General features: G+C 47.3%; 4 protein-coding genes and 1 long non-coding RNA gene across 16 annotated transcripts in view; 3 read left to right on the forward strand and 2 right to left on the reverse strand.

The window, feature by feature from the left end:
- Positions 1–1649: 1649 nt before the first annotated feature.
- Positions 1650–8255, reverse strand: LOC122224043 (apolipoprotein C-I-like). Its single transcript, XM_042945337.1, is given in 4 exon segments — positions 1650–1817; positions 2111–2192; positions 2194–2419; positions 8213–8255. Coding segments are annotated over 3 exon segments (261 nt in total). The 5' UTR covers positions 2305–2419; positions 8213–8255; the 3' UTR covers positions 1650–1749.
- An 11903-nt stretch (positions 8256–20158) lies between these two features.
- Positions 20159–28050, reverse strand: LOC122224046. 3 transcript variants are annotated; one of them, XR_006204637.1, is made up of 4 exons: positions 27747–28050; positions 25251–25365; positions 21536–21616; positions 20159–20400 (listed from the first exon to the last, which is right to left on the reverse strand). It is a non-coding gene; the product is annotated as an uncharacterized LOC122224046 (long non-coding RNA). The 3 variants fall into 3 exon arrangements; XR_006204639.1 differs by lacking the exon at positions 20159–20400 and adding an exon at positions 21217–21345; XR_006204638.1 differs by lacking the exon at positions 21536–21616.
- Positions 28051–28177: 127 nt separating this feature from the next.
- Positions 28178–59622, forward strand: FAM193B (family with sequence similarity 193 member B). Of its 10 annotated transcripts, XM_042945410.1 has the most exons (12): positions 34707–34762; positions 40059–40138; positions 41041–41103; positions 42566–42808; positions 43612–43840; positions 45077–45464; positions 47513–47714; positions 48635–48874; positions 54974–55994; positions 56152–56227; positions 57067–57164; positions 59240–59622. In XM_042945410.1, the coding sequence occupies exons 4-11, from the start codon at positions 42695–42697 to the stop codon at positions 57161–57163; spliced, it is 2367 nt and encodes a 788-aa protein (XP_042801344.1). In that variant the 5' UTR covers positions 34707–34762; positions 40059–40138; positions 41041–41103; positions 42566–42694; the 3' UTR covers position 57164; positions 59240–59622. The 10 variants fall into 10 exon arrangements, with proteins under 10 accessions (XP_042801313.1, XP_042801306.1, XP_042801323.1 ...); XM_042945413.1 differs by lacking the exon at positions 41041–41103; XM_042945379.1 differs by lacking the exons at positions 34707–34762; positions 40059–40138; positions 41041–41103 and adding an exon at positions 28178–28465 and having other exon boundaries at positions 58620–59622.
- A 2578-nt stretch (positions 59623–62200) lies between these two features.
- On the forward strand, positions 62201–67609 carry DDX41 (DEAD-box helicase 41). Its single transcript, XM_042945446.1, has 17 exons — positions 62201–62326; positions 62408–62518; positions 62773–62932; positions 63010–63084; positions 63211–63271; positions 63398–63534; positions 63922–63994; positions 64116–64269; positions 64346–64482; positions 65336–65498; positions 65678–65809; positions 66101–66172; positions 66308–66404; positions 66544–66693; positions 66777–66848; positions 66965–67075; positions 67255–67609. The coding sequence occupies exons 1-17, from the start codon at positions 62300–62302 to the stop codon at positions 67389–67391; spliced, it is 1869 nt and encodes a 622-aa protein (XP_042801380.1). The 5' UTR covers positions 62201–62299; the 3' UTR covers positions 67392–67609.
- An 86-nt stretch (positions 67610–67695) lies between these two features.
- DOK3 (docking protein 3) overlaps positions 67696–69743 on the forward strand; it is a 7338-nt gene continuing 5290 nt past the window's right edge. The window contains exon 1 of the mRNA XM_042945501.1: positions 67696–68165. The gene's annotated coding sequence lies outside the window, so the exon portion shown is untranslated. The remainder of the gene's footprint in view (positions 68166–69743) is intronic.

Raw genomic sequence — 69743 nt, forward strand, 5'->3', positions numbered from 1 at the left:
CAGGCCTAGGTCACCAGTAGACACTCTTATATTTCATGAATGAATGAATGAATGAATGACCACAGGGAGGAGCAAGGCAGAGAGAGATGGACACAGGTTTCTCCCACCATCTTGCTGCTCCAGCCAGAGTCCCTTCCATAGCTGGACTGTTAGCTGAATGTAGGGCCTATGCTACTTTCTCTTGTCATCAGCCACATAGGCAGCCTCACCAACTTCCACTACCCATCCAGCAGGAACTCCCAAATTCCACTCTGACCTGGGGTGAGATGGGAGGCTATGATCAGCCCAGGGCAGTAAAAGGCAGAATTATCTAGAGACTGGACCTTCCCCAGCCCATCCCCATGCCAGGCCCTGAGGAGCCTTGGCCCCACCCAGAACAGGGCAGAGAAGGCTTTAGTGCAAACAGGTGAGCTGCCCTACAGACAAGATTCTCCTTCTTTCCTATTACTAGATTTGTCACACTCAGTGACTCCAGTTTCAGCCACAGAGTCTGCTCTGAAGAAATGACTCCACCAGTCTAAACTGGGTACGTGATTACCAGTCTGAAGGCCAGCCTTGAACTAGGCATTCCTCCTTGCCCCATCCCTTGTGCCTGCAGGAAATCCTGGGGAAAGGACAAGGCACTTGGTGCTAAGGTGGCCTCTAAAGTTTAATAGGAAAAAGCAGATTATTCCCCCCCCCTTCTGAGGTTGATGTACAATTCTGCCCTCACCTTAATCCCTGGGAAGCAACATGGGGCACAGAAGAGGGCTTACAGTGACATCAGCAACATAGTCCAACATAGTCCAGTACAATATCCCTCACTGATATCTATGACTAACCAACAACTTGACATCCATCCACAGATGAAAATGCCTTTATGGGAGCTGTGGGGTCCAGCACCACATGCCAGGAGACCCAAGAGGAGTCTCAAACACCCACGTGTCAAGTAACAGACCTCAGTCCCACCTGTAACCCTGAAATGGCCCATGAATCAGCTCTAGCCCCAGTCAGCCATGGTTCAAGAGACCTTGGAGAGCACTGTCTTAGACAATCACTCTTAGAGAAGAGAGCCTTTATAGAAGTCCAGTTTTCCAGAGAACTTCCAGCACATAGTTGCAGCAAAAAGTGTGTGTGTGTGTGCACATCAAAGAAGGTAAGAGGTATAATTTGACTTTGCCCACATCACCTGTCCCCCAAGCAGCACGGCTCAGGGCCAAGAAATCACCTTCTCAGCCCATGACTTCTCTAGCAGGGGGAAAGTGAGGGCATGCAAGTGAGCACCTGGCTTCCCAGGCTATGCAGAAATCTGGAAAACAGGCCTATTTCTCTGTTGCCCATTCAGGGTACTGAGTTGTGTGCTGCATGACTGGGGCTGGGAGGAGCAAGTAGGACTCTTGGAGGGCATCAAAGGAACATGGATTCTATGGGGCGCCTGGGTGGCGCAGTCGGTTAAGCGTCCGACTTCAGCCAGGTCACGATCTCGCGGTCCGTGAGTTCGAGCCCCGCGTCAGGCTCTGGGCTGATGGCTCGGAGCCTGGAGCCTGTTTCCGATTCTGTGTCTCCCTCTCTCTCTGCCCCTCCCCCGTTCATGCTCTGTCTCTCTCTGTCCCAAAAATAAATAAAAAACGTTGAAAAAAAAAATTTTAAAAGGAACATGGATTCTATTAACTATATCATAAATTCTAATCAAAGGGCATAGAGTGGACTTGCCACCACATTTACACTGACAGGAGCTCGATTTCCTCAGGAAATCCCATCAGGGAGGCATCACCCTGGCTGTGGTACAACTTGGAAACATGTCCACACTGACAGCAGCTGGGTTTCCTCAGGACCCTCTGTGGGAAGAGAAGGAAGTGGCTGGGAATCAATGTACCAGAGTTATAATCTAAAACAAAGATTTTCCTTCAGAAAACATCATCAATAGCCACTACTAAAATGACCCTGATCTACTGGGCAGCCATGGAACTTGAGATGTTGTCTACCTCAGTTCATTAACAATGAGCTCTGCATGTTTGTATATCTGAGAGCTGGTGTGTTTGAGGTTGGCTGGAGAGCTAAATCACCCTCATGAAAGAGACGGGACCCTGACCCCAGTCATCCTGCAGATGAAAGAGCTGATCAACATTACCAATGTCATTCTGTTTGATGCTTTCAGTGGCTTCCAGGCCCTTCTCCTCCAAGGTGTTTCCAAATTCCTTCAGCTTATCCAGGATGTGTCCCCAAGGTGTTGGAGAGATCTGGGGCTGCCCAGGCTAGGGCTGGTCCTTCCAAAACCATTGACAGAACCACCAGCAGGACTAGAGGCAATAAGATGAGCCTCATGGCAGTGCCAGAGGGGCACTCTGGATCAGTCGTAGGACAGCATGGGTGAGCCTGTACGTTTTACAGCTACCTTCTTCCCAGAAGACTCTTCAGGTTGAACATATTGCACCTTTGTCTGGGAAGATAAAGGCATTAATTTACTGTCATGCTATTAGCAGGAGCAAGACTGCACTTATTCTTCTTGTGGCCAGACTCCTCCCATCCTTCCATTCCAAAGATGTCTTCTCCTGCATCCCCTGGGGTGAGATTTATGGCAGTTTACCCACATACTTTGGGTTGATTGAGGTTTGGGATATACCACTTGCCTAGTTCTGGTGATTCTGGGACAAAGACACTTCTGAAACTTGAGAAGGATGGAAATCAGCTTTCTTTTTTTATTGAATTATGTTTCACATAAAACATTATGTGGTTGAAGTACAAAACATGTTGATTTGATGCATATATGTATTGTAATATGATTATCATTGTGGTGATAGTTGGCACCTCTATCATGTCACATAATTGTTATTTTGTTTTTGTGGTGGGAACAACCAAAGTCTAATCTCTTATCATTTTGGGTGAATATAATGCAATTTTATTGTCTATATGCTATATGCTATGCGTTGGATTTCCAGGATTTATCTGACTACTGGTTGAAGATTTGGACCCTTAAACAAAATCTCTCCTGCTTCCCCATACCCCAGCCCATGGTAACCACTATTTTATTCTTGGTTTTTATAAGTTTGGCTCTTTCGGATTCCACACGTAGGTGATATTATACAGTATTTGTCTTTCATGGTCTGACTTATCTCACTTAGTATAATGCCTTCAAGTTCCATCCATGTTATCACAGAATGCAGGATTTCCTTCTGTCTCATGGCTGATTAATATTCCATTGTATCATGGCACCTGGGTGACTCAGTCGGCTGAGCATCCGACCCTTAGTTTTGGCTCAGGTAATGATGTCAAAGTCGTGGGATTAAGCCCCACATGGGTCTCTGTGTTGAGCGTGGAGTCTGCTTAAGATCTCTCTCTCTCTTTCTTTCCCTCTGCCCTCTACCCCCACTCACATTCTCTTCCTCTTTCTCTCTACCTCTCTCTCTCTCTACAATAAAATAAATAAATAAAAATTTAAAATATTCCATTGTATCTATATACCACAACTTCTTTGTCCATTTATCTGTTGATGGACACTTGGGTTGTTCCCATGTCTTGGCTATTATGAATGGTGCAGTAAGCATAGGAGTGTATTCTTAAAAAGGCATAGAATGGCTGGATGGATTTAAAAAAAAAAAAAAAAAAAAACAAGATCTGACTATATCCTGCCTACAAGAGATTCACCTCAGCTTTAAGGACACACATAGGCTCAAGGTGAAGGAATAGAAAAAGATATTCCATGTAAGTGGAAACCAAAAGAGAACAAGATTAACTATGTTTATAGCAAACAAAATAGACTTAACCCAAAAACTGTAACAAGAGACAAAGAAGGTCATTATATAATGATAAAAAGATCAATTCCTCAGGAACATATAACAGTTGCAAATATATATGTACTCAACATCAGGGCACTTAAATATATTAGGCAAATGCCAACTGATCTGAAAGGAGAAATAGACACTACCCCACTTTCAACAAAAGGTAGCTTATTCAGACAGAAAATCAAGAAGGAAACGCTGGATTTGAACTATACTTTAGTACAAATGTACCTAACAAATACATATAGAACATACCATCCAACAGAAGCAGATGCACATCCTTCTCAAGCACATATGGAACATTCTTCATGATAGAGCATGGTAAGTCACAAACAAGTCTTAGCAAATTTAAGAGTACTGAATTGTACCAAGTATCTTTTCCAACTACAATGGCATGAAGCTAGGAATCAGTAACAGGAAGAAACTGAGAAAATTCACAAATATGTGGAAAGGAAACAACATTCCTGAACAACCAATGGATCAAGAAGAAATCAAAAGTAAATAAAAAATAACTTGAAACAAATGAAAATGGAAACAAAATAACCAAAATGTATGGGATGCATTGAAACAAACTCAAAGAGATCACATCCAAATGTTGAAGCTTACATGCAAAACAATAGTAAAAATACACTAAAAAATTTATCTATGAATTGATATCAGTTGATACCAAGGAAGCACTGTTAACTTTGTTAAATATAACAATGGCATTACAGTTATTTTTTTTAAAGATCATATTTTTAAAAGATGTATATATATCAAAGTATTTAAAGGTGAAATGGCAAAAATATCTGAGATTGCCTTAAAACACAAAGAAAAAGTGACAAAGCAAATACAATACAATCTTGGTAATTATTCAGTCTAAAGAATGGGGATATGCAAGTCCACTGTTGAATTTCTGTACTTGCTTATGTTTGTAGATTTTCATAATAATTTAAAAGGAATAAATGGGTGGAAAAATTAGACCTGGTCAAACACAACTCTTTGACCCACCACCTACCCACTCTTTTCCAGTTCCAGGCAAGTTCCTAGACAGCTTTTTCCATCTGTGATACTTGGGAACAGAAAAGTGGACAGCAGGCAGCAACAAGCACCCGCACAGAGGGAACTACCAACCTGGGCCTCCCACCTCTCTGTCTGTAGCTCTTCCCATGCTCCTGCTTGGCCTCCATCAGCCCCCAAAGCCTTTCATCAATGGATAGTCAAGTCACCCCACCTTCTCTGGAGCCTCATCCCTTCCCTGTCCTACCTGAGGCTTCCTCAGGATGTCAGTAGTCAAACCCTTCCCTGCGGAGGCTGTTGAGTAGGACACCAGCTACAGACAGCAAGAGGGCTAAGGGCTCAGCACCAGCACACACTTACTTAATCTCACCTGTGCCTCCCTGGCTTGCCAGGCACTGGGAAAGGACAATTTGTCCAAATGGGAGGATGCCTGCCCTCTACTGGCCACCAGTCGCTCAGGCCTCCAGCTACCTCCCCTAATCTAAGCAGAAAAAAGAACAGAAAGCAGGCCCAGGAGGACTTGGCCTGGTGGTTGAGGGCTACAGAGAAAGGAAGGAGGAGGAAGGAAGTGCCCTGTGGAACTGGCAGACGGAGAAAGACTTCCAGGTGGGGGCAGGGACATGATGACAGCAGAGGAGAGCAGAGACTGTTTCTCTGCCTGCCTGCCTTCCAGTCTTGTGTTTATTCTTAAAACAGACCTAGAGCTGATCAAGGGCATGACTCTAACTTTGACAATGGGACACAGATGAGTAAGACCCTCTTTTAGGAGAGGAGCTTCCAGTGGGTGGGAAAGACACTCGCATAAACAGAACTATGCCCAGAGATCAGGGCCATATGGGCCTGGGGGCAAATGATGTGCTGCGGGCATCCAGGGGAAGCGCAGGGATAACCCTTCACAGTAGAGTAGGCTCTGGAAATCTCCCGTACCTACAGCAGAAGCCAAGAGCCACAGAGCTTCCAGGGTAGTGATGAGAAATATCCTCATGATATACACTCATGGGAGGGTACTGAGCCCAAACTGAGAATTTCAAAGGGACATCAGGGCAAAATTGCAGGGAGGAGGCTGCAACATCGAGACACTCCAATCTCAGCTTAGGCTGTTTTAGACACCTGAGTAAATTTGAAAATCTAATTGGCTTTATTCAACAATTCATGAATAGGACAGCATCCCATCTAGCAGTCAGAAAGGAATTCTAGGGAGCTACACAAAAATGGAAGGCTTTTACAGGCAGAAGCTTTTACAGGCTTTTATAGGCTTAGGCAAGGGACACTGGGGGGTCAACAAGGGAGGGAGCCAGGTTTTAGTTAGGCCAGGGAAGACTGTGAAGACTGCCCTTAGGATAGCAGTAGCCTGTAGGGAGAGGTGGAGAACACCAAGCACAGTGGAGACAGGCCAGATGACCTGGCAAACTGGCTTTAGAGGATCAGTTGGAAAACACCAAGGCTGAGAGCCCTGGGTGATCATGACTTCAAGGATTATGAGCCTCCAGTAGCCTCATAAAGAAGTCTGGACCCTTCCAGGTCATAATGCTCCAGAGAGGCCCAAATCACAGGCAAGTGGACACAGACCCTGCAAGGGCCCAACACAGCACCAGGTGAAAGAGGCCCAGTTACCCTCTAAGGACCCAGTCCTGTAGGAGATCTCCATTTCCCCAGAGAGATCCAACCTGGACAGGTTTGTGATATGATTTGAGAAGATGAGGCAGAGAGAAAACCCCAATGTTGATTTCAAATGGGAGCAACAGTTAGCCAAGTATTTTACACCAATTGTTCCTTTATATAAAGTGGTTTTTCTGCCTTCCTATAAGGCAACTATTTGCTACCACATTATGGAGATGGCTGGATTTTCTCCACATTCAGAAGCAATGTTTGGCATAGTTTGACTTAAAATATGAACTATATAATACACTTGAAATTTAGTTTTAAAGGCATTGGAGCATTTCATATATTTTTACTATAATAAACTGAAGTATGTATGGGAGAGTATGCACTCCTGTACAGATTTTGAGCTAAATTCAGAAATTTACATGTATTTATTTTTTTAAGTTTATTTATTTATTTTGAGAGAAAGCATGCACACAAGCTGGGGAAGGGCAGAGAGCAAGGGAGAGAGAGAATCCCAAGCAGGCTCTGTGCTGTGCTGAGCACAACATGGGGCTCAATCCCACAACCATGAGTTCATGACCTGAGCTGCAATCAAAAGTCGGACATTCAACCAAGTCAGCCAGGCATCCAAGAAATTTACATGTATTTAATTTTGCCTTCATTTTATAATCAGGGACGGATTGGAAGGTCCAAATTTTCATTACTTCTTCTTAAGTGTTTGCTCTTGGGAGTTCTCACATCAGAAGAACATATGAGAAGAGACTCCTCATAATTTCCTTTCTGCCTCATCCCCAAACCCACCAAAAGCAGCAAAGCAAATAAGAAACAGCAACTCCATATCTTTGATTAAGTGGAGTTAGAGGGAAAACCTGTAACTCCAAACTCCAAAATAAATTAGAAAGACTGATAAGGGCAGAGAACACCAGGCCATCCAGGGAGACCTTCAAGGTAGGGGCAGCACAGGACAAACCCATACAGGTCGATGGCCCACCTAGGAGCAGGGGCAGGGGTGGGGGAACAACAAAACAATCACATTTGATACAGTAGAGTGGAAGGAGACACGGTGCTCAGAGAGATAAGAGACCACATACAGCAGCAAACCACTACATTGGCTAACATGGGGAACAGAAAAGGGGTCTGGGGGAGGTAACAGCCCCAAAGCTGCAGCTCTTGATCAGCTCAGCAAAAAAGGGGTTGGCAGCCTTAGGCACAAGTACCTGTCTTCCCCATGAGACAGTACAAATACCTTGGCTTCTCCCCAACCCCATCCTTGTGAAAACAGCTAATCCAAGAAGAATTTGACCACAAAATGAATAGGCAAAGAATCTCCGGGGGGGGGGGGGAGAACATGGTGGCAGGGACATAGACAGAGGATAAGTAAAGGAGCAAGTGAAGAACATCTCTCCAAAATATTTTAGTGTAGAGGGAAGGAGCCAAGATGGTGGAACAGTACAGAAGTTTTTTGTGTGTCTCCCGTCAATGAAATACAGCCATACCATACACTAAACCATCCTGTACACCTAGAAAACTGATCTGAGAATTAACAGCAATCTGCACAACCTGAACCACAGAATTCAGCAGGTATGTGGCATGGAGAGGTGAACTTGGGGAGAGAGAAGGCACAGAGGGTGGGGAGCCGCTTTTGCATGCAGAGAGAGGATGGAGACTGGGGGAGAATATGGGAAAAGCACCCATCCCCAAAAGCAGCTGGAGAGAAAGTGGAAAATTGGAAACAGCCACAGGGACTGAACTAAAAAGGCAGAAAGGACAAAGGAGAAAGGAGAGGGTTTAAATTCCATTAAGACTGTAATCAGGGGGAACGCAGAGTCTGAAACTTCGCAGCTCGATACCTGGAGGTGCTCTGGTGGAAAGGGCGAATCCCCAGGAGCAGAGTGGGGTCCGGGAGGTTCTTGGGCCACATGGGGAGAAGCAGTTCCACTGCTGGAAGGACATTTGGTAGAGGCTGTGAGGCCACCTGGGCCCAGCAGACCCCAGAGAACGGCCACATTCGCTGGTGCTGGAACAAGATCGTTGGGGGTTAAGCCTGGTGCCAGATGTGTGTTGTGATTTTCCATAATCCCTGAGGTGCTGCTGCTACACTATCTCGCGAACTTTTTCTGGTGTGGGCTGGCACCTGGCTGCAGTCTCTGGGCATCAGCTGCATCACGGTCCCACAAGTGTTCCTGAGTGTGGCAGGCACCGGGCCATTGCTCAGTGAGATCCTCCGCAGCGGGCAGAGCAGGTCAAAGCCGCAGTGCCTCAGAAATGGGGGGCCGGGGAAGTCAGCCACATCTGAGACAAAACTCAGGAGGCAGGTGCTGCCTGGGGCTTGGTCACAGACAGTGTGGAAGCAGGGAGTGGACGGAAGCCGAAGATGGACGGGTGCATGATTGCTGATCAGGGAGAACAGAGTTCTGAAACTAGAGACTGGGTAGCTGGGTGACACCATTTTCACCACTGCCACGCATGTGCATATGTACCTACAAGCGCCACAATTCACCCCAGTAGGCTAGCAGTGCCATCTAGTGGAGAACAGAGCCATTACACTAAGCCCCGCCCAACTAGGCCAACCTCGCTCTTCAAGAACACAAGTCTCACCGCCTGCTTAGTTTATGGACTATAAAGCACTTTGTAGTTTGACTTCTAGGGAAAAACAAAGTAATTTCAGTTGTATTTCAGTCTGTTAGCTGGTCCAACTATTCAATTTTCTTTCTTTCTTTCTTCTTTTTCTCTTTTTCGTTTCTTTTTCTTGAATACAGAAAGAGAAAAAATTCAATTTATTTTCAATTTTTATTAAAAATATTTTTCTTTAATTTTTTTTACCATATGTTTTACTTTTGTATAAATTTTTTAAAATTCTATTTTACTTCCATCATTTCATTTTAGTCTACTTCAGTGTATTCATTTTTTCAAATTTTCAAACGATTTCCTTTTTTTTTCTTTTTTCCTCCTTTTTTCTCTAATCTATCAAGCCACTTTCAACACCCAGACCAACACACCTAGGATCTAGCATTATTTATTTTATTTTGTGTGTTTGTTTTTAATTTTTTAACTTTAATTTTTTTTTAATTTTTTAATTTTTTATACCTCATTTATTCCTTTTCTCCATTCAAAATGACAAAACAAAGGAATTCACCCCAAAAGAAAGAGCAGGAAGAAATAACAGCCAGGGACTTAACCAACACAGATACAAGCAAGATGTCTGAACCAGAATTTAGAATCACGATAATAAGAATACTAGCTGGAGTCGAAAATAGATTAGAATTCCTTTATGCAGAGATGAAAGAAGTAAAAACTAGTCAGAATTAAATAAAAAATGCTATAACTGAGCTGCAATCTCGAATGGATGCCACGGTGGCAAGGATGGATGAGGCAGAACAGAGAATCAGTGATATAGAGGACAAACTTATGGAGAATAATGAAGCAGAAAAAAAGAGGGAGATTAAGGCAAGAGAGCATGATTTAAGAATTAGAGAAATCAGTGATTCATTAAAAAGGAACAACATCAGAACCATAGGGGTCCCAGAAGAGAGAGGAAGAGAGAGAAATAAGGGTAGAAGGGTTATGTGAGCAAATCATAGTGGAAAACTTTCCTAACCTGGGGAAAGACACAGACATCAAAATCCAGGAAGCACAGAGGACTCCCATTAGATTCAACAAAAACCAACCATCAACAGGCATATCATAGTCAAATTCACAAAATACTCAGGCAAGGAGAGAATCATGAAAGCAGCAAGGGAAAAAAGTTCTTAACCTACAAGGGAAGACAGATCAAGTTTGCAGCAGACCTATCCACAGAAACTTGGCAGGCCAGAAAGGAGTGGCAGGATATATTCAATGTGCTGAATCAGAAAAATATGCAGCCAAGAATTCTTTATCCAGCAAGGCTGTCATTCAAAATAGAAGGAGAGATAAAAAGTTTTCCCAGCAAACAAAAATTAAAGGAGTTTGTGACCACTAAACCAGCCCTGCAAGAAATTTTAAGGGGGACTCTCCGAGGGGAGAAAAGATAGATAGATAGATAGATAGATAGATAGATAGATAGATGATAGATAGATAGATAGATCGATCGGGGAGCCTGGGTGGCGCAGTCGGTTAAGCATCCGACTTCAGCCAGGTCATGATCTCACGGTCCGTGAGTTCGAGCCCCGCGTCAGGCTCTGGGCTGATGGCTTGGAGCCTGTTTCCGATTCTGTGTCTCCCTCTCTCTCTGACCCTCCCCCGTTCATGCTCTGTCTCCCTCTGTCCCAAAAATAAATTAAAAACGTTGAAAAAAAAATTTTAAAAATAAAAAAATAAAATAAAAAAAAAGATAGATAGATAGATACCAAAGCAATAAAGATTAGAAAGACCAGAGAATACCACCAGAAACTCCAACTCTACAAGCAACATAATGGCAATAAATTCATATTTTTCAGTACTCACTCTAAACGTCAGTGGACTCAGTGCTCCAATAAAAAGACATAGGGTAACAGAATGGATAAGAAAACAAGATCCATCTATATGCTGTTTATAAGAGACCCACTGTAGACCTAAAGACACCTTCAGATTGAAAGTAAGGGGATGGAGAACCATCTATCATGCTAATGGTCAACAAAAGAAAGCTGGAGTAGCCATATTTATATCAAACTTTCTAGACTTTAAAATAAAGCCTGTATCAAGAGATGAAGAAGGGGTCTATCCACCAAGAAGACCTAACAATTGTAAATATTTATGCATCAAATGTGGAAGAACCCAAATATATAAGTCAACTAATCACAAACATAAAGAAGCTCATTGACAGTAATACCATAATAGTAGGAGATTTCAACACCCCACTCACAGCAATGGACAGATTATCTGATCAAAAAATCAACAGGAAAAAATGGCTTTGAATGACACACTAGGCCAGATGGTCTTAACAAATATACTCAGAACATTTCATCCTAAAGCAGCAGAATATACATTCTTCGCCAGTGCACATGGAACATTCTCCAGAATATACCACATATTGGGACACAAATAAGCCCTCAACAAGTACAAAAAGATAGAGATCATATCATGCATATTTTCAGACCACAACTCTATGAAACTAGAAATCAACAAGAAAAAAATTGGAAAGGTAACAAATACTTGGAGACTAAAGAGCATCCTACTAAAGAATGAATGGGCCAACAAAGAAGTTAAAGAGAAAATTAAAAAGTATATGGAAGCTAATGAAAATGATAACACCACAACCCAAAACCTCTAGGACACAGCAAAGGCAGTCATAGGAGGAAAGTATATAGCAATCCAGGCCTTCCTAAAGAAGGAAGAAGGATCTCAGGTACACAACCTAACCTTATGCCTTAAAGAGCTGGAAAAAGAAAAGCAAATAAAACCCAAAACCAGCAGAAGACAGGAAATAACAAAGATTAGAGCAGAAATTAATGCTATTGAAACAAACAAACAAAAAACAGTAGAACAGATCAATGAAACCAGAAGCTGATTCTTTGAAAGAATTAACAAAATTGATAAACCACTACCCAGTTTGATCAAAAAGAAAAAGGAAAGGACCCAAATAAATAAAATCAAGAATGAAAGAGGAGAGATCACAACCAACATAGCAGAAATAAAAACAATAATAAGAGAATATTATGAGCAATTATATGCCAATAAAATGGGCAATCTGGAAGAAATGGACACATTCCTAGAAACATATACATTACCAAAACTGAAACAGGAAGAAATAGAAAATTTGAACAGACCTATAACCAGTAAAGAAATCGAATTAGTAATCATAAATCTCCCAAAAAACAAGAGTCCAGGGCCAGATGGCTTTCCAGGGGAATTCTACCAAACATTTAAGGAAGAGTTAACACCTATTCTCTTAAAGGTGTTCCAAAAAACAGAAATGGAGGAAAAGTTCCAAACTATTTCTATGAGGCCAGAATTACCTTGATTCCAAAACCAACAGAGACCCCACTAAAAAGGTGAACTATAGACCAATTTCCCTGATGAACATGGATGCAAAAATCCTCAACAAGATATTAGCCAACTGAATCCAACAATACATTGAAAAAATTATTCACCACGACCAAGTGGGATTTATACCTGGGATGCAGGACTGGTTCAATATCCACAAAACAATTAATGTGATTCATCACATCAATAAAAGAAAGGATAAGAACCATATGATCCTCTCAGTAGATGCAGAGAAGGCATTTGACAAAATACAGCATTCTTTCTTGATAAAAACCCTCAAGAAAGTAGGGATAGAAGGATCATACCTCGAGATCATAAAAGCCATATATGAAAGACCCAATGCTAATATTATCCTCAATGGGGAAAAACTGAGAACTTTCCCCCTAAGATCAGGAACAAGACAGGGATGTCCAGTCTCGCCACTGTTATTCAACATAGTATTGGAAGTCTTAGCCTCTACAATCAATCAGACAACACAAAGAAATAAAAGACATCCAAATTGGCCAGGAGGAGGTCAAACTTTCACTCTTCGCAGATGACATGATACTCTATATGGAAAGCCCTAAAGATTCCACCAAAAAACTTCTAGAACTGATTCATGAATTCAGCAAAGTGGCAGGATATAAAATCCATGCACAGAAATCAGTTGCATTCCTACTCACCAACAATAAAGCAACAGAAAGAGAAATCAAGGAATCGATCCCATTTACAATTGCACCAAAAAACATAAAATACCTAGGAATAAATCTAACCAAAGAGGTGAAAAATCTATACACTGAAAATTATAGAAAGCTTATGAAAGAAATTAAAGAAGACACAAAAAAATGGAAAAATATTCCATGCTCCTGGATGGGAAAAACAAATATTGTTACAATGTCCATACTACCCAAAGCAATCTACATATTCAATGCAATCCCTATCAAAATAACACCATCATTCTTCACAGAGCTAGAACAAAGAATCCTAAGATTTGTATGGAACCAGAAAAGACCCCGAATAGCTAAAGCGATCTTGAAAAAGAAAACCAAAACAGGAGGCATCACAATCCTGGACTTCAAGCTATACTACAAAGCTGTAATCATCAAGACAGTATGGTACTGGCACAAGAACAGACACTCAGATCAATGGAACAGAATAGAGAATCCAGAAATGGATCCACAAACATACGGCCAACTAATCTTTGACAAAGCAGGAAAGAATATCCAATGGAATAAAGACAGTCTCTTCAGCAAGTGGTGCTGGGAAAACTGGACAGCAACATGCAGAAGAATGAACCTGGACCACCTTCTTACACCATAAACAGAAATAAACTCAAAATGGATGAAAGACCTCAATGTAAGACAGGAAGCCATCAAAATCCTCGAGGAGAAAGCAGGCAAAAACCTCTCTGATCCTGGACAGAGCAAATTCTTACTCAACACGTCTCCAGAGGCAAGGGAAACAAAAGCAAAAATGAACTACTGGGACCTCATCAAAATAAAAAGCTTCTGCACAGTGAAGGAAACAATCAGCAAAACTAAAATGCAACCGACAGAATGGGAGAATATATTGCAAACGACATATCAGATAAAGGGTTGGTATCCAAAATCTATAAAGAACTTATCAAACTCAACACCCAAACAACAAATAATCCAGTGAAGAAATGGGCAAAAGACATGAATAGACACTTCTCCAAAGAAGACATCCAGATGGCCAAGTGACACATGGAAAAATGCTCAACATCACTCGACATCAGAGAAATACAAATCAAAACCACAATGAGATACCACCTCACACCAGTAAGAATGGCTAACATTAACAACTCAGGCAACAACAGATGTAGGTGAGGCTGCAGAGAGAGAGGATCTCTTTTGCATTGTTGGTGGCAATGCAAGCTGGTGCAGCCACTCTGGAAAACAGTATGGAGGTTCCTCAAAAAAATTAAGAATAGAACTACCTTATGACCCACCAATTGCACTACTAGGTATTTATCCACGGGATACAGGTATGCTGTTTCAAAGGGATGTATGCACCCCAATGTTTATAGCAGCACTATCAACAACAGCCAAAGTATGGAAAGAGCCCAATGTCCATCGATGGATGAATGGATAAAGAAGATGTGGTATATATATACAATGGAGTATTACTCGGCAATCAAAAAGAAAGAAATCTTGCCATTTGCAACTATGTGGATGGAACTGGAAGGTATTATGCTAGGTGAAATTAGAGAAAGACAAAAATCATATAACTTTACTCATATGAGGACTTTAAGAGACAAAACAGATGAACATAAGGGAAACAAAAATACAAACAGGGAGGGGGACAAAGTATAAGAGATTCTTAAATATGGAGAACAAACAGAGGGTTACTGGAGAGGTTGTGGGAGGGGGGATGGACTAAATGGGTAAGGGGCATTAAGGAATCTACTCTTGAAATCATTGTTGCACTATATGCTAACTAGCTTGGATATAAATTAAAAAATAAATTTAAAAAATTATCTATAGGGGTGCCTGCATGGCTCAGTTGGTTGAGCATCCAACTCTTGATTTTGGCTCAGGTCATGATCTCACAGTTCATGGGTTCAAGCCCTGTGCTGTCAGTGCAGAGCCTGCTTGGGATTCTCTCCCTCCCTCTCTCTCTGACCTGCTCTCTCTCTCTCTCCCTCCCTCTCTAAAAATAAACATTTTAAAAAGAAGAAGAAGAAGAAAGAAAATGCCCCCTCCATAACCCAAGCTCTGTGAAAAGCTACCTTGGATGTGGAAATCCTCAGCCCTGGAGGACCAGGCTAGAAGCATAGGACATTTCTAACACAAGGTGCTCTCCAAGAAGATTTCTGAAGGGAGGGTGTCATCCTTGTAACTAACTGCAAAGACTTATCTACAGAAAAGAATGTAGCCACATTAGCTTCCTCTCATCTCCCCAAGGGATGTACCACCTCTTGGATAGAAAATGAGAGTGGGCTTTGGAACAGAGGAAAAGAAGTGCCTCAAATTCAAGGCCACCAGTGTGGTCCAGACCAAATCAGAGTCTCTGGAGGCTCTAACAGAGAACTGCTTCCTTCTTCAAGGAGATGGCCAAGGTGAGCCAGATTCCTGGACCCACTGCTCTCTTCCTCCCAGAGCCGCTGATATACAGAAGCGATAACAGTCTGCGCGATGGTGGCAGAGACCCAGCTTCCTAAGGGCCTAAGGGCATTCCAGCTACACCAGAACAGACTTCCCCACACCATACAGTGGGGTTCTGGAAGCAGCAACATCCAGAGAAATCAACGTGCTTCTGGAGATTCTTCAAGCTTTCCAGGGTCCTATCCTGTAAACACCTTCACCCAGGATGACCAGGGCAACAAAGTTGTGGACCCACCATGGGAAGGAAGACATTCTTGGAATGGTAAGTAGGGCCCCAACCCAGTTAACAGAACATCAAAAGACATGCAATGTGTTGGGGTTTTTTTTTGAATGGGGAGGAATCTAAGCTATTCCTATCACCATGATGTCATCCATTTAATAGATCAGCATGACACCACGTGGGTGAAGGTTGCTGTGCACTAAGTTGTTGCCCAGAGACTGGATATATCTTATGGCATCATGAGGTTATGTGTGCACTCCATCTCCTAAAGTTCATTCACTCATTGTTGCTCACAGGCGTTCAAGGCTCACTTGCTACAATGATGTGCCTCTTTCTCCTGACCCTGAAGATGCACTTTTCTCAAGCTGAACAATGTATCTACATTTCGTATAATACTTTGTGTTTGGAGTGGGGGGACCTCTTCTTTTCTCCTCCATCTTGGTAATCCAAGGATGCATGAAACAGCAGCCCTGTGGCAGCCAGCTTCCAAGATGACCCCTAATGGTTCTTCCTTACTGGTATTCATGGTCCTGTGTAGTCCCTTCTCACACTGAACAGTATTGATCTGTGCAACCAATAGGATGCTGCAGAAATGAGAACATGTGACTTCCAAGGCTGGGTCATAAAGGCATTGCATTTCGGCCTTGCTATCACTTGGATCACTTACTTGAGGGAAACCAGCCACCAAGTCAGGAGGACATTCCACTAGCCTTGTGGAGAGGCCCACATGGTGAGGAACCAAAGCTCCTTCCAATAGCCATGTGATGAGCTATCTTGGCTCCATCCTGGGAGAAGATCCTCCAGCCCCATCAAAGCCTTCATATGATGTGGCCCTGAGTGACATCTTGACTACACCTCATGATAGACCCTGGGCCAGAACACCCAGATAAGCTGCTCCAAATTCCTGACCCACAGAGAAATGATGTGAGATAATGTCTATTTTTGTTTTAAGCCACTAAGTTTTAGTGTAATTTGTTACTAAAACAGTCCCTCTTGCCAATTAACTACTCTGAAGAAGCCACCTTCTTACAGGCCAACTTTTAACTGGTGTTATTATTTTTAAATTCTCTGCAGACACACCCCTTATTGCCTGCATCCTGAATAGAAGTTTTCATCACATACCCAATGTGTGGCTACACGGAAGCCACCCTGAATTAACTACTTGTCAAGAAGCCAATGTAATGGGCATTGTGGATATGAGCAATGTAGGATCCCTACTCCCCACAGACTCAGGTCCCTGGGTGTGGGCTCCAAGCCCATTGGAGCTCACATCTCTTGCATACTACTAGTCCTCTCATCTACTGGCCCCACTTGAAGCCAAGAAATAATAGTGGGACTGGGGAGTGTGAGTGGGCTGCCCCCTGAAGACTCCCCATCCATACTCTGCCCTAATCTGAATGATTTCCTACCACAACTATGTATTCTCAGGAGTGCAGATGAGACTCTTCCTCATTTCCGGTGAGGTAGAAGAATTCTTCTTATTACTTCAGTTTGACTATTTCTGTCTGCAGAGAATTTAAAAACCGAACACTGGTCAAAAGTGCAGACATGGAATGCCACTTAGGAAAAATTACTAAAACCTGGAGTTACAACATTATCATACTATTAGAAAATTCTCTCTAGAGCAGTGGGTGGCAGGGGGCTGGAGGGACAAACTTAAGAGTCAGAATGCACTGCAGTGGAGCTATTTTTGGCCAACATAATGGTGATGACTTCATTGTTGTTTCCATGATAAATCACTGTTTAGCTGACTTCTGACAGGGCAGGCTATATTAGTTATCACAGTATTTCAGAATGCTCTGGCCTTTAACTCTCTCTTGGCCAAGATCTTGTTAGGACACTTTTGTTTACAAACATCTTACTATATGTGCCAGGCTCTGTGCTGAAGGGAGCAGAATATGCCACCCCAAAAATATGCCTCTTTGGCATAAGGATTATTGAGCTATAGTCCCTTGAAAAACAGCAGGTACAAGAAAGGAACTCTGACCTCCCTTTTACTTCCTGAAAGCAGGAGATAAAACTCCCATGTGAAAGATGGTCTGCCTATACCAGGAGTAGAGAAATGTTATTATCACCAGAAACAGGGAACTGAGGCCAAGAGAAATCTGTACAAATAGATTTTGTTAAAATAATTCTTATCTTTAGTCTTGCCATTTTAGTTACTTTTCCACAATTGCCTCTCTTTGTTCAACCTACTATATAAACACTTAGGCCTGGCCACCTCTGTGGGTCTTCAATTTCCTGTGGTGGTTCCCATGCACATGTGAAAATCTATATACTTTCTCCTATTAATCTGTCCCATGTCAATTTAGTTCTCTGGCTCAGCTGGAGACCCTAAGAGGATGGAGGTAGTTTTGCCTCCCTAGCGTACTAAGGTCTTGGTTTATATGTCACAATCCCATGGGACACTACTTTTATCCCCATTCTCTATATGATAAGACTGAGTCACAGAGAAATCAAGGCCTTTCCTGAGGTCACATAGCCATTAAGTGGTCGAGCTTGGACTGAAATCTAAATGTTTGAGTCCCAAGCCTACAATGTACAGAGGAGTGAGTCACAGATGGCTTCAAAGAAAAAGACACCCTTGGACTGGCTGTTGAATGGTCAGTATAAGTTTATCAGACCCAGGAGGAGTAAAGGAGAGAATATAGTGTTTGAGCACAACAAGGTTGTAAGATGGGGTTGAAAGGTTGAAACCCAGGGTTCAAGGAAAACAGTGCTGAGGATAGAGGCTGCTACAAGCAAAGGCCAGCTCATGAGGGCCCTTAAATACCAGGCTTGGGGACTTGCAACTTACCCTGGGTGGCGGGGGGGGGCGGGGCCTCCTGGGTGGTCCTAAGCTGGGGAGACATAGTCACACTTGGTATTTCAAGACAATCTGGGGACAGCATGGAGGCTGAATTGGAACAGCAGTTCTCAGCATGGGTGTGGATCAGAATCATCCAGGCTGCTTGTAAAACACACCTGGAACCCACACTCAAAAACTGTGATTCAACAGGGCTGGAAAGAGGCCCAGGGATCTGCATTTTAACATTTCCAAGGGATTCTGATGTGAATCATCACTTGAAGAAACACCAGTAATCCAGAGGGAGAGAAGCAACAAGGAGGCTAATTATGAGGTTGTTGCCAGAGACAAATGATGAGTCCTGGACTCCCAACAATGGTAAGAAAAATGAAACAGCCTTACTGCTATGGCAGGATAATGTTTTTATAATGTGACCCTTTGTTTTTCTTTTTTCTGGTAATTCATCCCCCAGCTCCTTTCAAATAGCTAGTCCATGATGTGATCATTGCCCCTCGGGAGTGGGATGTGACAGGACAGAAACAAATCTTTCTGGTATGATGTATTGGACATGTTCCAAATAATACAGGAGTTGGGGGTGGGGGTGACAGTTTTAGATGAAGCAAGACTGGCCATGAGTTAATAACTGTGGAAGCTGAATGATGACTGCAAGGGATTCATTATAGAAATCTGTCTACATTTTTTTTAGTTTTATTTGAAAATTTTCAAGTATTACTGGATTTGGTTTCAAAAAGGACTTAGGGACAAGGAGAGAAATCTCAGACCTAGCTGATTTCTGCGAAATTCATGAGTAAGAGGAGGTGGGGAGAATTGGCCCAGGAGAAGAGGCCTCCTGGATACTATAGGATACTTCTGTGCCTGAGGGAGAGAAGAACTCATCTGATTTATGTATTTGGGAAGAATACAGTGAATGTTCTGCTCAGCTCTGCTTTTCTTCCTCTTATGATCTGCCACATCCACTGCCCCTTCAGGGACTCTCAGAGGGAGGCCCACCCAGTCGAGCACTGCCATGACTGGAGGACAGGAAGGTGTCTGCCTAGCTCAGGGTTTCAGTTACCCACACCGAGAAAATGCTCCACCTTGGTCTTTGTCAGCAATTAGGCAATGTCCTGGCCTTCACCCACCTCTCCTTTGCTTCATTTTTTAGTATGTTTAGAACCCTAGTCAGGAAGACAGTGCCATCTACTGAGGGTCCTCCAGAGACCCCAAAACGAGGGCTTCTGAGGTCTGGAGAAAAGGGAGTGCAAAAGAGGAGGATGGAGGGAAGTGATGAGAGTACACAGGGGCTGGAGTACAGGGCAGAAAACCCAGGGGCAGAGAGGAACATTGCCCTGGGAAGCAGCAACACCTATCACAGAGATGGCTCCGAGGCACATCTAGGCAAAAAAGTACCTAGCTAGTCCCACAGGCAAGAGTGGCCTGCAGCTGGAAGACAGCTGGGGTCTCTAGCAGATGAGTGAGTGAGAACAGGCAGGTCTCAGCAGCAACCAGCAGCACCAATGACATCTCCATGAATGTCTATGTAGACAGATGACATTGAGAACTAGATCCCCAACACACACACACACACACACACACACACACACACACACACACACATTAGATAAGGCTCCAGGGCCCCAAAACAACCTCCAGGGAAGGGGTAAAACCCTCAATTAGCTGAGATTAAGTTTCTGCCACTCCAACAGAATGGGAGTTCAAAATAGAAATTAAGTTGAGTTAAAAGAAAACTTTAATTATATTTCTTGCACAGGTGAATTTATGGACAGATTCCTCCTTGCTGGAGTAGATATTTTGAAGGCAGAATCAACAAGACTTGGAAGTCAGATGGATGATGGGGTGGTGAGGAGGAGAAAGTCTCTCCTCCATTTAAGAGATTTATTTCCCGAACACCCCAGGCTAGTTCAGGTTCTTCAATACTGTCTGCAAAGTTCTCCTGTCTCCCCGCAATGGTCTCCTCTCATGGCCCTGCAACATAGGTTCAATTGTTCTTACCCACTCAATTAATGATTAGGAACAATAACCAATTGCTCTATAAAGCAACCTACTTAAAGACATTTTCTATTTACTACCTAGAAAAAAACATGTTAGAATTGTACCATTCAGACTGTACTAGAGTCACTGTAACAGTGGGGCTTGTAGGGGTGCCTGGGTGGCTCAGTCGGTTAAACAGCCGACTTCAGCTCAGGTCATGACCTCGCGGTCCGTGAGTTCAAGCCCCGCGTTGGGCTCTGTGCTGATAGCTCAGAGCCTGGAGCTTGTTTCAGATTCTGTGTCTCCCTCTCTCTGACCCTCCCCTGTTCATGCTCTGTCTCTCCCTGTCTCAAAAATAAATAAAATGTTAAAAAAAAAAAAACAAAAACAGTGGGGCTTGTAGGGCTTGAGAAAGGTTAGAGCAACACACTTCCCCTTCCAGAGCACCTCATCTAGACACCCTTTTTCATTCTTCCCTTGTGCCTAGACCCCACCACCCTCATAGAAGGTCCAAATCTCACCCTGGGTTTCAAGACCTTTCACACTGGACCCTAGCTCTCATCCTCTCCAACCTTATTTCTTCTCCTCTAACCCCCATCTCCCTCTTGGGGGAAGTGGGGAGTCAGCCTCAGGCCCTCCTGCCCAAAGGTGCAAGCCCATTCTCAAGTTTAGAGGGAGTTGGATTGAAGGAGAGGGCAGGAAAATTGGCTACCTCCATCAAAAAGTGCTAAGAAAGTCCTTAGTTAGCCTGAGGTACAACTACAGGACTCAAGGGGAGGAAGGGGCCCTGATCCGCTTTCCTCTGGTAGAATCACTTCTTCCCAGAAGCTGGCCAGGATGAGGGTGGTGTGCTGGGTGAGGCTCAGTAACTGCATTGGGGCTGGATGAAGCTGAAGCTGGCTTCCCATCTGTGGAAGGCCCACTGATGCCCAACATCACCTGTGCAGATGGAAACAATGCCAAGGTGGTAATCCACTTTGCACTGCCCTTAGAATTTCCCCTGTCCCCCTCTCCACTCAAGCACTTAGTTAGTTCTGTACCCACCACATTGGGTGGGAAAGAAAGTAAGTCAAAGTAAAACTGGCAAACTATCCTGGATTTTGTATTCCATGCCCAAGCCCTTACAGACCTAAGTGATGAAGCCAGTGGTCTTCAAACTTTTGACTGTTTGAAAGCAGTTTGAAAAATTACACACGCTCTTGCATGGGACCTGCAAAATAAATTGTAACACCCAGCACAAAATGAAAACATAGGTCCCTTACTCAAATCTTATTAAGAATTTCAAGAGGATTGGGGTGTCTGGGTGGTTCAGTTGGTTAAGCGTCTGACTTCAGACCAGGTCATGATCTCGTGGTTCATGGGTTTGAGCCCTGCATCAGGCTCTTGTGCTGACAGCTCAGAGCCTGGAGCCTGCTTCGGATTATGTGTCTCCCTCTCTCTCTACCCCTCCCCCACTCATGGCTCTGTCTGTCTCTCAAAAATGAATAATCATTAAAAAGAAAAAAAGATGTTCAAGGGAATTAAAGAGTATACTTATCATGATGAGCACTGAGTAATGTACAGAATTGTTGAGTCACTATATTGTACACTGAAACTAATATAACACTGTATGTTAACTATACTGGAATTAAAAATCTTCATTTTTAAAAAATTTTAAGAAGACAAAGGCAAGGCATTAAGCCAAGCTCACAGCCCTTCTCAAGGTGGTGCCCTGAGTGGCTACACAGGCTGTGCATCTAGGAAGCTAGTCCTGCTTTCATACACTTTTGAGTTAGCATGTAAAAATATACATATAAATACACAGTTGCAGAAGATGTAGCTCCAGTATACTGTATACTTGATTTAAAAATATTTTCTTCCAAAATGGGCAAAAGACATGAATAGACACTTCTCCAAAGAAGACATCCAGGTGGCCAACAGACACATGAAATGATGCTCGACGTCACTCATCATCAAGCAAATACAAATCAAAGCCACACTGAGATACCACTTCATGCCAGTCAGAGTGGCTACAATGAACAAATCAGGACTATAGATGCTGGCGAGGATATGAGGAAACGGGAACCCTCTTACACTGATGGTGGGAATGCAAACTGGTGCAGCCGATGTGGAAGACAGAGTGGATGTTCCGCAACAAATTCAAAATAGACCTACCTTATGACCCAGGAATAGCACTGCTAGGAATTTACCCAAGGGATACAAGAGTGCTGATGCATAGGGGCACTTGTACCCCAATGTTTATAGCAGCACTCTTAACAACAGCCAAATTATGCAAAGAGCCTAAATGTCCATCAACTGATGAATGGATAAAGATGTGGTTTATATATACAATAGAATGGTACCTGGCAATGAGAAAGAATGAAATCTGGCCATTTGCAGCAACATGGATGGAACTGGAGGGTATTATGCTAAGTGAAATAAGTCAGTCAGAGAAAGACAGATACCATACGTTTTCACTCATGTGGATCTTGAGAAACTTAACAGAAGACCATGGGGAAGGGGAAGGGGGGAAAAAAGTTACAGAGAGGGAGGGAGACAAACCATAAGAGACTCTTAAATACAGAGAACAAACTGAGGGTTGATGGGGGTTGGGGGAGAGGGGAAAGTGGGTGATGGGCATTGAGGAGGGCACTTGTTGGGATAAGCACTGGGTGTTGTATGGAAACCAATTTGACAATAACTTTCATATTAAAAATAAATAAATAACATAACATAATATAACATGACATAAAAAAAATATTTTCTTCCAGTTCTCAGAGCAGCAAAAAAGTTAATTTAAATTTTTTTTTAACGTTTATTTAATTTTGAGACAGGGAGAGACAGCATGAATGGGGGAGGGTCAGAGAGAGAGGGAGACACAGAATCTGAAACAGGCTCCAGGCTCTGAGCTGTCAGCACAGAGCCTGACGTGGGGCTCGAACTCACGGACTGTGAGATCATGACCTGAGCCGACATCGGATGCTTAACCGACTGAGCCACCCAGGCGCCCGGCAAAAAGTTAATTTAATGTATGAGAAATGTTTGTCCTGACAGTTCATCTCTGTTGAATGGATAAACAAACTGGTACTTCCACTCAGTGGACTACCACTCAGCAGTAAGAATGGATGGGCTATGGTTACATACCACAACATAGATGAGTCACAAAGTAATTATGCTGAGGAAGAGAACTCAGGCAAAACAATTCATACTATAGGAAATGCAAAATTATCCATAGAAACAGAAAGCAGATCAGCGGTTGCCTGGGAAGAGGGGATGGATTAGAATCAGGTGGAGCCATATGGCTAACATCTCACCAAGGGAACGTGAAGTGAAAATGATGTATAGTCATTTCTGGGTATTGCTCATAAAAACATCCCATGCAACCCTCACTCTGTCTTCTTCCCCATCCTCTAGTTGAATGGAGAGAACCTGGATGAAGGGACAGCCACAAGATAGGAGGAGACTGGATTCCTGAATAAGTGCATGAAGCAAATCCCCTTTGACTGGCATTGGACTATAACATGAAAAATAACTAAACTATTATGGTGTTAAACCCCTAACACGTTGGGATTGTTGGTCACAGCCAGAGGCCAACCCTAACTAACACACAATCCAACGCAATCTCTACCAGAAGATAGCTAGCCAGTCTTCTCAAAGTAAGGTTCCACCCCAGGGGCTTAGGCTGGTTTCTTGACTGGCAGACTCAGCACTGATAGCGGCGAGGCTAGCTATGGGAGGGAGCAGTCATGTTGCTGGGATAATTTTGTCATAAACCCACTGAGAAAATCCCAAAATGGCTAGGAAGGGGGACTGCCTGATAGTCACAGAAGGTGTCATACTGCCCACCGGGTAAAAGAGGTTCTTCCATAGTGAGGCCCTTTTGGTGAATGTCCACCTGAGACACAAATCACTTAATGCTCTGAAGCCACTCTGGGTAGTTCATGCACATTTGTCTTGCTCAAAACTTACTATCACTAACCTTCAGTCTGTTTCCATTCAAGTTTCTGACCAATAGACTAAACCATTATCCAATGCCCAGAAATCAGTGTGTCTGTACTTCAGGGCTTCCGGGCACATTTCCCTTTTCTAGGTCCCTTAGGCTCTCTTGGAGGAAGTCTGGGTGAAGCCAGCACACTGTGCAGAGCCATCTATAAAGTGGGCTTTAGATTTTTCTTCCTCAGTCAACTTATATCGTAAACAATTCCCCATGAGACCATGAATATCAGTAACAGGAGAGGAATGTAAACAACTTGCTCAGACAACCTACTGCACTTGTGCCTTTAGGGCTTGCTTGGACCCAGGCCATATATGCCACTCCTCTTGGTAATAGAGTACTGCTGGCCACCCCTGACTTTATGGCTAGGTAGATCAGATAACATGGTACCTTAGGTCACCTGGTAACCTGGTATGCCACGGTCAGACAACCAGTTTCACCAGACTCCTGGAGCAAGTCAGGAGCATCTCAAAAGGAGATGCTACTTGCCAAAGGAGGGCATAACTTTGTTCCAAAATTCAATGCCTGAATATAAAGACCAAAGGCAGAACTACTTACTCTGCAACCTGATCCAGTAAAACCTTCTCTCTTCGTATGGTCCCCTCTAAAGTTGACAGCTTTCAAGTGACCCAGTAATAAGTAAAATAATATACCTAAATACAGTATATTTTGCCACACAAGTCTAAAGAAGCCCACCAAGTATTGTACCTCTTTTATTAGTGATAGGGAGTATGATGTACAGCAACTTGTCCTTAATTTTATAGGGAATATCTCAACACACCCTAGACCCCTGGATAGTGCACTGAGCGGACAGACCACTGTATATTTGTGAGATTTATTATCTGCCTTCTAGCACACACATCATGCTTACCAAGTCATCCAGGGTATCTCCTACCTACTGTTCTCAAGGCCCATCAAAATGATGTCATCAGTGTCACAGTAGATTACCCTGATAGCCAATGGAATGGTGATTTGGTCAAAAATTCCTGTAAAGTAAGTGTGTTCAGAACGTGACATATTCCTGAAGCAAAACAGTAAAGGTTTACTGCTGCCCCTGCCAGAGGAACACAAACTATTCCTGAGGTTTGGTATAGAAGAAAAAGCACTTACTAGACCTACAGTTGTCTATTAGAGGCCAACAACTGCACCCACATGATCCAAGAATGACCACTCTGAAAAAGTGCCTGCAATTGGAGTCCTTACCAGAATAAGTTTGCCATAATGCTCTGTCATTCTTCAAGACAACCTATCTTTGGGGCGCCTGGGTGGCTCAGTCGGTTAAGCGGCCGACTTCGGCTCAGGTCATGATCTTGCGGTCCGTGAGTTCGAGCCCCGCGTCGGGCTCTGTGCTGACAGCTCAGAGCCTGGAGCCTGTTTCGGATTCTGTGTCTCCCTCTCTCTGACCCTCCCCTGTTCATGCTCTGTCTCTCCCTGTCTCAAAAATAAATAAAACGTTAAAAAAAAAAATTAAAAAAAAAAAAAAAGACAACCTATCTTCTCCATCAATAAGGAAAATGTGGCATATATATATATATATGAATGAAAAATACATGTAAAAAAGTATAAAAAGATATATACATATATATATGTATATACATATATATATATATGTATATATATATATAAAGGAATATTATTAAACCTTAAAAAAGAAAAACATCCTGGGGTGTCTGAGTCAATTAAGCACCCAACTCTTGATTTTGGCTCAGGTCATGATCTCATGGTTCCTGAGTTCCAGTCCCAGAGCAGGCTCTGTGCTCTCTCTCTCTCTCTCTCTTTCTGTCAATAAATAAACTTTAAAAAGAAGGAGGAGGATGAAGAGGAGAAAATCCTACCATTTGCAACAACATGGATGAACCTGAAGGACGTTTTGCAAAGTGAAATAAGCCAGTCACAAAAAGACAAACATTGCGTGATCTCACTTACATGTGGAGTATTAAAAAAAAAAAAAAAAAAAAAGCTGAACTCATAACAGAAAGTAGGATAGTGGTTACCAGAGGCTGGGGTGTGCAGAAAAAAAAAATTTTTTTTTTTAAGGTGGAATGGTGGTTTCCAGGGGCTGCTGTGGGAGGGGAGAATAAGGAGTAATTATTTAACAAGTATGGAGTTTCAGTTTTGCAAGATGAAAAGAGTTCTGGAGATGGATGGTGGTAATGGTTGCATATAATATGAATGTACTTAATACCACTGAACTATACGCTTAAAAATGGCTAAGATTAGGGGGTGTCTGGGTGGCTCAGTTGGTTAAGTGTCCGACTTCAGTTCAGGTCATGATCTCACCATCAGTGAGTTTGAGCCCTGTGTCTGGCACTGTGCTGACAGCTCAGAGCCTGTAGCATGCCTCAGATTCTATGTCTCCCTCTCTCTGCCCCTCCCCTTCTCACTCTCTTTCTCTCTCAAAAATAAAATAAAACACTTAAAAAATTTTTTTAATGGCTAAGATCGTTAAGTTTTATGTTGGGCATATTTTGCCACAATAAAAATAAATAAATGGGGGGAAAAATAGTATCTAGCTTCTATTCTGTCCAAACTACGAGGTCATGTTGATGTAGTGGGAATCACCCTGAAATCCTTCAAATCTTTGATGATGGCACTAATCCCCATAATGAGATGAAGTATTTTTTTTTCTTTTTCATTTTTTAGAGACAGAGAGTGAGGGAGAAGGGCAGAAGGAGAGAAAAAGAGAATCCCAAGCAGGCTCCACGTTCAGTGCAGAGCATGAGGCAGGGGCTTGATCCAGACCCTGGGACTGTGACCTGAGCAGAAATCAAGAGTCAGACGCTCAAATGACTGAGCCACCTGGCCACCTAAGATGAAGTATTTTTCGTTTAGGTTCCTGGCACTTAAGGAAAGCTCCAAGGCCATGTAGCACTGCTTCTCAAAATAGCCCTTGCTCCCATTAATTAGGCTAATGTCATTATTCCGTCTTCTTAGTGATACCAAGAGCAACTCTACATATAACCACTACATGGTTGCAGGGTACCACTGGCCCTGGCATGAGAAAGATTGCACTCAAAACTTTTTCTACAAATGTGCACCATGTGCATATCTCATATATTCAAAAAAGTAGGGAAAACTCATTTTAACAATTAAATACATAATTATTACATTTTTAAATGCTCCTTTGTGTACCACTCAAAATCCTCTCCTGCACACAACTTTTGGGAAAACACTGACCTAGTATGTGCCCCAGTCATTTTCATCTCATCACACTGGTTGTAACTGTGTATTTAACTATCCACTTTCCCCACCAGACTGGGGACAGGTGTGGGGTCTGAACTCTGCTGTCCCAAGCAATGAACGCTGGACTCCTAGTTGACAATACGTTACAAACAAAAGACCCAGACCATTCCCTCGTCCCTTTCACCTCAAACTATCCACGAGCCCATGAGTTCCGGCTGGCTGATGTTGAGCAGCCACTTCGCCTTTTTTGGCCTCGATTTTTCTCCGCTGCAAAATGGGAACGACCATACCCGCCTCCTCGTGTGAGGAGCGACTCTGCAAGGAGTCAGATGGTGGGTGTGAAAGTACTCTAGAAAATAATTAATTCACTCATCCATTTAGCAGGCAGTTATTACAGGCCCGGGGCGGTACAGCACGGTTACCACAGCAACCACCCTTCCCTGGCACAGGTCGCATCCCGGGAGTCCACCAGTTTCTCACTCTTACAGAACTTCGGGTGGTGACCTTATTCAAAATGGCGCAGGCAGCCTCGGGGGCTAGTGCGGCGGCGCGGCCGCCGCGCCCTATGACCTGCTGGCAGCAGCAGAGGGGGGAGCCGGGCGCCGCCATATTGGCTGTTGTCCTGCGAGGGGAGCGGCGGCGGCGGCGGCGGCGACGACGCGTGTGGAGCGAGGGATCGGCGCGAGCAGCGGCATGACTCGGAGGCGGAGCAGGCCGAGCGGCGGCGCGGGTCGGCGCGAGCGGGTGCGAGCCGCGGGGCAACAGAAGCCCCAGGCTCCCGAACCCCCGCCGCCGCCGAGCCTGGAAGCTGGAGCGGGTGCAGGGCCCCCGGAGGCGCCCGCGGAGCCGGACCGCCACGGCCCCAGGGAGGAGGACGAGCCCAAGTTGGCTCCCGGACCACAGGTAGGAGCGAGCGAGGCGAGTCCGGCCGCTCCGGCACTTTCACTTCCCGGGAGCGGGGCCGGGGTGAGCTTGGGGATGAACCATCTTCCACCGGCTGGGGCTGAGGCTTTCTCCCCCGAGGCGGGAGTGGAGGCTGGACCCTTCTCTCCAAGCCGAAGCATGGCCCGTCCTGTGACCAGGCTGCCTGCCCTCTCCCGCCGCCTCCGGGCTGGAGCAGGGGCTAGACTTTGTGGTCGCATACCCACCCACACTGGGACTGGGCTCTGATCCTGAGGCCACAGCCCAGCTCTCTGCCCTTCTCCCCCTGGGCCCACCTGCTCCACCACCTACCCACAGAGCAGCCTGGGGCGCTGTGGCCTGGAAGGCTACAGCCTCTTCCCTCTCCCCCCACCCTGGGAACGGCCCCACCCTTTCCCTTCACTGCCTGCAGCCACTGCCCCCTCAGCAGCTGTGTGCCCCCAGCGTATGTCTCTCCTGTGGCCTCCCTCCTCTCCCTGCCCAACATAGCAGTTGGAGCAGACTGTCAGGCAGCCCCAAAGACTATTTAGTGGGGCTCCTGCACTGAAGTGAAAACCTAGCAAAGCCTTCCCTTTCTTCCCTCTATACCCCTGACCCACAAGGTGGCCCATCTCAACCCTCAGATCCCTGGGTTTGGTGAATCCTGCTGAGAGTGAGCAGTAGTAGCAGGATTCCGCAAAGCCTCCAGCTTGCCACCTGGAAGAAGGTCACTTTCTTTTGAGCAAAGGAGATAATGGGAGGTACCCTGCCAGTGTTCACTGAGAGCCCGGGGTGACATGAGCCTCAGTTGCTCCGGGAGGGTTGTGGCACATGGGGCTGGGTGGCTCGCCCTAAGCTTGCTCTGACAAAAGAGTTTTGAGTTGGTCTTTTGGCTGAGCCTGCCAAGGAAGGCAGGCTCCTGCAGGAGTCTTGGAGGGTCGGATGCAGCGCCGGATGAGGATGAGGCGTGGCGGAAGATGCGTTTGGCTCTGCAGACACTGCATCGGGCAGCAGGGGACTCTGGGAGGCTGGTGCAGCCAGAAGGCATGGCTCTTGACAGCCTTCTAGTAGAATCTCTGGAATTGTGCATGTGAGTGGGGATGTCATTTGGGGTACCATTGCCAGAAAGCCTTCCCTAACTTTCCCAGTTGCGTGAGGTGCCCCCTTTGTGCCCACAGCCCCCTGTGCTTCCCTTTGGTAGCACTCCCCATTCTTCAGTGAGACATTCTGTTGATGTATCTGTTCCCTGCACTGCACTGTGAACTCCGCAGGGGCACAGACTATGTCATCTATCTCTGATTCTCCATGCCTAGCCCTGGGCCTTGCTGACACTGAGTAAAAATAACTAGGTGAATGAGAGAGAGAATGAATCCGTTGAGAACCTGTGCTTATTGTAACCTAGTTTTGATGCTGGTCTCCTTTGTGTTTCAGATCACAGTAAGATTTTTAATTAATGAAAATGTCACCACTTATTGAGTGTCAGAAGCCCCACCTTCACCCCACCCCCTCCCCTGGGCTGAGACTGGTTCCAAAGGATGCAACTCCCCAGGTTGGACCCCACCCTTGCCTGGTCTGACTTTAGACCCTGAACCTGCTTCCCCCCTCTAGCTTTCCTCTTTCGCTTCTCTGGGCCACCCTGGGAGTCCAACAAAAGGAGAGAGTTGGGATAGGGAGAGCCAGGGGAGCTGTTGTTTTCTCTCTTTCCCATTCAGACCAGCAATACTTTAGGGTCGCCTGCCACTTAGGTTATAGTATTCATGGCCAAAATTTTGGATAATGGCTTAATCATTTAATTTTTATTTAGGACGCAGCTTTCCTAAGAGCTATAATCATCATTATCTACTCCACTGCCTGACCTGCAAATTCATTAATTTATTCATGCCAGACACTCTACATACCATACTTCTAATCTTCCCACCACTCCTGTTCTTTCCTCAGCATTTAGTACAAATGTGATGAGTTAACTATTGGTTTAATTATTGGTCTACTTTTGCTACATAAACTCTGAGAGTGCAGGAACCACGTCAGTTACCATTGTACCCCTATGCCTGGTAATTAACAAATATTAATGAACTGAAGGATATAAATACGATTACACTATTTTTCAGATGAAGAAACAAATGCTCATATGACATATGCCCAAATAACTCCCACTATAGGTCACAGGTGCCTCCTGGCCCCCAAAAAAGGACACTCTTGTGTACTATGTGGGATTTACAAGGCATTTTTTTTTTTACTATAGCCACAAAGAGGTAAAACAAACTGACAAACTCTTTTCTGATTGTACCCCACTTTTTTGCTGGGGAGGGGGTTTCTGAATGCCAGAAGCAGACTTTTGTGCCCTGGTGAGAAGCACCTGCTGAAAGGGTTGGAGTCATTGTTCTGCCCCCTAGCGTGCCTGTGGTGAGGATCTCTGTCTCCCACTGCCACTTAAAACTCTGTGTACACAGAGTGGGTCAGCAAGGTGAAACTCACTGTCGCATGCCAAAGACAGCAAATAGGACCACTTCCAATCCACAGATAGGTTCTAATGTCCCAGGTCACATATTGCTTTGGTTTTGTTTTAAGCCAATTTCTTAAAAGCCAAAAGATTCCTACAAACTGGATTTGTGCCATGTCTTAAAACTCTAAAAATCTGGTGCCACTGAGCCCAATTTCTGCAAGGCAATAATATGAAGTTTTGAGTAGTGTCTGCCCCTGATATGAAGGACACCCTGATCTGTGCCAGGCCCTGGGCTAGCTGGGAATGCAGAAGTAATTCAGACATGGTCCCTGCCCACAAAGGGCTTGTGGTTCAGAGAACATGTATATAGTAATCACAGGTAGGCTGGAAGAGCCATGATTACTCTGAATTCAGGTTCAAAGGCCACTCTGGTTCCATCCAGACCCTTTCGCTCACTTTGGTTACTTGTACACATTTAATTTTTTTTAAGTTTACTTATTTTTGAGAGAGAAAGAGAGGGAGAGCATGCGCATGCACAAGCTAGGGAAGGGCAGAGAGAGAGAGGGAGACAGAATCTGAAGCAGCCTCCAGGCTCTGAGTGTCAGCACAGAGCCTAACACAGGGCTCGAACCCACGAATGGTGAGATCATGACCTGAGCCTAAGTTCGATGCTCAACCGACTGAGCCATCCAGGCACCCTGCATTACTTGTGCACATTTAAATGTGGGACCTTGAGCTAGCTTATTGGGGATCCCAAAAGTCCTTACTTAGAATTGTTTCAGGTCACTAAACTTTATTGATCTGTTCACTAACAATCCAAATCCTCATTCACTAAACTAAAACTGTTACTACCTTATTAGCAAAGAACAAAAAACCTTACAAAGCAGCTGAATAAGGCAATAGTGAGAAAGTGTTTTGTGTTCCAGACTTGGGGTGAACTCCAAGGTCAGTCTCTTTCTAGCTTTGTGTTCCTGGGCATGTTTTTTCCCCTCCCTAAGCCTCATCAGCAACATCACAAGAAAATGTGCAGCAACCCACCTAGCACCTAGTACATCAAGGCTAGAGCAGGAGTTGGAGATAGTGGGAACTGTGCCATCCAAAGCCTGCCAGCTCTGCTTCTGTCTTTCCATCTCTCTTGGACCACTCAGCCTGCAGTCCAGGGGCACACTCAGTAAACCCTCAGGAGACTTGCCAGACTGTAAACCAGCAGTTGGTGCTGGTTGAGCTCATCTTGTGTTTCCCATCTCTCACCTCTACGGCACCTGCTGAGACCTGCCTGGCCCAGTTTAAAGAGACTCTAGAGACCTGGTTCCCCACTGCTCAGAGTTAAACCTGCTCCCTCAAGAGACTGGAGCACAGGATTAGTCAGTATCTTTATTGAAACCATCTCATTATGTTTGATCCACTGAGCAAGCATTATGACCTCTGTGCTAGGGCTTTCATTTTGGGCACAAAGATAAATAAGATAGTCCCTATACCCAGGAATCTCCCCCCTTAAAATCATTGCCCACCCAGCCTGGCCACTTTCACTGCAAGTAGTAGCAAACGATACAAGAAGGGGTGGATCCCTGCCACCTCTGGTTCTTTGTAAGCCAGTAGAGATTCACTATGTAGAAATGTTAAAGGGCCTTTGAAGATGAAGACTTAGCTGCTGAGATTTTTTTTAATTTTTAATTTCCTTAAAATATCCCCAGAGCTATAATCTTAATATCTAATATCAGATAAACTATTAAGATCCTAACGACTTTATATACTGAACCTAGAAGTTTTAAGAGCAGGGGCTATATTTAACTCATTTGTGGGGTATTTAGTGTGCACGGTCCTTATGTGCTCAATAAGTGGCTGTTAAACCAAATGAAAATAAAAGAAGTAAAAGTTAGGTTTCTTCCACTTTGTGCTTACCAGCTTCTACTGCTGGGCCAGGCTGGCAGTCATTCATTCCTTTAGACATCACACCCAGTCTCCCTCTCACCTGATCTGGTGTTCATTTATTCTGCAAATACTAATGGACACCTGATCTGTGTACCAGACCCTAGGCTAGCTGAGGATACAGAAGTGAATCAGTCCCTGCCCGCATGTATGTATTAATTGTAGTTAGGCTAGAAGAGCATCACTTCCTCTGAGTTACGGTTCAAATCCTAGATCCTAGTACGCAGCCTTTCAAAGAGTTTTAGCCCTGTTAGCATGTTTTCTCACATGTATGACAGTGATGCCAGAGTCACATTAGGGCAGCAAGTGCTGCATGTCAAGCACTTAGCACAAGTGGTAGCTATGATTATTATAGATATTTGGTGCTGAAGATGCACAAATATGATAACCAATAGAAGATTTCTCAGAGCTGATGCTTCAAGGTTGAGTAGAAGTTCCTTTAGAGAAGGTGAGAGAAAGTGTCTAAACAAAGAAAGCAATGTAGAGACCCAGAGGCGAGAATTGCCCAATTCAGGCAGAGTAGCATGAGATCAGGCTGGAGAGGTTAGCAGGGTTCTAGAAAACCACAGCAAGAAGTTTGGGCTTCATCCTGCAGGCAGTGAGGAATCAATGAAAGCTTTTAAATAGGAAAATAAACATGTTCTTGGGTAAGTTCTCTGATAGCATGAGAGGACGTAATTCTCAGTGGAAGAGGTAGCTGTGATTGCTTGATTCCACCTCTTCCTCATCCTAGCCTAACTAATCATCAGATCCTCCGTGTTTTGCTGGATTCTGTCCCAGACCTACAGAATTAGAGTCTCTAGGTCCAGAGCCCAGGAATCTTGTTGTTAAACTGCCCCAGGTGATTCTGGTATGTGGCTGGGTCTGCTAACTGCTCAGTTGAGGGTGGTATGAGGAGCTTTGTGGAAGCCTAGGATACTCTTCAAAGAATAGGGCTTCCGGAGAGGGGAGCTTTTCCATAAGCAGGAATAGAAACAGCCTTAGTTTTAAAAACAAAAAACAGGCTTTCCCCAGTTTTCCAGTTGTTGCCCCATTAATGTTATTCTCCAACTGCTGATCTTCCCTTGTGTATCCAAACTCTTACCCATGCCCATTACATGCTGTCATCTCTGCTGAATGATCAGGATGCAGTGAGTCATGGGACACAGGTCCTGCCCTCAGTGTTCTCAGTGTTGTGGAGAAGACAGATCTCAAAAACTGGGACACGTACGATAAGCTCTATTCAAGAGGTATGTAAGAAAGCATTAGGGCATCCCAGAGCAAAGCAGTTAATTCTGCCTGTGGACTTAGAAGGAAGTAACACCCTAACTGTGCCTAAAAAAGAAGAGGCAGAGGGGAACAACATCAGTGAGGGTGTGGTGCTTTATATATTTGGGGAAAGAATGGATATTGGGGAAAGGAGTGGTTAATGGTTTTTCCTGGCAGGATGTGCAGAACAGAAAAGGACTAAGGAGAGAAGGTCTTGTGTCCCAGGAAGGGCCCTTTGTTTACACCCTTTGGTTCTGTGCCCTTGCTCCCACACTCATCCTTCAACCTATAGGTGGATGAACATGCTGCAGTCCTAGGCCATCTCCTTATAGTCCCTCCTCAAGGCTCTCAGCTCTCCAGCAACTTTTGTGGTTCTCTCTCCATTCTGAAATGAATAGGTTCTTCCATCTACTCTGAAAAGTGATATAGGGAAACTAGATAGTAAGAAGGACCCTGAAACATGGAAGGGTCTTATTAGGAAGTTGTAGCCAGAGATCGTGGATGGGGGGGTTCAAAGGGGCCTTGAAGGTCACCTGTCTAGTCCTCTGTCCTGTGCTTCAAGTAATAACTTTGGATTGGGCAAGTCTCACTTAGTAAGTTTCCCTGTCATTTCTTCCAGGACAGAAGAGGAAAGAAACTAACGGGTATTGAGCACCTACTGTGTGCCAGGCCCAGGCCAGGTACTTTACATAATTTATTTCCTTCTGTCCTCACAACTCTGTGAAGTATGGTTTTATTCTCATTTCATAAATGAGGAAATTGAGGCTCAAAGAAATTGAGTAATTAAGATAATACTGAAATGGCAGAACTGGGTTTTGAACTCACAACAGTCTATCTCCAAAGTTCATACTCTTCCACCCATGAGAAATCCATGCTCGGGTGACAGAGTAGGTTATATGATTTGCCTGAAGTTCTAAGTTATTAAGCAACAGTTTAGGCCTTCTTGTGGCTGACCGCACCCAGAAAGCAGGTTCAACAGATGAGCTAGCCTTGGGCAGGTGGAAGGCCACTGGGGTCAGAGAGACTCGTTACCCTATCCTTGGCTGAGCTTGTACAACCAGAGAAGATTCTCCACAAACTGGCTGATATGAAATAGCTGTTCATCCAGGAAGGAACTGAGACAACAGACTGAGTGGGAGTTTGGGTGAAAGCTCTAGGGCACTGAGGTGCACTTATATCACCTCGTTAAGAATTAAATGTAGCTCTGATTGCCAGCCTCAGAATGGTCTGAGATTCTTCACACTGATGCCCTCTCATCAGTAGCCCAGAGTCACAAAGATAGGCCTTTTAGCATAGCATATCCAGGAAGTGGCTAGTTCAGCTTGTCTTTAGACTCTGTCCTTTGTATAGAGCAACTAAAATGTGAGCCAGGTGGGCTTTTAAGCATTTATTCATTTATTCAGTGAATGCCTGCTATGTGTCAGGTCCAAGCCAAGCCTGGGTTCCCGGGCACACTTAAATGACCAAGATGCACTCCCTGCCCCCAAAGAGTCCTCATTCCACCAGGGGTTTGAGACAGACAGAATATGTCTATGGTGTAGTGTGATAGGTACTATAGTAAAAGAATTAGTTCTACTCAGCCTGGTCCAGCAAAAGCTTGACCTTTGACCAAGATCTTAGGGCATGAGTACAAATTTGCTGGGGAGTGGAACTGAGATGCTGAGGTTTCCAGGGCACAGTGTATTTGCTGGAGGAGCAGTACGAATAGAACCTAAGATTCTCAGATGTTAAGCTTGGAAATGAAGCATGGAGAGGTCAGCTGGGGCCAAGTCATGAAACACGGGGGCCAGAAAGTGCTGCAGTAGTGAACTCAACCAGAAAGCCAGGAGATTAAAGAGAGACCAAGGTGGGAAAAGGAGCTAAAAGAAGGAGATACTCAAATTGGATAGGTACATGAGAAGGCACATAATAAGCTTACATGAAGCAGAGAAGCCCAGTGCCCAGGTTGGTTGGTTGGTTGGTTGTTTTAATTTGTATATTATTTTGTTACATTAATTGCGTGTTATTTTAATTTGTGTCCCTGCCTGATTCTCCAAAATGAATATGAGGCATCTGGGAGTTTGGGAGTATTGATGTCCCCATGCATGAACCTGCCTGGTTTAAGCATGTGTTCTTAAGGCAGAAATTCTATGTTATTCGATGTTTCCCAGTACCTAGCACAATGAGAATGGGCTCTGAGCATGTTCACTGAAGGAGGAAATGAGTGGGTGAATGGAAGAGTAAGTGGCAGTAACCGAGCTGGTGACTTTTGGTAGGCTGGGTATTAATAATTTTCTCTGCTTCTGGAAGGGAATTTTAGCTGCTACTGTTGTCTTCTGCCTTAGTGACAGGGAGGCTCTTGGAGTTGGGTGCCTTGAGAGTTGAATGCTCTAATGGGCCATTTCAGAATAGAATTTGGAAGCTATTGCAGGACCACTGGTTAAATAGAGCATATGTCTTGGGGGAATCCTCTACAAACATACACAAACTCTTGGGATTAAAAGGAATCCATGAGAGAAATGAGAACAGGTTTAGTGCTGGCTGTTAGATCCAGCCTCAGAGCAGACCTTGATAGCTGCCTCGCCTGGTAACCTGGGTTATTCTCCAGCAATTCCCAAATTGTGGACAGAAAGATGAGGTGGGAAATTTATGCCCCAAAAGAGCTATCCAGATATGCCATGAACTGTATCATTGTTAATAATCGCTATTGCTTACTGTGCACCCACTGGGTTACAGGCACCATACCATTAGAGACTTTACATTAGCAGTTTTCAAAGTGTTTGGTCTTAGGGACCTTTTATACTCCTAAAAATTATTGAGGACCCAAAAGAGCTTTCTTTTGTTGGTTTTATCTGTTCATATTTACCAAAATAAGTATTAAAGCTGAGAAAGTTTAAAAATATTTAGTTACTAAATCATTTAAGAATATCAATATTAAACCTGTCATGTTAACATACATAATTTTTTAATGGAAAATACATTTTCCAAAAAAATAATAGAAGACTGGTCTCATTTTCATTTTCACAAATTTGTTTGTCTGGCTTAATAGAAAGAAGCTGGATGCTCATATGTGTTTCTGTATTCTGTCTGCTGCAGTACATTTTTTTGAAGTATATTTTAAAAATCCAGCCTCAAACAGATGTTGTTGGAAAAGGAAGGAGCATTTTAAAAAAATTTTTTTAATCTTTATTTATTTCTGAGAGAGAGAAAGACAGAGCATGAGCAGGGGAGGGGCAGAGAGAGAGGGAGACACAGAATCCGAAGCAGGCTGCAGGCTCTGAGCTGTCAGCACAGAGCCTGATGCGGCGCTCGGACTTATCATCTAGGAGATCATGACCTGAGCTGAAGTCAGGTACCCAGCCAACTGAGCCACCCAGGCGCCTCTAGGAAGGAGTATTTTAAAAGCCTTTCCAGGTGATTGTTGATAATTCTTCTTTGCAGTGTGGAATCTGAGACCATTTTAATGAAGTCTTTGCACTCATTACATTAAAATCTGTTGGTTTATCTAGCACTTTGAATGGATTTTTTTTAACAATGCATGATTCTGAAACATCATGCTTTGCTCATTTGGAAAATAGGTTCACTGAGTTATGCAGCTCTTCCAAATGTTTTCCCATTTCATTTTACAGTATCAAAAAATAACATTTGTCACTATAACCACCATTTACACCAGAAAAGTCTAAGGATTGGGAAGCTTTTGATTTCATGATGGTGGATACAAAATTCTAATTTCCAAATTTCCAAAATTCTGAATTTTGCCTGAAAGCTTGAATTTTGTCATTGGCCACAAGTAAAAAGTTGTTTTCCTGGAAGTGATGGGTTCATTTTGTTCATTTTTTGAGAAAATGTCTGGCATTTTTCAAGTCTGAGTAACCAGAGTTTGTCAGTCATTCTTCAAGTAAAAATGGTGTTCCATGAGAAAAATTGGCTTCCTTTTCCTTTGATTTTAACTATTCTTATCCAGAAATATCTAGAATACCCTAGCATAATGTTTCTCAGGCCAAGACAGAAAAGTCTTGGACCTGGTCAGGTGAGAGAGCAGAGATATAGTGGTTGCATATGCCTGCCCCCTGGGCAAGGAGTGGCTACAGTCTAGGGTTCACCTGGCTCCTTGACTGCTCTGGGAATTTGCATGCTAAAACAGGACCCTTGTGTGAGTAACCCCACACTCCAGAGATTCTGGTTTTGTCTAGAGTGAAGCAGAATTTAATCTTGGAGTCTTTTTTGAGCAGATCCCAAGTCTAGAACCTTTCCTAGCTCTTCCCCTATCTTTTTCCTAGTTCCAGATCTTTAGCTGGAGAGGCTCTGACATTTAAACTGAAGTAAGAAGGAATAATTATTGTCCAGGGCTCCTGAGTTTAAGGATCAGTTCCCTACCCATTATAATGAAGAAGAATGGTTGGGTGTTTCATTCATTCTATAAACATTTATTGTTCGTGTTCTTGTGTGGGGATACTGTGCCTGGTGTAAAAAATGCAGCTTGAGAACAGCTACTTTAAAAGCCTGAGTTGACTTCAGGACATAAGGGGTCATGATTGACGGGAATTTGAAAAATGGCAGGACATTGCAGTCAAAGAGAATTCTGAACCAAGAGCTTTTCTATAGCAAAGCAAAAATTTGCAGGAACAGTGGTAGTACTGACTGAATATAACATCTCTAGGACTTGGGATTTTCACCACCCTCTGGCAGTAGAGATGAAAATGTCAGAGAAAAAAGTCCCCAGGTTCCACCATGCATCGTATTCAGGGGCAGGCACTAAGATTTAGGATTAAGACAGCTTTGGAGATAGCCCCAAGAATTGCCAGGCCAGAAAGAAGAAAAGTATACCAAGCTCATGACAGTGGATAACTGGTTTCCAATGTAGATTTATTAAGAACAGAACAGCCAGAAGGCCTAGGTGATGATAGATTGAGTGTCTACTGTATGGCTCCTTTGAGCTAATAAGCTTTGCATCTCTAATGTCACTTAGTCTAGACAACCTTATGCAATGTAGGTGGTATCATTCCTGCTTCAGTTAGGACCTAATTAACTTTCTATGCCCTGTGTTTTCTTTTCTTTAACTGGAAAGACAGCCTGTCCTGTAAGTTCACTTCCATTGATGGCTAATCTCATTTATAATGCGGACCAGTTTGGCTCTAGGGAGAGCCACATTATTCCATAAATGAGGCCATCTGATTGTAATCCCCAAGGAATGTGATCTTTCACTCTTGCATGCTTGAGATTGGAACCATTCAGATGAAGGTCCAGGGTAGGGGGATGGCCTTTCTCTGTGAGAAGCAATAATTTCAGAATTTCAAGCAATGTCTCACTAAGCTGTATTGCCATAGTGACATCTAATAAATTTGAGTTAGCCACTATGTGCCCAGCTGATCCTATGCCCTCTGGTACATTGTAAGAGATCCAGACAAGAATCATACCTGATGCTTGCCTTCTAGGAGCACATTCTAGTAGAAGGGACAGAAAATGCAGGTAAATAAGTTAAGTGGAAGGCACAGATGCTGTAACCAAGGCATAATGTGCTGTGGAGATATGGAGAGGAGAGGTAAATTACGACAGGAACCCTCTGGGAAAGCCTGGATGAAGTTGGATTTAAGCCCTGCCCAACTACTTATTGATAAACTTGGGAAGGAAGGGGATTTAAAACAGAAGATCCCCTTTAGCAAAGGCACAAGGTAGAGGTAGGAGAGTATAGAAAGTATTTGGGGAACTTAAAGAATGACTTCATGGGGTAGAGGGCAGAGATTAAGATGTCTAAAAGTCACCTTAAATTCACTACACATTAGAGATGCTTGTATTAAAAAGTAGAGTGACATATTTTCTGTATTTTTCAAGCTTAGGCCTGATTTTAAATGTTTCCCATCACTCCCATCATGTTCATAATTAGTACCATATGTTGAGCAACGTATTATGGGCCTGGCACTGGAGTAGGTGCTTTGTCCATTTTAGTATATGTGCTGCCAAAGTGAGCATGGTGCTTTGTCCATTTAATATTCACAGCCAATCCTACAAGTTAGGACTTAATCCCGTTTTACAGATGAAGAAACAGAGAGTAGGACTTGCCCAACATCATACAGCTGGTAAGTGCTAGAGGCCCAAGATTAGTGCCAAAAACCAGTGTCATTTCCACTACACCCAGTGCCTCCCACAAGTACTTTGGCACTAAGTATAGTCACACTGATCACGTGTTTAACTTATAAAAATTCTGTATTTGCTTTTAAAAGGAAAAAAAACGTTTATTGAACATTGCCCATATATGTTATACATTTGAATTCTTGGTTGTGCCAGAACTATATATACTATACTTCACAATGCATACAAAGAATTTCAGAATAATTTTACCCATAGATTTTCCTCTTATGTAGTAACTTTAGAACCTAATACCCAAATGAAATGAAACTCTGTTGTAGTAAAATGACATGTCCTGGTGTTTTCCATAAGAATATGGATGGTCACCATCAGTACAGGAAAAGGGACTTGGGTGTTGACCTCACCTCCCTCTGGAGTTACTATGGCACCTTATAGATAGCTAAGAAAATTTGCCTGGGGATACTTCTCAGAAAGGCCTCCTTTGCCTTAACTTCTCAGAATACCATCCTCCTCCATCAGACTCCCACCCTTTCCATAAGATGCTCACCACCAGTGGGTTAGAAGCTATATCCTTATGCAGGTACAGTTAAGCAGTTGCCTTGTCCACTGAAATGTTCCTTTGACAGAAACCTTTTAGGTAGTATCTCACATGAGTTCCACATACAAGATTTCTCTTTCTCTGGTACTCTTTTCGAAGGTCTTTGTACTGCCCCAAATGTTTCATTATGCTTCTGGTACTACTATTTGGTTCCTTTTTTTTTTTTCCTCCTAGAAGCCAGAGACCCAGGTCAGTGTAATTGTAACATTACAGGTTTAAGGATACCCTGATGCCAATTTATTGTGAGAAAGTGATTTTATTCGAGAAAGATGATGGCATTTATTTTCTTGGTAGGATGAGGATGATACCCTTATTCCTTTGCTTAGGCCTCTGCAAACACCTGTTACCTAGTGGTGGGTAAGTTTGGAAGGTATATCAGTTAATATAACTATTGCATGTAATAAACCACCCCAAAACTTAGTGGCTTAAAACAACACCATTTATTATTTCTCATGAGTCTCTGGGTTGACTGGGTATTTCTGCCAATTGGGTTGACTTGACTGATCTCAGCTGGGCTCACTCATGTTATCAGATCCACTGGCCAGTCAGCGAGGAAGACTCAGATTTCTCCACGTGTCTCTCAACATCCCTCCAGCAGCTAGCCCAGTCATGCTCTCGTGGGAGGCAGAGGTGCAAGAGCGAGCAAGCCCAGCCATGCAAAGAAGCAAGTAGAAATGCATACATACCTTTAAGCTTATGCTGGCAGCAAATTTGCTAACATCCCATTGGCCAAAGAAAGTGACATGACGAAGTGTCAGAGAGAGAGGGTTCTACAAAGTTGCAGAATAGCCCTGGAAGCAGTGGCATTGGTATAGTGGTGAGCAAAGCTGCCTTCCAAAGTTGCAGGATATAGGAAAGCCATTAATTGGGGTCATTAAATGCAATCGGGTTCCCAATCATACCCCTCAATGTGACATAAAACCTATAGACTTCTATTTCTATGTCATTTGTCCTAGAAGGAAAAAAGAAAGTCCAAATAATAATTACTGTATATTGGGTCTATGCTTTGAGCATGCACAGGGCTAGGCACTTTCCCTGTTTATACACTGAGTCTCACAACAACTCTGCAAGGTAGGTAGGAAATCGGAGCTCGGGAAGTTGAATAACTTGCTCAAGGTCACCCAGCTAATGTGTGCTAGGAGGGAGGCATTAGAATGTGTGTCAGTCTGACCCACAAAGCCCAGATTCTTTTCACCATACCTCACTACCTCTCAGAACGCCAGGGTCTGCCTTACCCTTTCTCCAACTCAGTTTTTTATTGAATTAATGCTTTCTGACTAGCTGTGCAAAACCCCGCCTCCGAAATTCTGCTGTGATCCTAATGGAATTGTGCAGCTTTCAGGAAACCCTGACATTCTCCCAAACTCAGCATTAACTGAGAGCATCCCCCACCCCCAGATGGGAATTGGTCTATGGACTACACAGACAGCCTAAGAATGGCGGGCTCTCCCAGACATACCAGAGAAGGAAGAGGACCTTCCTTTAATCTTCAAGATTTGGAGACATCAGGGCATTGGAGCATGAGCTTTGAAGTCAACCTCACTGGGACTCAACTCCTAATTCAGCCATTCACTGGCTCTAAGACCTTGAGCAACTTACTTAACTTCTTGAAATTGTTTCTTCGTCTTTAAAAAAAAAAAAAAAATGGAAATAACACCTAGTCTGCAGAGCTATCACTAGGACTAAAATTATGTAGTGCCTAATAAAGTGCCTAACCCAGTGCCTGGCACATAATAAGTGAAGGTATTAGTTTTGTTGATATTATTTCTAAGCAAAACCTTTCCCCTCCTGGGAAACCCTGTTTCTGTCTATTGGACAGGTTCCCCCCACATCCACCCAGTCTGTGCAGACTTGCTGCCTACTATGTCATCGGGAACGCAAAGGCTGGGAAGAAGGCCCTTCCCAAAATGGACTGGTGTTGCAGGGTGAGAAGCTGCCCCCTGACTTCATGCCAAAGCTCGTCAAGAATCTCCTAGGCGAGATGCCTCTATGGGTCTGCCAGAGTTGCCGAAAGAGCATGGAGGAAGATGAAAGGCAGACAGGTCGAGAACATGCAGTGGCGGTAGGTAACAGCTGAGGAGGGGTCCCTGAATGCAGGAGGGCTGCCTGCCCAGAGAGATCAGGCTGTTAAGCTGTTCCTTCCCTGTTCTCTCAGGTGCTCTCCAGCAGACCCTGCGCCCGAGCACTTAGGGGCTGCGGGTTGGGTTCACAATTGGGGCAAGAACAGAGAGGCTTCAGGGAGCCCCCTTGCCCCTGAGGAGGGTCTCTGCAGTGTGAGGGCCAGCTTGTAGGTACTGGTCGATGGAGATCCTGCCCCTTCCATGTCACCGTGCTGCCTTCAGCTCTGTGGCAGCTTGAAAGCCAACCAGTATGATACAGAGAGCAAAGGCTGGTTTGAGGATCTACCATGTGCCTCAGTTAGAAGGCCTCCAAGATGCCCAAGAGGCATCTAACTGGCATCTCCTGAATCACAGCAGTCAGACTTGCCTCATTTCTCATTCATTCCCCTCCAGCCCCTTTCTTTTCCCCAGGGTCATGTCCGTTTCAGGACTTTTGACTTAAAGTCCCTTCCTTTCCTTGGCAGCTATCAGGACTCCCCAAAGGCCCACAGTTGACAGGCAGTCTGTATCCCTACCAGAGTCTCTGTCACCAGTATCCACACACTTCACTTTATCGGGAGCACCTCGGCCTCTCCCAACAAAGGCCTGATCCACGTTGGCCCTTTCACCTGGGGTTGTGGGACTTGTACTTTGACCATGGCACAGGACCTGGAGGAGGAGGTGCTCCTGGGTAAGCTAAGGCCACAGAGGGTCAGCTCTGATGTTTGCTGTTTTACCATGAGCTTTTTTCTTCCCCCTTCTCCAGATCTCCTTGTCACACACATCCTGCAAATCACAGTCTTGTGGGGGTGACTCTCATTCCTCTTCGTCCTCCTCTTCATCGTCCTCGTCCTCCTCCTCCTGCCATGGGAACTCAGGGGACTGGGATCCCAGCTCCTTCCTGTCAGCACATAAGCTCTCGGGCCTCTGGAACTCTCCGCACTCCAGTGGGGCCGTGCCGGGTAGCTCACTCGGGAGTCCTCCTACCATCCCTGGTGAGTCTCCGAGCTCGGGAGAGAGCCAGGCCACATAAATGTAGAGAGCTATTTTCCTATCCACTTTATTAAACAAATCAGGAGGCCAGTTATTAAAATAAGTAAAAGGAGCTGTTCTAATGGAAGCAGGGGGTACCTAGCCCTTGACTGTCTCCGTGGCACCCCTTTCCCCACAACCCTGAAGTTGAAAAATAACTGTCGTTGGCTGTAATAGCTTTCCCATCAGATTCAGGAGGGGGCATGGTGAACACTGGCTGAACAGAAAGTGGAGTCTGGGAGTATCCTTAGGGAATTAGGACTACAGTCACCTAATACCTGACCCCTGCAGCAGCACAGAGGTCCTGAGTGCTTTTGTCTTCCCAGACCTCTTTTTCTCCACCTAAAGAACAGATATAAAAGCACTGCACTTCTATCGACAAGAAGTTGGTGCAAGCTGCCAGGATTATTAGCCAACTTCACAGATATATAAGCCTTCTTTAGATCCTGAGATAACCCTTAGAGACCCAAAGAAAAGGTCTTGGGTTATTGAGGTATGATATAAATACTAATTATTGTCTGCTACTAAATTGAGGGCCTGAAACTGGTGTAACACCATATGTTAATTATACTGGAATTAACATAAAAGATAATAATAACTAAATTAAGGGCCTGAGTTCTCTAGAGGGGTGCTCCTCCCAGAATTGTGAGAGATGAGTAGAATTCCACTTATTTTAATGCATAAGTGAAAGTGAATCCTCAAAGCCTTTTCCCACTTCTCTGAAATCTAGAGCCACCTGAGAGTCTGGTACACCCTGGCTGCCTCAGTCCTCATGGCCCAGAGGCAGAGCTTTGGCCTGCTGCTCCACTGGCTTCTGTGGACCCTTCCCTGGGCCTGAGGAATACCTATGAACAAGCAATCCTAGAGAGGCCCCGAGAGACAGAACACATATCCCCTGTTTGTGCCACAGCAGAGGTGCTGGGGCCTTCTGTGGGGCGGGCATTCCTGGTGCCTTCTCTCTCAGGTCTGGGCTCCTTGACCCTGTCTATCCAAGTTGCTGCCTGCAAGGAAAAACTCTCCAGTCCGAGGCACTGTTAGACTTTCCCAAAAGCTCACAGGGTCCACTGTGCTGAGAGGCTATCCCCAGACAGGTTCCCTCTGGTCATAGTAAGCAGGATGTTGTAGCAGTGAGCCCTTGGGCTTTCCTTCCCAGGGTCTTGGCTCTCACTCTGACCCCTTTCTTCCCCATCCGTCCACAGGTGAGGTTTTCTCTCTCTCGGAGCACCACCGGCACTCAGACCTCACTGCTCCACCTAACAGCCCCACTGGCCACCACCCCCAGCCCGCGTCGCCGATCCCATCTCACCCCGGGTCCTTTGGCTCACCACCCCATCCACACCTGCCACCTGCTACCCCGGCAGCGCCTTTCCCTGCCCAAGCTTCAGAATGCCCTGTTGCCGCTGCTGCCGCCCCACACACCCCAGGGGCATGTCAGACTCCCCACCTGCCCTCCACCAGCATGCCGCTCCTGAAGATGCCTCCACCATTCTCAGGGTGCAGCCACCCCTGTAGTGGGCACTGCGGCGGGCACTGCAGCGGGACTCTCCTCCCACCTCCCAGCTCTCAGCAGCTCCCTAGCACTCACAGGTAAGTGAGTGGCACAAAGGGTATACTCCCTGCTAACTTCGACTTTGAGTTCTGAGAGACTTCACAGAGCATACCTTTGGGGTAGAAATTGAACGATAGATTCTATGTCTTTTGTATCATTTTTACAATCCTAAAAGAAGTAACTGTTGTCTTTTAAAAACTTGGAAAAGTTCAGGGTGTCTAACGAAGAAAAAATTTCCTCGAAACCTAAAGATAAACCTCTAACACTGGTATATTTTCTTCCTGATGTCTCTGTATATAAATTAGGTCTCTGTTTATATATTTTTGTGTAGTTATTTTTTTTTTAACATTATAGATCATTTCCCCAGTTAAAATTCTTCAGAAAACTTTCCAGTGGTCTCAAAATGTCTTCTTGCATAGCAGTAGCATAATTCATAAATTATTTTATCATTCCCCTATTCTTGGACATTTGGGTATTTCTAGTTTTTAACCATTAAAAACAAGGCTGTAATAAACATTCTTGTACCCAAATCTGTGTTTGAGTCAGGAATTATGGCCTTAAGGATTCCCTAAAGTAATTCTAAGTACTGAAGAAGTTTATATTAACATGTATGTGAAAGATAAAATTATTTGTGGAGGAGAAAGGTACGTATTTTTGTATTAGAAATCAGAGCTGTGTTTAGTATGCATTTGAATTTTCTCATTCTAAAATCCCACCACCCCAATGCCACCACTTTTAGCAGTTTTCCCTACGGGTCTTACCCACACAGTGTTGGTGGTGTCTATACAGTTGTTGTCCTCTTTCACATAGCGTTCATTGTGTGCTTCCTATGTGGTCTTCCGGGTCTCAGCTGAAGGGTGGAGAATATTCTCCATAGTGCACTTCCCTGTTCTCTAGTTGCTAATGATTTAAATCATTCCGGTATTTTAACATTGTAAATAATGTCTCTAAAGATGTCTTTGCCTAAAGCTGTTTCCCTCTTTTGGGGTTTTCTCCTTGGAAAAGGTCCCTCAGAATGAAAAAAGTTCTCCGTTTAAAAGATGTCAGAAGGTCTTTTTTGAGAAGGGTTCCTAATACATACTGAAAAATTTCTTTCCAAAAGTCTCTCCAAATTTATGTAACCACCAGTATTAGGGTGCTAGCTTCTTCATATTCTCAGGAGCATGGGTTATTTTAATTTTGCTAATGTAGGTGAAGAATGGTCATTTTGGATTAAGCTTCTCTGAGCACCACTGATAATGGTTCCTGCCCCTCCTTTTCTACCCCTTGCACAACAGACTGCCCTGGGAGCCAAGCCTTCTCACTGCTCCTTGCCCTGCCCTTTCTCCTGGCTCCCACCATCCCAGCCTCACCCCATGTCCCCAGCCCTAGGGCATTCCAGCTTCTGATGGCCAGGGCAGGGCTCTTATTCTTCTGGCTCCAGTTTTGGGACTTTGTGGGCCAGTGTCTTTTTCTTATCCTGGAAAAATAGTCTATGTTATGTGATGCCCCCAGTTTTTCCTGAAGTCCAGAGACAGAGCAGTACAGTGGGAGAGCATGAGCTTTGCACACAGGCAGGCACAGGCTGAGCCCTAGCCTCTCCTTGGGCAAAGCAGTGAAGCACTCTGACCCTTAGTTACCTACCTTAGTTACCTCCACTGCAAGTTATCTCCAGTGCAACATCTATTTTGCAGGACCTGGGAGATGCTTAGAATATGCTAAATATAGTACCTGTCCCAAACAGTACAGTAGCTCTTAGAGTCTGGCCCACAAGGCACATTGACTTTCCCAGATTTAAGGCCCCACAGCTAAGACAGCTCCACCCACTGGTGCAGATTTGGGCTAAGGACCTAAAGGGTAAAAGGAAATTGACCCTGTTGACCTCCTTTGGATGCTTCAGGAGAGCCATCAGCCCACAGCCCACAGGGTGATGGCCCTGTTTTTGTGAGAGGCACTGATAACAATCTGACTGCTTCGGCCTTTGTGGGATGAGGCACATGAAGGGTAGTTGGGATGGCAATGGTGAGAATGCTTCCCCGGGCTCCTGCTGCAGCCTGCTCCTGCCATGCCCTCCCTCATCTGTGGGCTTATCTTTCTCCCCCATCAGCAGAGACCCTGGGTGTAAAGGGCACAAGTTTACACACAGTGGCCTGGCCTGCCAGCTCCCCCAGCCCTGCGAGGCAGATGAGGGCCTGGGTGAGGAAGAGGACAGCAGCTCAGAGCGCAGCTCCTGCACCTCATCCTCCACTCACCAGAGAGATGGAAAGTTCTGTGACTGCTGCTACTGTGAGTTCTTCGGCCACAATGCGGTGAGTGAGCCTGCCCAGGCCAGAGAGGGCTGAGGGCCAGTTAAGGTGAGCCAAAGGAGCACCCTATTCTCCCCAGATTTCCCCTTGCTCAGGGGGATTATAACCACACTGGAACCTTCTGAGTTCTCGCAGCCTGTGTCCACTCACTTAACCCTTACAGCACATTTGTGAGGTAGGGATTTTTCAACACTTTGCTCCCTTTGCTCTTTTCCTGGTTTCTCCTTAAGATTGACTTCTTTTCCGTAGCCAAAAAGGAAAGGAAATGGTAGAGAGAAAGCTATGTTTCTGATGAGTATGTATATGTGTGTAATCACAGAGAAGTGAACCACACTTGTGCGTGATGAAGGCAGAGTGGAAGCAAAGGCTCTCAGTCCTCCAAGTGTGAGAGACTGCGAGGGACAGGCCGTAAGTGCAGGCGGCACCAGGAAGAAGGTTCAGGGCAGAGTACGTGCTGTCTGTACAGAGAGCGAAAACAGTTCAGAAGTCTGAAAGTGCAGAGCAAAGGGCCGCCGGCTAGAGGAGAGCAGTTGAGGACAGAAGAAATGAAAGTAATCACATTGTTAGTCACTTTTGAGCTAGGGGTTATTATTCTCATTTCAAAGATGACAAAATCGAGGCACACAAAGACTAAGTGACCTGCCCAAGGTCATACAGCTTCCGAGTGACAAAGCCCGGGCTCAAACCTGCTTTCCTGGCTCCCAAGTCAGTGGGCTCACAATGCTGTTGCATACCTCCCACTCCCTCCGCCCACCGCTGCCTTAGCTCTGGGCCTGGCCGAGGCTGAAGCCACTTGGCCTTTGTGGCTGTGATAGAAAGAACAGTTGTCTCGCTTCTCACCACATGTTCGGTGCCAGCGGGTGGGAGTGCTCCGGGCTTCCCGGGCCCAGGGTGTGTAACGTCAGCACCTCCCCCTCCCCCAGCCACCCGCTGCCCCGACGAGTCGGAATTATACAGAGATCCGAGAGAAGCTCCGCTCGAGGCTGACCAGGCGGAAAGAGGAGCTGCCCGTGAAGGGGGGCACCCTGGGCGGGATCCCTGGGGAGCCCGCCGTGGACCACCGAGATGTGGATGAGCTGCTGGAATTCATCAACAGCACGGAGCCCAAAGTCCCCAACAGCGCCAGGGCCGCCAAGCGGGCCCGGCACAAGCTGAAAAAGAAGGTGGGTGTGGGGGGGAGCCTAGCTGTACCACCTCTCCTCCCTAAGGAATCCCTTGCACCAATCCCCCAAGACTTCAGGGGCACGAACAGTGCTGGCTGCCAGAAGCCTTAGCACAGCTCACTGCTATGGGAAGGTCTGTATGAGTTTGGGAGGCATAAGGGTCAGGGAGCCTGGGGCCAATGATTGGAGAAAAGACGAGTCCTGGCCTCAGAAACTGCTGGATTCCTTCAGTCAGTCAGTCATGTATTCATTCAGCAAACACTTCTACAAATACTGGGAGCCAGAGCATGATGCAGTTAAGTTCTCTCCCTGGAGAAGCTCGGTCCAGTGGAGAGACTGACACAAAACTGGACTAGCACATTAGCATGTGTCAAGCACTGGGATAAGGGAACCCCCTCCCCCCATCTTGCCTGGGCACGCTGGAAATGGCTTACCAAGAGGCTGACTTGAAAGCTGAGTTGTAGGGAGTGAGTTCAGATTCCTTGGGAGAGTTCTGGCAGCAGGCATAGCACATCCACAGCAGTTTGGTGTAACCAGAGCTCGAATAGAGCAGAGGCAGGACAGCTAGTAGAGGTGAGAAAGGGCCTCATAGGCCCTGCTAAAGAGCTTTGACTTGATCCTATAGCTGAGGGGAGTCCCTGCAGGACTTTTATCAAAGGATGCGCTAGGTCAGATCTGTATTCCACTGTGACTGTGTGGCAATATGGAAGGTAGCCTGGAGGGTTGACACTCCAGGAAGGAATATCGAGGGCCAGGGGAGACCCGAATGATGCTGGGGCTGGAGCACGGGAAGCAGACATGACCAGCTTTGGTAATCTGATTATAGAACAGAGATGAAGGAGTCAGGATTTCTCCCGGGTGTTTGCTTGGATGACTGACAGGATGGTGTGCCCTCCATTCACTGAATGAGGATGAGATTGGCAGAAGACAGGAAATTCAGTTGGGGCACGTTGACTTGGGAGATTCTCAGGAGAATCGCCACCTCCAAGTGGAGATGGAGGTGTGGGACTGGGAGTTTCCAGCTTGGAGGTGTAATTGAAGCCATGGGAAGGACCCAGCCATGGGCTGGGTGAGCTCCTCAGAGGGCTGAGGAGAGAACCCAGTGAGCTATTTCTGGGCAGCCCTGCTCCCAGGCGAGCCCCAGGGCTTGACGGCCCATCCCCTGCTGCCTCATTACCTCTTCACCTGCCCACCCCCAGCTGTGTCTGCACAGTGCCACACGGGAGCCCAGCAGCCGAAGAGTTGGGTTTGACAACCAGCTTGCTCCAGGTCCTGGGTGGTCAAACGGCCCTGGTGCTCTGGAAAGCAGCAGTTCTACATCTTTTTCCAGCCCAAAGGACAAACCAGGACCCTTTCCCTGCAGCCTGAAGTAGTGAGCCAAGAGGTTCCACTGCTGCCTTCAGAAAATGGTCAGCACTTTCTTTCTCCCATCCAGTGTTGCCTGGCCAGAAGTGTCTAGTGGGCAACAGCAGTCTCTTTAGCCTTCCCTAGCTGCTTAAGGCAGTGGTTTCCAGTTAGGTCCCAGCGAGCACACCTTGAAGTTCGTAGGCCTGCGTGCTTTCCGTAAATCTGTGCTCATACATCCCTACCCCTTTGCTGGTAACGCCAGTAACAGTTTCTTTTCTCCCCTCCTTTTCCTTCCAACAACTTCCTTCCAAGCTCAGACTTCAGGTAACTCCTGCTACTGTACTGCCACTCTACCTTGCATGTCTCCCTTAGCTGCCATTTATCACCCTCTGTTCACTCATTCGGAAACTTGCTGCACAGCTACTGTCTGCCCAGCCCAGTCTAGAGGCCAGAATACAACATAGCACCAGGCAGTTGCAAGGTCATGTGATAGGGAGTCATGGTCATTATCTGTTTATACATCAGCCTCCTCTCCAGTGTCCTTCCTCTCCCTCAGACTTAACCACAGTCTGGCTGTCCATCACAAACACAGCTTCCCCTGGGAGCCGTCCAGTGGAAACTGCTCATTCTCTCCCACCTCAGGAGACCAATAAAGCTAAGTGTCTTTCTGCTCACTTATATTATTTGCAGACCCATGACTGTCTGTCCCTCATGTACTAACCCCTACTCCTTTGAAACTGACCCTGGCTCGGTCATCTACAACCTTTCAGCCACTCCTATTCGTCCATTAAAGGCTGTCACCTGCCCCTTCCTCCACTACCCAGGCCATAGAGATCCCCTGACCATCATTGACTCACTGTCTTACCAATACTCTCAATTCCTTGCCCTGTTGCCCTTCCATTACACCCACTCAGAAAAATCGCAGCCCTGGGTTTGACCCCTACCTGCCTCTCCCCTTTTGTAATTCAAGGAAAGCTCTAGATCAGATCTGTCTATGGCACCAAAGCCCCTTGGTCTCCTGCTTGCTTGAGCCCTCACATTGCCCAACAGGCATAGCTCCCTGATCTACGCTCTTCATCATTTCTGTCTACCACAGCTTCTTTGTCAGACCTCCAGATTCTTCTCAAACTTCCAGGCTTTCCCCACCCAGCCTTTCTTTTTTGTTAGATGACCTCACTTCCTGTTTCAGCAAGGGAAAAAAGCCAGCAGACAGGCACTCTCTCAGCATCTTACCACTCCACCTGCAGACTTGTTGTCATGAGGGAAGAGTTTACCCCTTCTGCCTAAGGCCTTACAGTCCTTTTCTGCCTCCTCAGTCTAACTTCAGCTTCCTGCTCTGGCTTTGGCCTCTCCTCTGGGCTGTCTCCCAGTGTTTCACTATGCCCAGTACTCTCTCTTTTGAAAGCAAATTGTGCCTTGAGGGTACAGCCTCCCTCCCTCCCTCCCCTCCCCCCCCTCCCCCCCCCCCTTCTGTCTCTCTCTCTCTCTCTCACCCACCTCACCTCTTTCTCTTTCCTGGCAAATTTCTTGAAAAATGTTACCTGCATTCACTGTCTTTGCACTATCTTCACAAACTATCCCCCACCCCCCCCCCCCCAAGCCACCAGTGACAACTTTGTTGCCAAATCACACTCTCCTGGCCCACCTTCTTTGTCAGCTAGGCAGCATCTCACATTTTGTATTGGTTGTCCTTTTCAAATATTGCTTTCTTTGGCCCTGTCTTCAGCCAGGCGGGGACAGGGAAAGGACAATGGGAATGCCGTGTTCTCCAGATTTCTGACCTTCTCTGATCTCTCTTCTGTCTCCTTTGTGGACTCCTCTTCCTCTCTCTGACCCTCCCCCTAAAGGATATCTTTCTGAGAAAGAGAAGCCATCTAGATAGTGTTGTTCCTGGTTCGTTATGTCCACCTGTTTCCTCCCTGCCCTTCACACTGATATCTGCTGCTACTGGGCACCTCCTCACAAATGTCATAACAGTACTCAAACTGAGCACATCCAAAACTGAGCTTGTTATCTTTCTCCAAAGAGGCCTGCTTTTACTTCTTCGTTGTCTGTCTAGTTAATGGCACCACCACCATCTACCCAGTTGCCTGAACCAGAACCCAGGATGCCATTCTGGGAGGAACGCATCATGGTGATTGAGAGCAGCGGGCCTTGGAATCGGACCTCAGTTTGGAACCTGGCTCTGCCACACTTGCTGGATGACCTTGGGCAAATCACTTCACCTCTAAGCCTCAGTTTCTTCATCCACAAAATGAGAATAACAGTAGAACCTAACTCAGATGGTTGCGAGAATGAAATGGAGTGATGCACAGAAAGGTTCGACAAAATGTGTGGTCAGGGAAGCTGCTGCAGCAGCACCAGTGGTTGTCAGTGTCGTTCTTGTAACTCCTCTCATTCTCTCCCCACCTGCCACCAAATCCCAGCCACACTACCTCCCAAATAGCTCAGACCATCTACTTCTCTCTCCACCGTACTACTACTACTTAAAAAGCCTTCAATGGCCGAACATTGCCCTCGGGATCAAACCCAGACTTGAGCATGGCCTGCAGGGCTCTTCAGGATCCAGTCCTTGCTTAGCTTGCCAGCTTTCTTTCTCAGTCTCTCCCCTCTGGCCTTCCTGCCCACCACTCCCTACCACTCTCCTAAAAGAAATTGGGGCTCCGGCTCTCCCTATGAATGTTTGCATTCTCTAAAGATTGTGTGTGCCCATTTCCCAGTCTTTACACTTGCTCCTCCTCCTGCCTAGAAAGTGCTAGTCTCTGCCCAGGACGATCCCAGTCACCCTCCAGTGCCCAGGGAGATACTGCCTCCTCTGTGGGAAGCACCTCTGATGGCCTGGTCTGGGTTCCCAGAGTATCGATAGTACTTTCTTCCCTGTTACTCAGCATTAAACAGCCTGTTTGCATGTCTGCCTCCCTCAGCAGAATTCTCATGCATAGTAAAATTGCCCAGAGCCCAGCCCAGTGCCTCCTAGTTGATGGTCAAGAAGTGATTGTCAAACAGGATTGAAAGCCATAGGAACTGCAGATCACACCTGGATGTGCTGTCCCAACTCTGCCACTTTCTAGCTATGTAACCTTGGGCCAGTTCCTTATTCGTTCCAAAGTCACATGTCCTCATCTGCAAATTGAGGATAATGTTTGCCAGGGGCCATTGTGAGGGTGAAACGAGATGACATGCAGGAAGGGTCAGGCTCATGGCATGTAACAGAAAGTTAGTGTTCTGTGCTCTGTCCTCCTCTCACTACCAAGCCGTACGTGGTCCCACATCGCTCCCTCTAACTCGTTTTCAGATTTGAAATCCTCCATAGAACTTCCATTCCTAACAGAAAAAGTTGGCTGGTGCAGGGGAGGAGTGATTCGAAAGGCCTTCCAGTCCTTTGTCCATCCTCATGGCCTTAAACTTCAGGGCACATGGCTGGAAACACTGCTCCAGACTGAGCTGCTTCCTCACATGAGCACCATGGTGCCAAGGCACAGCCTTGTCAGCACCCAGGGAAAGGGACACATGCCCCCTCAGATGTCCTCCTAGCAACACCATGAGGAATAGGTAGGTAGTTTTTCTACCGAATTTACAAAGGGGGACAATAAGATTCAGAGAGAGTAAGTGATTTGTCCAAGGTCCCACAGTTGTGGCGCTAGTCAGTTGCAGAGCCATATTTAAAACAGATGGATGCTTGCTGGGGCACAGAGTCACCCTCTTTAAGTTGACTCTGAAGTGGTCGCAAGCCCTCTTTTCTCTCCCCAGTTTCGTTTTCCTGTTTCTCCCCTCCATTCCCACATCAGCTAGAAATACTTGAAATGTGGAAGTCATCTAGCCCCTGGCCCAGCGCCACCATCACCTCCTTCCCGTGGGCTTTTGACATCTGTCTCCCATCTCCCTCTAAAGGCCTGTTGGCCTGCTGGTCACTTGAGGTTGAGCAAAGGAATGGGGTGACTCAGAACCCAAAGACTCTCATTTTTACTCTCCAGAACGAGATCTGTTGACACTAACAGTCCAGCCCCCAAGTTCTCACATAGGTAGAGTGGCTGCTTTTACATCTTGCTGTGGGGCCCCATGTGGCTGCCACTGTATGCCATCAGGCACATTTCAGGCATGGCCTTGATTACTGGAGGCAGCTGAGTGGTGAGTGGCCTTCGTATGGGAACTTCGCCCTCTTCCATAGTGCCCATACACACATTCCTGCCATCCAGAGCAGTCTGACCTACCATGGTGGCCATGGTGGTCTCACAGCCCATCTTCTTAAAGCCCTCGCCCCTCATGATACCACAGCTTTTTTCCCCTACCACCAGCAGAATTGGAGAGAATGCTTCTGTAGCAGCCATCTGCCTCACATGCATCCCCAGTTTTGTCTTCACTCCAGAATTATTGTTCCCCCCTTTTGCAGATGAGTCCACGGAGACTCAGCAAGTGATTGAACTGCTTAAGCTCAAGCCTGGAAGGCAAGGTACAATTAGCTGCATTCCTATCCCTTTGAGTCCTAGTGTCCGTAGGCCCTACGACACCAGGGCTCTGGATGAACAAGCTATAAAAACCCTATCCTTTGTGGGTCTGTCTCCATCCCCAGGACATGCACCTGTCTGATTGCATTTCATCCTCACTCCCACAGGGTGGGTGAGCAGGCCAGGATGGCAACACCCTGCCTCTAGCCAGTTAGCCGCAAAGGCGGGCCCCAGGCTGATGTGTCAGGTGTCACACTGTGCCTGGTAGCTGCCTGGCCTCCGCTGAAATTGCGTCTTATGTTGGCAGGAAAAGGAGAAGGCCCACTTGGCAGCAGAAGCTCTAAAGCAGGTGAATCGTAGTGTTTCTGGAAGCCGGGAGCCAAGGCCTGCCAGGGAGAGGCTCTTGGAGTGGCCTGACCAGGAGCTGGATCGAGTAAATAGCTTCCTGAGCAGCCGTCTGCAAGAGATCAAGAACACTGTCAAGGACTCTATCCGTGCCAGCTTCAGTGTATGTGAGCTCAACATGGACAGCAATGGATTCTCTAAGGAGGGTGCTGCTGAGCCAGAGCCCCAGAGCCTATCCCCCTCAAACCTCAATGGTTCCTCAGAGCAACGGCCTGACATTAATCTTGACCTGTCCCCTTTGACTTTGGGCTCCTCTCAGAACCACACGTTACGAGTTCCAGGTGAGCCAGCCCCACCATGGACAGAAATGAGAGGCTCCCACCCACCATGGACAGAGGTGAGGGGGCCCCCTCCTGGTATCATCCCTGAGAATGGGCTAGTGAGGAGACTCAACGCCGTGCCCAACTTGTCCCGGGTGATCTGGGTCAAGACACCCAAGCCAGGCAACCCTAGCCCTGAGGAGCCAGGCCCAAAGGAGGTTCCCAGTTGCAAGCAGGAGCTGCCCGAGCCTGTGGTCTCAGCTGGGAAGCCGCGGAAGGGCAAGAGACAGGGCAGTCAGGCCAAGAAGATCGAGGCAAGCCCAGCCCCACGGTCCCCTGCCAGCCTCGAGGTTCCCAATGCCAAGGGCCAGATCCCCAGCACCAAGCAGCCAGGCAAGGCCACAGAGCCTCCCAAAGTGGGCAGCTGTGCTGAGGCTGGAGAAGGGAGCCGGGGGAGTCAGCCAGGACCAGGCTGGGCTGCTGGCCCCAAAGCTGACGAGAAGGGCAGCTCCTGGCGAAACTGGCCAGGTGAGGCCAAAGCACGGCCTCTGGAGCAAGAGTCTGTGCAGCCCCCAGGCCCAGCAAGGCCACAGAGCTTGCCACAGGGCAAGGGTCGCAGCCGCCGGAGCCGCAACAAGCAGGAGAAGACAGCCGCCTCCTTGGGTGAGTGCACCAGGAATTGAGTGGCTGACCCCCCACCCCCACCCCAGCCAGGCCAGAGGGTGGAGGGTAATCCTTGCGTGTGGGCAGTGCTGCCCTAAGAGCATGACCCCAGAGGCCTGGCCATGGGCACTAAGCCCTCCTGGCTGTGTCTTCCTAGACGATGTGTTCCTGCCCAAGGACATGGATGGGGTGGAGATGGATGAGACTGACCGGGAGGTGGAGTACTTCAAGAGGTAGGTGTGGGGATGCCTTCTCGCCCACCCACACTCAGGCTCTCCCTCAGCCCGACTCCCTCAGAGGGAGAGCCTCTCCAAGCTCTCTCCCACCAGTGTATCTCCTGGAACCCAGGTGGCCACATGGCAGGACAGGGCGTCTGGAAAAGTATAAGGGACAGGGAGAAGGAGGCATGTCAGGCCCCAAGAACCAGGGCTTTCTCCAGCTTTATTCACTTTGTTTATTCATTTGCACTTTCTCTGCTCTGCCTGGGCTGAGCTCTAGGGTAGAGGCAAATCAAACACAGCTTAGGTGGAGAGAGAGAGCCATAAACAGTGTTGAGTGCTGTTGGAAGAGTAAGGGTATGGGGCTGCGGGGGAGGCAGCTAGAAGTGGGGCGACAGGCGAAGCTGAAACGTAGGCGAGGCCAGGGCAGCCTTCCTAGTAGAGGTGGCAACCAAGCTGAGACCTGAGAAATAAGAACAAGTGGGCAAGGTAAAACAGGGCCTTTGTGACAGCGGAGCTAGTAGGTATAGACGTTTGAAGCTGAAAGCAACATGCAGTACCTAGGGGAACAGAAGGCAACCCAGTGTAGCTGCAGTAAAAATACACTGTGAGGAGCAACCCTGTATCCTGAGGCAGTGTTGGTCTCTTAACACATTGTTCCCTTGGCTTGTGGGCACTCTGTCCAGAAAGCCAGCAGAGCTCACATAACCTGCTAGATCCCAATACCCTGGAACCAAAGGACTGGTACAGAGCTGACTTGGTTTCTTTATTGACCAGGACACACAGGTCTAGAACAGGGGTCTAGCAGTGAGAACCTCTAATTGTGCTTTTTTGGTGTCTCTCAAAACCAATAGGTTCTGTTTGGATTCTGCAAAGCAAACTCGTCAGAAAGTTGCTGTGAACTGGACCAACTTCAGCCTCAAGAAAACCACTCCCAGCACAGTTCAGTGAGGTATGGAGACCCCTAAGTGTTGCACGTACTCCCTCTCCCCAAGTTCTGTCACTTCTGTGCCCCCGCCAGACCATTTCATGCTCTGGGGCACATGGAGTTAGCCTAGCAGCTTGCCAGCCCTGGCCCCTGTACCTCCACGGCAACAGCACCACAAGTTACACTCTCTGAAGATATCCTGGGCCAGACCCTCCTGTGTTCCCTCTTGCCTGTGCTCCTGAAGGATCCTTCCTGCACTGCCATCCTTGGACTATCTCTGCCAGGCCCCTGCTTCCCTTACCATCTGCCTCTCAAGCAGCCGTAGTCCCCAGAGGACTGCCCCCACACCTGACATTATTAGCCTCAGGGTTGAATCTCATTTGCCTGGCCTGGTAGGCTACCAGGATGCTTCCCAGCTAAAACCATACAAGAAGGGGCCAGCCCCAAAGGACCAGTGAGAAGGCAGATGAGGTAGACCAAGACTTTGGAGAGGTCATTTAGGCATGGAGGAGTTGGTGAGCACTCTCCACAAATATGACAAGCTCCATGAAGAAATGATAGCTGGGCTGCCTCCTGAAGAAGAGATCTGGCCCTGAGCTGGGCTCTGGCCTCCTCTCCGAGCCACCTACACTGGTCCTTTGTCTGAAATACTGACATATATATTTTTTTAATGTTTTATTTATTTTTGAGAGAAAGAGAGTGAGGAAGGGCAGAGAGGGAGGAAGATAGAGCATCTGAAGCAGGCTCTGCACTGACAGCAGCAAGCCTGATATGGGGCTTGAACTCACAAACTACAAGATCATGACCTGAGCTGAAGTCGAATGCTCAACCGACTAAGCCACCCAGGTGCCCCTGCAATACTAACATATCAGATGATGTTCTGGACTGCAAATAGAAGACCAAGAAGGGCTGAGAACCATAGTGTAGGAGAGAAGGCTGGCTGGCAGACAGGCCTTGGTGCTGGGTTTGCAGCCTAATGGCTGTGCAGTGCCCTGTCTTAACTTCATGCTCTGTCCCTGGGATCGGGCCTTTTCTGGCTGGCAATCACACAACTTGCCCTTAAGGCAACAGGAAACTGAGGCGGGTAGGCTGAACTCAGGGACCCCTGGGAGGGTGTCCTCACCTCTACTTCTCCTCTTTTCAGTGCCAGGAACACGCCTCTCTGGGCCAGGGCAGCAGACTTCCTGGACCCTCAGCTGAGTCCCTTTGTCATTTTTTGGGTCAGGATTCCCCACCCTTGATGCTGGCTTCAGCTCCCCAGGAACAGCCCAGAGAGCCTGAAGCTAGGGCAGTCTTTGAGGCTCGGCTCCCTATGGCACCTCAGGCTGCCTGGAGTCAGGACTGTCTTTAGACTCACCTTAGCCCCTCTCTCTGAAAGGGCTAGGTTCCCTGGTCTTTGGCCAAACTGAAATGTCCACACCCTCAGGAGCTTCTGCCAGGACCAGGGTGCCCTCCTGCCTCTTTTTTCTACCTCCACAGGATCCAGGAGTGACGGGGACCCCAGGCACTTTCATCTTTTGCCTCTTCTGAGAGTAAAAGGGGCACATCTTCTCCCACAGCCCAATGCCCTTGTCAGCCAGGAAACCTCATCCAGCCGTCTTCTCTCAAGGACTCCCTCTTTGGTTGATTTCTTTTCCCAAGACTGGAGATGTTCCCTCCCTGTCCCACTCCCACCATAAGGGCTCTCCACTGCTTTTCCACCCTCCTCAGAGTGGGAGCCCTGAGAGTGCATGAGAAAGCAGTGCTGGCACAGATTCGGGACCTAGCCTGGGCTGTGTACCCAGAGCCTGAGGCAGGAGTCAGGATGCATATGCCGCCTCTCCCCTTCCTGTCAGTAGGAGAGCAAAGACCAGAGGCTGGGCTCTTACCCTACCCTGACTTGGAAAGAGGTGTGACAGGGGAGCTGTCCCCCGGCAGGGTCTTAACTTTCATCCTCTGCTGGAGATAATCAAGGAAGTCTATTCAAGATTTTCAGCCCAGGGAGTAAAAATAGCAGGCAGTTGTTCCTACCCATGGGGACCCATGGAAACCCAGAGCCAACATGGGGAGGCTAAGTCAAAGTTCTCACTCACGGTGCAGCCATGCTCCTGTTTTCTCAGCCCCTGCCGGGTCAAGCTTCTTCAGGGTGTCCTGAGACCCCAACTGCCAGCTGAAGGTCTACAGTTTCTTCCTCCACATCCCTATCCACCTGCCCAAGATCCTCCCTGCTCCTCGCCATCCTGGACCAACCAAAAGTTGAATGGACGCTGTGCCGTGCTGGGGCCCCTCAGGACCTCCGCAGAGCCGCTTCCTGGTGCTACGCAGCCTCCTCACTCAGAGCCCGGGGGCTGAACTGGCTTGTGGGCTGGGGGCTGATGGTACTGCTGGCCCAACACTGCTCTCTTTGTGTTTGGTTTTGTTTTTGTTCTTGTTTTTCAATTCTTTACTTTTGATACTGTGAAGATCTTTCCTGCCGAAAGATAAAGCAACATTTGGACACAGAGTCGGTGTGTTGGTGGTTTGCTGGTCTGGGACGGGGGTGAGGTGAGGAATGTACTCAGAAGCATGGGCTCTGCCTTAGTCATTAACCTCATTGAGCACATACTATGTGTCAGCAGTTCAGTAATTTCCTCTTAATTCTTACAGCAGTTCTAAATGGGACTGTTATCCCAATTTATAGATGAGGAAACTAAAGCTAAGATGGGCAAGTGACTTCAGTGCACTCAGTCTGGCTGACTAGGATTAGAGCATAGGCCTGTATAACAGCAGCATCTGTGCTCTTTTCTCCTGTTGGGAGGACTCTGGTATGTAAACTTGAGCAGCTGTTTCCCCATACTGTGTTTGTTTCCCCCTCTGCAAAACCAGTGAGTTGGAGGAGTGAGACTCGATCTCTTTGCAACTGATGTGAGATGGAGTCTGGGAAAGGCTTACGGCCTTTATGGACTGTACACCTGTAACCTGGGTGATTCACATTGTCAGGAGAAGTGGAGTAAATGAAGTTCCTATAAATTGGATCTGACTTTCCAATGGGAATGAGACCTGTAACCTAAGTACTGGATTGTAGAGGATAATGAACCCTTCTGTAAAGTAAAGCAAACTACCTCATTCCTACCCCCCCCCCACCCCCCCCCCCACAGTAAATCTGGTTCTTAAATTCAGATTTTAATATAATAGGTTTGTTAAACAATGCTTTCTCGTACACACTTGTGTTTCCAACTCCTTGCCCCCAATGTCATCTTCTCTCTAAAACTGACACTTAACTTGAGCTTGTGTGGGAAGCAGTGGAGGCTGTGGCCACTCAGTCACTAAGAGCCCTTTATGGAGAGGTGGGAGCAGGATCAGAAACTGTTCCCTCCCCCTTCTCTTCCTCCCAGGTCGAATCCCACCACGGGCTGTCAGTGCCAGTTTCCTCTTCTAAAGATGTTAAAAAGCATCACTCACAGGCTCACAATTCCTGGTCCCTGGACTTTCCTAATCTCCAAGAAAGTATGCAAACTCCCCTGTGAAACCTGTCTGTATATGTATTACCTTTGTTCTTCTTTCCTTTCAACTCTTGCACCAGGCTCCTGTGCTGCAACTAAACTGGCATAATTATCTAAAATTCTGCTTCATCATTCAAAAATTGCAGGTCTGATCAAGGAGCTGCTTTACCTACAGAGAAAAACCTGTGGGTGGCATTCAGAGGCTTCCACATCCAGCCCCCACCTCCCAGCACTTCACTCCAGCAATACCAGATGACCTCAGTCTTCATCTAGGCCTGGCACTCTCAGGTCTCCCAACTTTTGCTCACACATTTCCTTTTTCCTAGATTACCTTTCCTTTATCATTTCCTGCTTATCCTTCACATTCAAGCTGAAAGGCTATTTTACAATGAGAATCAATTTGCCCTGCCTTGTGATGCTTCCAGAAAGTACTACCTTATCTGTCTTAAAATATTTCTCCTGAATATCAAGATCCATTATATTTCTGTCTCAACTAATCCATAAACTCACAAGTCAGGTTTGTGTCTTCATCTTTCATTTGCTTCAGCACTGTGCACAATACCCAGCACGTGCTCATGTTAAATACATAATAGTACTGACCCATCACTCCTCTTCAAAAGTCACCAGTGGGCTTGCCTGGGTGGCTCAGTTTGTTGAGCCTTGACTCTTGATTTTGGCTCAGGCGATGTTCTCCCCGTTGGTGGGATGGAGCCCGGAGCTCAGGCTTGGCAATGACACCGCAGAGCCTGCTTGGAATTTTCTCTCCCTCTCTCTCTGCACCTTTCCTGCCCTCACGCTCATTCTTTCTCAAATAAAAGTCCCCAGTGAAGTTGAAGTTACTTTTGACAGGGCCCTGCATGCCCTGGTCCCTGTCTACCTATCCAGCTTTAGCTCTGAACACTCCTATCCCTACAGCAGCCGGCCACGTGACCCCTCTGTTCCTTGAGGAATCTGTGTGCTTGCACAAGGCCAGACCTTCACTCCTGCAGGGCCCTCCATCAGAAGGCTTCTCTCCCTTTCCTCCCCTCCCTGTTCTGAGATTCTACACTTCTCTGGAAGCTCAGATCTAGGTCTCCTCGAAGCCTCTGGTTCCCCAGGCAGTGAGTTACTCTAAGCTCTATCACAGCATTTACAATAATAACTTCGTACATAAGTACAGACCCTCAGCAAAAACACTGTCATCAGTATTTTATTTATCCCTCACCACTCTGAACATGTGTTGTCACATAGATAAGGACGCCAGTCACAGCTGCAGTGCAAGTTGATTCGTTACCCGCGCCCCGTGCCCGGGATGCAGTCCCCGGTGGGGTCCCAGCTGGCCCAGTCCCGGAACGTGCCAGATGACGTCAGGCTCTGGGCGAAGCTAGGCCTCCGCTAGGCGGGTCTCTTCTGTATCTCCACTCGTGGGACCTTCCACCAGTCTTCGTTTGAGCGTTTAGCGCATGCTCCAAGTCCTCCAGCGTCCCATAATGCATTGTATGACGCTTCGCCCTCGCCCCTGGCAACAAATGCGCAGCCGCCCAAGGGTACTTTGACGCTGCACTGCCTGACAGGGTCTCGGGAAAGTTTGTCCCTCTGCGCGATCCGGCACTCAGAGGTCGTTGCTAGGTGCCGACCTTCCGCTTCTTCACATCTGATTGGATCTCACGCAAAAATTGAGGCGGGGTTTTACCGTAGCGCGCCTGCGTACAGCAAAGGATGGAGGACTCGGAACCTGAACGGAAGGTGGGAGCGAGGTAGGGGTCGGTGCGGGTGGCGAGCAGCTGTGAAAGCGGGGGCCTGGGCCTGATTCATGTGTATCTGTAGCGGGTTCGCACAGATGAAGCGACTGCCACAGGAAGCCGCTCCGAGGCGGAGGATGAGGACGACGAAGACTACGTGCCTTACGTGCCTTTGCGACAGCGGCGGCAACTGTTGGTGAGGGCCTCGGGTCGGAAGAGAAATGAGGGTGTGGGAGGGAGGGTGGCATCCAGTGGAGTGAGCTGTCAGTAGTTGGGACCGTGGCCCCCAGGCAAACGAGGGACTGCCAGTCTGATCTGAGGGGTAGGGCACCTCCATGTCGCGTGGCCCAGGACCCTCTCCCAAAAGCCAAGATCCTGACGCAAGCCCCCTGGGCCCGATACTCCGCTTTGTCTTGGGCTTGGCTCTGAGGGGCGCTGGTGGAACCTCAGCTCCAGAAGCTATTGCAACGAAGGCGCAAAGGAGCTGCGGAGGAGGAGCTGCAGGACAGCGGCAGCGAGCCCCGGGGAGATGAGGACGACATCCCTCTGGGCCCACAGTCCAACGTCAGCCTCCTGGATCAGCACCAGCACCTTAAAGAGAAGGCTGAAGGTGTGCTGGGAAGCAGCGGGGAGGCTCAATTTGGTGCACTGCTTTGGCATGTCTCTGACATCTGCTTCTTTTCTCAGCTCGCAAGGAGTCTGCCAAGGAGAAGCAGCTGAAAGAAGAGGAAAAGATCCTGGAGAGTGTGGCAGAGGGCCGAGGTATGGTTGTAGTCAGGCAGGGGGAGAGGTGGACTAAGCCTCCTCCCTAGCCCCAAGCATGTTATATCTGAAGATCCTGGCCTCTGGGAAGCAAGAGCCATCCCTGAGCCACATCTGTCTCCTCAGCTTTGATGTCGGTGAAGGAAATGGCCAAGGGAATCACATATGACGATCCAATCAAAACCAGGTATGTCTTTCTAGTCTGTGGTAAAGCAGTCATCTTTACTTGGAATGGTATGTGGCTGAGCCTGGCAGGACACCCCAGAGCCAGCTGTGCCTGGGACCTCTCTTGACCCCCACCACCCACTCACAGTTGGACACCTCCCCGTTATGTCCTGAGCATGTCTGAAGAGCGGCATGAGCGCGTGAGGAAGAAGTATCACATCCTGGTGGAAGGAGATGGTATCCCACCACCCATAAAGAGCTTCAAGGAAATGAAATTTCCTGCAGGTACTGGGAACTTTGATGGTCAAACAACTGTGAGCCTGTGTCCCAGCCTCCCCTGAGCTTAGCATCTACAGCGATGAGTCAGGTAGTGAGAATGGAGGGATTTGAGGAGGGGTTTCTTTAGGTTTGAATTACATTTGCCCTAGTTGTCCCTATTTACTGTCCTCTGCCATTAGGGAGCTTCAGTGGGCAAGTGACATTAGCCTTAAATGGACCTGGGTGCAAATCCTGCCTCCACCAGCCTAGAAGTCTTGGACAAGTCTATTTTTCTCTCTCTCTTTCTCTGGGCCTCATTTGTAACTCAAAGAGGGTAGTGCTAATTTTACAGCTTTGGGGGCCTGATAAAGTATCCATGAGACACAAGGATGATGCTAAAGTTGTTTTCCATAGCCATCCTGAGAGGCCTGAAGAAGAAAGGCATCCACCACCCAACACCCATTCAGATCCAGGGCATCCCCACCATGTGAGTATGGGAGGCCCTGAAGAGGGTGGTGATGGGAAGGAGTAGTCACTAGGTGTCCATCTGGAGACCCATTCCCTGCATTCTACTGAACCTGATCATCAGGCCTGTTCTCTCCCAATAGCCTGTCTGGCCGTGACATGATAGGTATTGCCTTCACGGGTTCAGGCAAGACATTGGTGTTCACATTGCCTGTCATCATGTTCTGCCTGGAACAAGAAAAGAGGTTACCTTTCTCCAAGCGTGAAGGGCCCTATGGACTCATCATCTGTCCCTCAGTAAGTAAGCCAGGCTGGGGGGCAGGGCAGAGACAGGCCTGCCTTCTGGTGCTAACCTCTGCCCCTGTGCCTGCAGCGGGAGCTGGCCCGGCAGACCCACGGCATCCTGGAGTATTATTGCCGCCTGCTACAGGAGGATAGCTCCCCACTCCTGCGCTGCGCTCTCTGCATTGGGGGCATGTCTGTCAAAGAGCAGATGGAAACCATCCGACAGTGAGCATAAGCACCCCCTGGGCCTCCCCAGAACCCCTAGATAAGCCAAAGCGCCCTTTGCTTTAACTACCCCCACATACCCTTACAGAAACCTTCTGTGGACCTAGTCCTCAAGAAGCTTTTTGTCTGATGGTGAGATCAGTTGGGTTGGGACAGAGGGATGTGGTAAGGTACTGTGGGAGCACAACAGATGGAATGGGGACATTTGGGAGGTCAGGGGGTCAGGGCATTCTGGGCAGAAGGCACAGAGGTGGGGGACCCAGGGTTTCCAGGAAGGTCAGAGCCATCCAGTGTGGTCCATCATGGAAGCTGAGGCACTAGGGCAGGGCTGGATCCATGGCCTTTCCACACAGCGTAGTCCCTAGGAGACAATGCCAGATGCCCTGGACCAGGCTCTGGGGTCACAGACCGGCCAGACCCAGACCCTTCTTTCCAAGGCATTCCCAGTCTCAAGGAAGATTCAGATACAGAAAAGATTAATTCAGAATACCAGGAAAGTGAGCCCGTCAACACCTACAAAGGGAGTTACAGGAGCACAGACTAAGGCCTATTTGGAGATTTAGATAAACCCTCCTGGGGGCAAGGGGAGTGAGTGATCTAGAAGGGGGAAGAATATGCAAGCAGAGGTGATTCATGGCTGGGTAGGAGCTCTGGAGCAGAGCAGTGGTCAAGAAAGCTGTAGCCCCTTCCAGGAGAGATGTGTTTTGCAAGTAGGGCAGGGTGGCGGAAGTGATGAGGGGACAGATGAGGAGAGACAGGAAAGAGGCCAGAGGGCAGAATGAGCAGAGTGCCAGCCCTTAGATGCAGGGATGGGCAGGTAGCCCTGACCTCAGGGTCTCTTCTTGATCCCCAGTGGTGTGCATATGATGGTGGCCACCCCTGGGCGCCTCATGGATCTGCTGCAGAAGAAGATGGTCAGCCTAGACATCTGTCGCTACCTGGCTCTGGACGAGGCTGACCGCATGATTGACATGGGTTTCGAGGGCGACATCCGCACCATCTTCTCCTACTTCAAGGTGCCCATGCCTGCCTGGCCAGGGCTTCTGGCCACCCTCCCCAGGATGCCACATTCAACTGTGGCAGGCCCTGAGGCCCTGCACTGCACACCCACTGGCCCTGATTCAGGGGGCTACATCCCAGCTCCTTGGTCTTCCCAGGCCTCCCATTCCCTCATTCCCACCCTACTCTTTTTCAGGGCCAGCGGCAGACCCTACTTTTCAGTGCCACCATGCCTAAGAAGATTCAGAACTTTGCCAAGAGTGCCCTGGTAAAGCCTGTCACGATCAACGTGGGACGTGCCGGAGCCGCCAGCCTGGATGTCATCCAGGTAGGCAGGCACTCCTGATGAGCACACCTTCTAGGGTCTCTTTTGTGAGGGTTGGATCTGCCTAGGCTCCATCAAAGCTGTTGGAGTAGGGTTGAGGGACCACCTTGTGGTCACTGGGGGTTTCATCTAAGCCTCAGCCCTTAGCAGCAGACATTCTTAGGGTGACCAGTCCTTGATGACAATAGGCTTCTGGTCCCCTCCCAGCCAGGATTGGGGGCCCAGGCTCTGTGGCAGGGTCATGGCTGGTGAGCCCATTTGCAGGCCCACCTGACCTGGCCCCTGTGGTGGCAGGAGGTGGAATATGTGAAGGAAGAGGCCAAGATGGTATACCTGCTCGAGTGCCTACAGAAAACACCCCCACCCGTGAGTGCAGCCAGCCAGGCTGACCCTGGACCTCTGGGATGAAGGGGAGAGGGCAGTGAGGGGTAGTATGCTGGAGAAGGTTGGGCATGCCCAGTTGGAGTCAACCCTCATGACTGGAGTTGGTCCTCTGGACAGGTGCTCATCTTTGCGGAGAAGAAGGCAGATGTGGATGCCATCCACGAGTACTTGCTGCTCAAGGGGGTCGAAGCGGTGGCCATCCATGGGGGCAAAGGTCAGAGTAGTACATGCATAGGCATGGATTCTGCTGCTATTGCAGCCCCTCACCTAAACCCTTTCCCTGTCTGGTGAGCCTAGCACTACTTCCCAGACTCCTGCTGTCACTCTGATGGCTCCTGCCTAACCTTCCCCAGACCAGGAGGAACGGACCAAGGCCATCGAGGCATTCCGGGAAGGCAAGAAGGATGTCCTGGTGGCCACAGACGTAGCTTCCAAGGGCTTGGATTTCCCTGCCATCCAGCATGTCATAAATTATGACATGCCTGAGGAGATCGAGAACTACGGTGGGGAGCTTGGGGGTCAGCGGTGCGGGCTAGACCCCAACCCATGGGCAGTGGGCCAGAGGATCTGTTCCCTCTCTCTGCAGTGCACCGTATCGGCCGTACCGGGCGCTCAGGAAACACAGGTATTGCCACGACCTTCATCAACAAGGCCTGTGGTAAGTCTGCCACCAGGGCCACCTCAGCTGTCCCCTGGGTCATCTGCCTGTGGCTACATGGGTCTTGGCTACAGGGCCCAGGGTTGGTCCTGATGGTTCCATCCTTACCTCCACAGATGAGTCGGTGCTGATGGACCTCAAAGCCCTGCTGCTAGAGGCTAAGCAGAAGGTACCACCCGTGCTGCAAGTGCTACACTGTGGAGATGAGTCCATGCTGGACATTGGAGGTGACTGTGGAGCAGGAGTGGGGGCCCAGTGGGGGGTGGGGGGAGACATGACAGGAACACCACAAAACAAGTCTGTGCTGCACATCAGAGGGCAGGGGCAGGAGGTCCTGGGGGAGCCAAGGTCTGGGATATGGAGCCTGGCCTTGTGATCATGCTGACTCTCACCCCCGTGCCCCCAGGAGAGCGTGGCTGTGCCTTCTGTGGTGGCCTGGGCCATCGAATCACGGACTGCCCCAAACTGGAGGCTATGCAGACCAAGCAGGTCAGCAACATTGGCCGCAAGGATTACCTGGCTCACAGCTCCATGGACTTCTAAGCCATCTATCATACCTTGTCTCCAAGAGGCCTCAGTCTCCAGCCACCTCCCACATACACACCAGCCCCTTGGACAAAAAGCCAGCATCCTCGGCCCAGCTGGCCTGGGCTGGGCCAGGCTGGGCCTGGCTGCCTGCTCCCTGTGTCCCCCAGGATTCTATTTTTGTTCCCCTTTACCCCAGTTGTCATTAAAGCACAAGCCTCTCTGGTCTCAGCCCAGCCCTGCCTCTGTGTTTCGTCTTACCTGACCCCTGCCTCCTGGGTAGGCCTCACCCTCTGACTTCCATAGCCCCTCTGAGGCAGGGAACTGGCATCTGCTACTGCTACCGCCAACACTCAGCCTGCTGGGTCTTAGTTGTGGAAGGAGCCATGTAGCTGGGGTCCCCTTCTGGGGGCTCTGGCTATCTCCTCTGGGCTAGCTGGATTGGTGACTCGAGAGACCGCATTGGTGGGCCAAGGGGAAATGGTTGGGTTTTCTGGTCTCTGGTTGGCTCTTTATAATCTCCAGCCTTGCCCCAGCCTCCCTCTTCCTGTCAGCTGAATGAAGCTCTTGGGGCCCCTTGGGAGGCGACTTCCTGCCTCAGGCCCCCTGCCCGCTTGCCGGCTCACACAGGCTCCCAGTAGGAACCCTCTGTTCCCCTCACCAAGGGGGTAAGCAGATGCCACAGGACTGCTGCTCAAGCCACTAGTGCTCACTTACCTCACCTCATGCCCAGCTGTCTGTTGGGCTCAGGATCCAGGCAATCCAGATAGACGTCTGCTGGGAAGCTCCTAGGTAAGTGGCAGAGGCAGATGAGAAATGAATAACGGGGTGGCGGTCAGGAGACCGCTGGCAAATGGAACAGGATTTCAGCATCTGGCAAGGGGTAGGCAGAGGAAGAGCACTGGCAACGATTTCTCTGTGCCCGGCACTTCATGTGCAAGACCACATGCTTATCCCAGCAGGACAGCAGTTGCTCAAGCCATGTTTGTCACTTGGTGTTTGGTTTGGGGCAAGTTACCTAATGTTTCTGAGCCTCAATTTCCTCATCATTGAAATGGCAATGAGCATGCAAAGGACATGGTGTCAAGCTACTGGAGCTCGGGGCTGCCCGAACTGCACTGGATACAAAGCCAGGTGGAGAGACCCTTGGAAAGATTTCCTGCCCGCACCCCATATGTGACCCCAAACGGTATTGCTTAGCCTGGTTACACATTCCTTTCTAAAGGTGGCATTGAATGAGTGACATGAGTCTGTCCCCAGAATTCAGACACACACTCAGAGCCCCAATATTAGCCTCCGGCAAGGTGAGGCAAAAAAAAAAAAAAAAAAAAAGGTGCCCAGCAAGAAGCAAAGTTTAAAAAAGAACATGTGAACTCTCTAGGGGCCTACTGGGGGGCATACCACCCACACTCACATGACCAGGCCTTGCCATGAGGACTGAGCTTCACTGGTGGGGCCAGTGAAGCTGGCGCTCAGACAGCATGGGGTGCTCAAGGGGACCTCCCGGGGAAGAGGCAGCCTGGTGCTGGAGTGGCACAGTGATAGGGGGTTCCCTGGAGGCATTGGGCTGAAGGGAGGTAGAGGCCAGAACATAGCACCTTGAGTGATGCACTGAGGAGCCCAGGCTAGACCCAAGGGCAGTGGGAAACCAGGAAAGGCTTGGGAAGGGGAGAGACCGGTTGGTTTGGGGCTGATAGAAAGGACCATGGTGGGCCCTGTGGGACAGTGGTTCAAAGGGGAGATGTGAGGCTGGCAATGGACAGGGGCTGTGAAGACAGGAGCAAATGAATATTAGAAATATTTCCAAGATAGGGGCGCCTGGGTGGCTCAGTTGGTTAGGCGGCCGACTTCGGCTCAGGTCATGATCTCACGGTCCGTGAGTTCGAGCCCCGCGTCGGGCTCTGTGCTGACAGCTCAGAGCCTGGAGCCTGTTTCAGATTCTGTGTCTCCCTCTCTTTGACCCTTCCCTGTTCATGCTCTGTCTCTCCCTGTCTCAAAAATAAATAAAAAAAAAAAAACGTTAAAAAAAAAAAAAAAAAAAAAAGAAATATTTCCAAGATAAAGACAAGCAGAGTAGGACTGAGAGGGTACCAATCAGGGCTCAAGAGTGGGAAAGCAGGGAATTGGCCAGTCTGGCTAGAGGGGGGGTCCTGGGGCAGGGCTGTGGGAATGTCAGGTGCTGGGGTGTACAACCACCCTGCACAGAGGAGAGGTTGGAACTTATGACTCACAGCCAGCTGACCCAGGTGCAGACATAGGTCATTTGCCATCCAGCGGTCTGACGCCCCTGCCAGGCCCAGGCACACGTGGGCACCTTGGGCCAACTGAACCCCAAGGGAGAAATATGTGATGCCCCTACCCATTCCTAGC

The sequence above is a fragment of the Panthera leo genome, chromosome A1, assembly GCF_018350215.1.
Source record: "Panthera leo isolate Ple1 chromosome A1, P.leo_Ple1_pat1.1, whole genome shotgun sequence".
Classification (NCBI taxonomy): Eukaryota; Metazoa; Chordata; class Mammalia; order Carnivora; family Felidae; genus Panthera; species Panthera leo.

Bases quoted from the DNA above. Each gene is read 5' to 3' on its own strand.
- DDX41 (XM_042945446.1), top strand. From the start codon at position 62,300: ATGGAGGACTCGGAACCTGAACGGAAG. The intron at 62,327-62,407 runs GTGGGAGCGAGG...GTGTATCTGTAG, and splicing joins ACTCGGAACCTGAACGGAAG to CGGGTTCGCACAGATGAAGC. The intron at 63,085-63,210 runs GTATGGTTGTAG...CTGTCTCCTCAG, and splicing joins GAGTGTGGCAGAGGGCCGAG to CTTTGATGTCGGTGAAGGAA.
- FAM193B (XM_042945379.1), top strand. From the start codon at position 28,256: ATGACTCGGAGGCGGAGCAGGCCGAGCGGCGGCGCGGGTCGGCGCGAG. The intron at 47,715-48,634 runs GTGAGTGAGCCT...CCCCTCCCCCAG, and splicing joins AGTTCTTCGGCCACAATGCG to CCACCCGCTGCCCCGACGAG. The intron at 48,875-54,973 runs GTGGGTGTGGGG...TTATGTTGGCAG, and splicing joins GGCACAAGCTGAAAAAGAAG to GAAAAGGAGAAGGCCCACTT.